Raw genomic sequence first — 72,089 nt, 5'->3', positions numbered from 1 at the left:
GATCCCAACCAGACAGTATCAGGACTCGCACAGTTCCGTTGGCCAGAACTGGTTTGTCTGCTCTTCAGGACTGGACAAGGTCTCCTCACACTGGAAACTTTCCTCTTATTGGACATTGGTCAAGAGAGAGTCTGGGTATGTGAAAAGGAACAAAATAGTTAAGACCAAAATTGGGCCCTTGAAGACAGAAACAGGTGAATTTATTATGGGGAACAAGGAAATGGCAGACGAGTTGAACAGGTACTTTGGATCTGCCTTCACTAGGGAAGACACAAACAATCTCCCAAATGTAATAGTGGCCAAAGGACCTAGGGTAATGTATGAATTGAAGGAAAATTATATTAGGCAGGAAATGGTGTTGGATAGGCTGTTGGGTCTGAAGGCTGATACGTCCCCAAGACCTGATGGTCTGCGTCCCAGGCTACTTCAGGAGGTGGCTTTAGAAATCGTGGACACATTGGTAATCATTTTTCGATGTTCTATAGATTCAGGATCAGTTCCTGTGGATTGGAGGGTGGCTAATGTTGTCCCTCTCTTCAAGAACGGATAAAGAGAGAAAACAGGGAATTATAGACCGGTTAGCCTGACATCGGTGGTGGAAAAGATGCTGGAGTCAATTACAAAAGATGAAATTACGACACATCTGGATAGCAGTAACAGGATTGGTCCGAGTCAGCATGGATTTACGAAGGGGAAATCGTGCTTGACTAATCTTCTGGAATTTTTTGAGGATGTAACTATGAAAATGGACAAGGGAGAGCCAGTGGATGTAGTGTACCTGGACTTTCAGAAAGCCTTTGATAAAGTCCCACATAGGAGATTAGTGGGCAAAATTAGGGCACATGGTATTGGGGGCAGAGTACTGACATGGATTGAAACTTGGCTGGCTGACAGAAAACAAAGAGTAGCGATTAACCGGTCCCTTTCGGAATGGCAGGCGGTGACCAGTGGGGTACCGCAGGGTTCAGTGCTGGGACCGCAGCTGTTTACAATATATATTAACGATTTAGATGAGGGAATTAAAAGTAACATTAGCAAATTTACCGATGACACAAAGCTGGGTGGCAGTGTGAAATGTGAGGAGGATGTTATGAGAATGCAGGGTGACTTGGACAGGCTGGATGAGTGGGCAGATGCAGTTTAGTGTGGATAAACGTGAGGTTATCCACTTTGATGGTAAGAACAGGAAGGCAGATTATTATCTAAACAGAGTCAAGTTAGGAAAAGGGGAAACACAAAGAGATCCAGGTGTTCTTGTACATCAGTCACTGAAAGCAAGCATGCAAGTACAGCAGGCAGTGAAGAAAGCTAATGGAATGTTGGCCTCATAACAAGGGAAATTGAGTATAAGAGCAAAGAGGTCCTTCTGCAGCTGTACAAGGCCCTGGTGAGACCACACCTGGAGTACTGTGTTCAGTTTTGGTCTCCAAATTTGAGGAAGGAAATTCTTGCTATTGAGAGAGTGCAGCGTAGGTTCACAAGGTTAATTCCCGGGATGGCGGGACTGTCATATGTCGAAAGATTGGAGCGACTGGGCTTGTGTACTCTGGAATTTAGAAGGCTAAGAGGGGATCTTATTGAAACATATAAGATTATTAAGGGATTGGGCACGCTGGAGGCAGGAAGCATGTTCCCACTGATGGGTCAGTCCAGAACCAGAGGCCACAGTTTAAGAATAAGGGGTAGGCCATTTAGAATGGAGTTGAGGAAAAACTTTTTCACCCAGAGAGTGGTGGATATATGGAATGCTCTGCCCCAGACGGCTCTGGAGGCCAAGTCTCTGGATGCTTTCAAGAAAGAGACGGATAGAGCTCTTAAAGATAGTGGAATCAAAGGTTATGGGGATAGGGCAGGAACTGGATACTGATTGTGGATGATCAGCCATGATCATAGTGAATGGTGGTGCTGGCTCGAAGGACCGAATGGCCTACTCCTGCACCTATTGTCTAATGTCTATTGTCTATTGGGTGTTAGAACACCGTGTCACAAACAAACCCTCTTTATTGACTGGACCAAGCAGTGATTCTCCCCTCCCTTCAGCCCACAGAGAGGTTATGTTGAGACAACAAAGGGTATCCGAGGATCAAGGGTATGAGTGGAGAGTCAAAAATGTAAAAACTAATGAATTCCACATGATCCCCTAACCTCATCTGCAGCCCCACTGTCTGTTGCTGGATCTGCCAGGAGCTTAGTGGGCGGATGTCCAGCACAGTTGCGGACACAGGCTGGCTCAGTTCTCACAGCAGTATGTCAAACTGATGGGCGGTTCCTAAATCCAGAAAGTTACCCACTGCCCCTGAGTCCGTAAAAGCCTTTACTTACGCCAGGTGAGCTCCGCCTTCAGCACAAAACCAGAATACATGGGATTCAGCATATTGGCTGCTTCCATCTCAGTCCTCCCAACACTGGACAATCTCAGCAGTTCTCTAAGTGGCTGCAGCTTCAGACATGCAGCTTGCAGGTTACCTGCTTCCCCGCAGTAGAAGCAGCGACCTTGGCTCCAATGACCTCTTATCGGTGGATAGACCAGCGTCACCGACCTGCAGGGGTTCGACTGGATCTCGAGCAGGCTGGTCGTGGTCTGAGGAAGGCTATCAAAGCCAGCAGCAGGATTTGAACCAGCTGGAACAATGGGCAGAAAAATGGCAGGTGGAATTTAATGCAGACAAGTGTGAGGTGCTGCATGTTGGGTGGACAATCCAGGGTGAGAGTTTTACAGTGAGTGGTAGGGTACTGAGGAGTATGGTAGAACTGAGGTATTTATGAATACTGATCCATAATTCCTTGAGAGTGACATCCCAGGGAGATGGGGTGTTAAAGAGAGCTCTTGGCACATTAGGCTTCATAAATCATACAGAGCTGGGATTTTTTTTGAATTTGTATAAGATGCTGGTGAGGACAAATTTGGAGAATTGTGTGCTGTTCTGGTCACCTACGCGCAGGAAAGGTATCAATAAGATTGAAGAGTACAGAAAAACAATTGACAAGCATGTTGCTGGGACTTGAGGACCTGAGCTAAAGGGAAATGTTGAATAGGTTAGAACTTCATTCCCTGGACTTCAGGAGGATGAGGGGAAATTTGAAAGAGGTGTACAAATTAACAGGGGTAAAGACAGCATAAAGGCAAGCAGGGTTTTTCCACTGAAGTTGGATGAGACTAGAGCAAGAGATCATAGCCTAAGGGTGAAAGGTGAAATATTTAAAGAGAACCTGAAGAGGAGCTTCTTTATTCAGAGAGTGGTGTGAGCATGAAACTAAGTGCCCATGGAAGTGGTAGATGCATGTTGGTTGCAACGTTTAAGAGGAGTTCGGATTAGTACATGGATGGGTGGGGCATGGAAGGCGATGGTCCAGGTAAGGGTTGATGAGACTAAGTAGAATAATGGTTCAACAGACACTAGATGGGCCTTATGGTTATTTAAAATGGAGATTGATAGTTTCTTGATTAATAAGGGCATTAAAAATTACGGGGAGAAAGGAAAATGGGGTAGAGAGGGATAATAAATCAGCTATGATGGAATAGCAGAGCAGACTTGATGGACCAAATGGCCTAATTCTGCTCTGTGCTTTATGGTCTTGTAGTTGAAAACAGTTATTTCACTCCAACTATTAACTGAGATCTGCAGTCCTTCTATTTCAGCAAATGGTTATTCTTGACAGATTCCACACATATCACCTCCATTAGCCTTCCTGTAATTGATTCCTTTGATAACTATACTTGTATGAAGAACTTCCTGGCCCCAGTCTTGATTTATCTTTTATTAGCTTGAGCCAGTTTCCTACTTGAGCAACATAATATATAGTGCCTACCTTTCAACGTTTAGTTCTCAAAGAACTTTATCATTGTTTGCCTCTTACATGCCTTTAGCTATTGTATAAAACCACTGAGCATAAGCATCCTTTTTAGCCCAAATTTCTCCAGACTTGCTTCAATGCTGAGCTGCTTGATATCAGAAATCAGCTTCATGTGTTTGCATAGTGTTGTGTGTGCCAAGACCTCAAAGGTCATGACTATGTTTCCGTGACCAAAAGCAAGCTCATCCAATAAATAAACAAAATGCCTCATTTACTGTCGATCACAACACTGTCAGGGTCGATTAGCCAATGTTTGGATCAATATCGAGCAGAAGCATATTGTAACTTGATTAAACATGCAAGGTCCATTGCTATACGAGCAGCTCATGTCCTGACTTTCCAACACCCACCACCAGTGTTAAAGCACAAGACAGAGGTGCAATGCATTATCTGAAGACATTCTTTAATGCAGATACCATGACAACGAAAAATTCCAGCAGTTCGAAAGGTTTCATCATTACCATCTCAAATGCAACTAAGAACGAGTAACGAATCCTAGCATGGTTGAAGGCTTTTTCAAGACTCAAGATTGTTTAATGCCATTTCCTGCACAAAAGTGCAAAGGAGAATGAAATAATTGTTACTCTGGATCCAGTGCATCACACAAAAAAAATGAAAGATAAAGGTCATAATAATAATAACACACAATAAATATAAATACATAAGATAGAATATATAAATAGATTGATTATACTGTATGTCCATAATAAGTGAATAAAGTTAAAGTGAAGTAAAACGACATCCAGTACATGATATGCAGTTTGATTAAAACACCACCACGCTTGGAAATATACCGTTCAGATTCACATTTTACATTCCCAGCTGATAAACTCATATTATAGGAATTAGTTCAATGTTGCTCTGCACAGGTTCACCATGTTGAATATTGAATCTGTTTTGTCTGTCAGGCGTCTTTCATCTACCACCTTGATCATTTCAATACGCAGTATTTTAATCACTCCTTTTCCTATCTGCAATATTTTACACTCGCCTGTATTAACTTTCATTTGCTATTGTTTACTTAAAAATAAGACAAACGCAAGCAGGGTGGCGTATGTTGTGAGTGGGCCAGTGTTGGAGTGGGTTTGGCCCATCAGGCTCCAGCAAGATCAGGCTTTGGTGAAGTAAATACCTGGTAAATTTCTCTATTTCTTCTTTTTCCTTCATTCCATGTCAGTTAGGGCACAGTTAGTCCAGAAAGAATGGCTCCAGGGGCAGTGTTTTGTTCCATGTATTAGATGTGGGAATTCTCAGAGACTTCCAGACTCCCAGATAACCACATCTGCATTAGGTGCACCAAGCTGCTGCTCCTGAAAGAGCGTATTAAGAAAGTGGAGCTGCAGCTTGATGACCTTTGACTCATACGGGAGACCGAGGAAGTGATAGACAGGAGCTGCAGGGAGGTAGTCACCCCCAAGTTGCAGGAGGCGGCTAACTGGGTGACTGTCAGGAAAAGTAGGGGAAATGCACAGCCATGGCAGAGTACCCATGTAGCTCTTCCCCTCAATAATAATTACACAACTTTAGATACTATGGGGGGGGGGTCAATAGTATAGTGGGGGGGAAGTCACAGTCACTGGGTCTCTGACACTGAGTCTGGTGCTGTGGCTCAGATGACCAGAGAGGTGAAGAGGACTGCAGTGGTGATAAGAGATTCCATAGTCAGAGGAATAGAGACAAGTTCTGTGGGCGCAATAGAGACGCCCAGGTGGTATGTTGGCTCCCAGATGCCAGGGCCAGGGATGTCTCGGATCAGGTCCATGACATTCTAAAAAGGGAGGGTGAGCAGCCAGAAGTCTTGGTACATGTTGGCATCAATGACATAGGTGCGAAAGGTGAGGAGGTCCTGAAGAGAAATTTTAGGGAGTTAGGTAGAAAAGCAAGACCTCCAGGGTAGTAATCTCTGGATTGCTGCCCATGTAAGGTGCCGGTGAGGGTAAGAATAGGATGATTTGTCAGGCGAATATGTGGTGGAGGAACTGCTGTAGGGGACTGGGCTTCAGATTTATAGATTATTGGGATCTCTTCTGGGGAAAGTACGACCTGAACAAAAGGGATTGGATACACTAGAAGCAGAGGGGGCTCATATGCTTGTGAGCAGGTTTGGTAGAGCTGTTTGGGAGGGTTTGAACTAATTTGGCAGGGAGATGCGAACCAGAATAATGCTGCTGAGGTTGAGGTAGTTGATTAACAAACAGAGGCAGTGTGTAACAAGACTGCTAGCAAGCTGAGGCTGATGATAGGGCAAAACTGCAGTCAATAGGATGATTTGCAATGTAAAAGAGGACAAATTCAAAAAGGATGAATACAGGACTGAAGGTGTTTCATTTGAATGCACGTGGTATGCAGAATAAGGTCGGTGAAATTGCAGCAGTTACAGACTGACATATATGATGTTGTAGGCATTACTGCATCACAGCTAAAAGAAGATTGTAGCTGGGAGCTTAACGTCCAAAGATACACATTGTATCAAAAGGACAGGTTGGTAAGTAGAGGATGTGACGTGGCTCTGTTGGTTAAAAAAAGAAACCAAATCATTAGAAAGGTGACATAGGATCAGAAGGTGTTGAATTGTTGTGGGTCGAGCTAAGGAACTGCATGGGTAAAAAGACCCTGATGGGAGTTATATATAGACCCTCAATAGTAATAAAGATGTGGTCTACAAATTACAACCAGGAAAATGCATGTCAAAAGATCGATGTAACAATAGTCATGGGGGATTTCAATATTCAGGTACACTAGGAAAATTAGGTTCATGCTGGATCCCAAGAGGGGGAAATTGTGGAAAGCCAATGGAATAGTTTTTAGAGAAGCTAATGGTTGAGCCCACTGGGGGATCAGCTTTTCTGGATTGGTGTTGTGTAATGAACCAGAATTGATTAGAGAGATTAAGGTATAGGAACCTTAGGGGTCAATGATCATCATATGATATAACTCACCCAGCAATTTGAGAGGGAGGAGCTAACATTGGGTGTATCAGTATTACAGTGGTGTAAATGGAAACACAGAAGAATGAGAGAGGAGCTGGCCAAAGTTGATTGGAAGGGGACACTAGCAGGGATGACAGCAGAGCTGTAATGACTGATGTTTCTGGGAGCAATTTAGAAGGTGCCAGATAAATACATCCGAAAGGAGAAGCTTTCTAAAAGCAGGATGAAACACCCATGACTATCAAGGGAAGTCAACGCCAACATAAAAGTCAAAGTGAGGGCATATAATAGAGCAAAAATTAATGGGATGTTTAGTGGATTGGAAAGCTTTTAAAAATCAACAGAAGACAAATAAAAAAGTCATAAAAAAGGAAAAGATGGAATATGAAGGTAAGCTAGCCAATTATATTAAACAGGATACCAAATGTTTCTTCAGATACATAGAGTGTAAAAGAGAGGTGAGAGTGGATATCAGACCACTGGAAAACAATGCTGGAGAGGTAGTTATGGGGAACGAAGCAATGGCAGATGAACTAACTAAGTATTTTGCATGAGTCCTCACTGTTGAAGCCACTAGTTCGAGAGTGTCAGAGGGCAAAAGTGTGTTAAGTTGACATTACTGGGGGGAAGGTTCTTGGGAAAATGAAAGGTTTGGATGTAGATAAGTCACCTAGACCAGATGGTATAGACCATAATTCCATAAGACATAGGAGCAGAATTAGGCCATTCAGCCTATCGAGTCTGCTCTGCCATTCCATCATGGCTGATCCCAGATCCCAATCAAACTCGTACACCTGGCTTCTCGCCATATCCTTGATGCCTTGACCAATCAGGAAACGATCAACTTCCACCTTAAATATACACACGCATTTGGTCTCCACCATAGTCTGTGGCAGAGCATTCCACAGATTTACTACTCTCTGGCTAAAAACATCCTCTTTAATCCTGTTTTAAAGGGTCACCCTTCAATTTTGAGACTGTCCCTCGAGTTCTGGATACTCCCACCATTGCACACAGTTGGAGCTAAATTAATGGAGTCCTCTTTCAACCATTCGATCCCTTCTGACCATCTCGACCCGCCGCCTGGAACCAACCACGGTGGTCGACCAGAGCGCATCCTGCAGGTCCAGTTCTCTTCGGTTCTCCTCCCCAAAAACCCTGGGCCTCGGACTCCCGCTCGGGGTCCGTCCCCTCGCCCAGCTTACAGCATCGCGTCTTCATCTCTCTATCCCCACCCACCTTCTGCCCCAAAGCCTGTGAAAAACAATAGCTTACAGACACACAAGAAAGAATAACATCTATCCCAATTGGTTTGTTCTCTCTCTTATCAATAATATAACCCAAACAAGCAGAGAGAGAGAAGCACTTTCTCAGCAGTTAACATAACGAAGAAGCCATTTTATTCTAACATAACAAAGAAGCCATTTTCATTAGCCTTAGCAGTAACATAAAAGAAGAAACCCCTTACACTCTCCCCGAACCAGACTTAGTCACGTCTCCATGACTTCTAAGTAACTCGCCAACCATTCCTGCAGATACAAAAACCCAATCCAGGTACAAACAGTCACATTGCTCCCCAAATAGTAGACCGCCCTGTTCCACAGGCGCTACATAGGCCAACCTATCTGGGAGTTTCCTAATCCTCCGAGACCTCCGTACCCCCTCACCTAAACCCTTCAGGCTCGGACACTACTGGGGATACCTCAGGTCTGCTAGCCAACTCCTCTCTCTGTTACGTACCCCGTAACTGGGTTGCCGAAACCAGCAGAAATGGACCACTTAGTTGGAGTCTGGTTAACAGAAACTAATAAAGTTTTATTAAAGAAATAAGCAACACAGTATTCTAATCGTAAGGATATAAATGCAACAGGTTAGCAATAATAAAACACACATGTATACAGAACTAGGGTAATAGGAATCAACCAAGCTCTATCACAGTCTCGGGGTAAAATGATCAGTCTCAAGTGACGCAGAGTTCAGTTCAGCTTAGTACAGTTCGCAGTAATCGCTGTTGTGCCATTGGAGAGATAGAGAAAGATAGAGATATTCAAATCTGATTCAGCAGACCTTTGATGTTCTTCGCAGTTAGCTCTCGGGCGGACCCTTTGTTATGTCTTCTGTGGTCACCGACTGTGACCCCTCTGAACCCGGCACCAGGCAAGGGCGGACACACACACCAGGTTCCCGCTGATCGTACCCTTTCACCCTGTGCGTCTATGGTCGGTTTCCGTGACCAGACCTCCAAACTTTCACCAACTTGTGGGGGCACACCACTCTTCCAGGGTCTCGTTATCTCGTGATCTTGTGGTGTGTGTCGTGCCTTAGCGAACCTGTTCTTTTTATCCCCCTGCTGGGGTATCGCCTGTCCATCAAACTTCAAACAGTTCAAGTTCAAAGCAACCGGTCTGTCAATACTCGGACCAGTGTCTCTTTTCTTTATCTCTCTCGCCTCTCTCATTAACATTTTGAACGTTTCTCCATTTGTCTCCCTTATCTCTCTCATCAGCATCAATCTTCTGATAACTTGGTTTGTCGTCACATCTCAATCCCTCACTCATGCCCCCATTGCAACTCGGAGCCCCCTGTCCTGTGTCCAGGGCCCCACTTCTTTTACTTCAGGGTCCTGCTGTAACCCAGGCTGCCCACAGCTAGCCCTCCCCACTACACCTGACTCAGTGGGAGAAGGGCCAAAAGTCTCTTCATCAATCAAGGGGAAGTTAGCGAAAGGCAGCATGTACCACACATCCCGCACATCATCCTTCGAATCCGTATTCTTCCTTATTCCCTCGATCAGTAGCTGCTATTTGATTTTCTCCAAACTGAAGCACTTAGCCTGGGCTGCCTCTGCAATTGAGCTGTCAGCTTCTTCTCTGACTCCTCCAACTCTCTCCCCAGTCTCAGCAGTTCTGACTCACGCTTCGTGTCCATCTCCATCTGGGACCCAATTACACCACCAGCTTCTTCCAATCTGTTCTGGATCGATTTCTTGAGTTTCTGCTGATCCTTTCAAAGGTTGGTCATAGTTTCGTCTCTCTGGATTAATTCACCAGTAAATGACCACAGTTTCAGCTAGGAATTCCATTTCCCCATCTCCACTTTGACGAGCGTGAACTCCAATTCTTCAATGGTTGTCCTGGGCTCCGGCACTCGCCTCACATCATCGTCCCCCATGGTGAATCCAAACCCTAGGCAATTATCCACATACGCCAAAACTCCAAACATCTGCACATCCCCCGTGGTCTTCCTCATGCCCTGCGGGAAGGTTGCAGGGGCTCCGGAAATGCCCTGTGGCATCTTTTCAGACCAGAAGAATCCTAGAGGACATATAACGGCCGTCTTCTCCTTGTCGGCCTCACTCATCAGGATCTGGCAACATCCGCTCCTCAGATCCAGCACATTAAACCATGTCGCACCATACAAACAGACCATAGCGTCTTCGGCCCTCAGGGCCGTATTCTAGTCAATGACAGCGCACCTGTTCAGAGTCCTATAATCCACACACACACCGCCTACGTCTTCCACAGCTACAGGGTCCAGTCGCTGCGACCTCTCTCTCGCTGAGGTGTCTTCAGTGGTCAACTCCCCTCCCTCGTGGTATTTCAGAGCGTCTACTAAGAGGGTCTCGCCCTCAGATACTTCCCCTAGGCCATACCACAATCAGCTCTTGTTTAAATTCGGTACTGGCCCAAGGCCGCTACACACATCCTCACAAGCAGCTCGAAACACTGGGTGCACAGACAATGCCCCCATGAACTCCCGTTTCACTGAACAATAATCGTCTTCTGGATAATCACTGGCACTGGTACCCCAAATCTCCAGTGCCCTTAATGCTGTCAAGGGTAAGCGCTTCAGAAACCGGTTGTAAAATGAATTGTACATCAACTTGACCTGTGCCCCAGTGTCGAGGATGGCTCTAGCATAGCTTCCATCTATCCGTAATGGCACACAGGGGCGTGGTCCCTCTAAGCCTTCAGGAATAGGGTCTGTTCCTTTCGGAGTTCCTTGGTACATTGCTGGGAATGTGCTCCCCCAGAGACCCCAAGCCGTTCCCCCACTGGGCCTCCACTAAGTTGCCCGACACCTCTCTGATCAGCTGAATAACTGAGGGAGGGGCTGATCCCCTTAAATGATCCCCCTGGCACTGCAAGCAATTTAACTGCCAACTGCCCTCCTAGCCAGAGGAGATGCACTGAAAGCTTTTCTCCAATCTCCTGACACAGGTATGGAAAGCCCCCCAGGCACTGCATTTTACTTCCAGTCGAACCAGACACATTTTCCCCCACTTTCAGATAACTGGCAGCTGTCACTACGGGGTAATTGACCCTGACAGTTCTAACACCGTCAACAGCCCGCCTACTCAAACTTTCAACCAATCCCTGTCGCTCTCCCTCAACCGAGCACTGCCACTCATCTAACAACTGAGAGATCCGCTCTGCCAACATCTCGTACACCTCCACCCCTTTAGGGGTGGATAATATCCCAAAAGCCAGGCGTAGCCTGCAGTAGCTAGAATATTTATTCGCAGACACTACCACCGAATCAGACCACCCTTTCCTCTCTCCTCTAATAGTATGGACAGCCCATGGTCCCGCCTCACCTGGGGCACCAATAGACACTGGCAGTCCCACCACCAACTCCTCAGCACTAGTCTGAACTCGAACAAAGACCTCCGGGGTACCAACAGCCACCCCACCCAACACACATGCAGTAATAACCAGTAATCCCAAAGAGACACACATTACTAACCGCAATCCCACAGAGACACAGCAGCACCGATTTAAACAGGGCAATCACACAGCACCCCACTGAATCAAATCTCGGACGAAGCCCCCCAAATGTAGCCCCCTGGTAAGCCTCAGGCTCGCTCAGCTCACTTTTGTCCAGGGGAAGCAGCCTTCGGCCCCGCCAAACTGGGTAATCGTGTTTGGGTGGATGCCATGTAATGTACCCCATCCTGCCAAATAACAGACAATACACCATATGTGATTAAATGATTATACTTTATTGATCCTACTGGAGCTATGTAATTAATAGAGATAAAATATAGAAGGAAAATAAAGGGTGCCAAACTTATCAAAGTTTAACCACTTATTGCACACAGTTGGAGCTCAATTAACGGAGTCCTCTTTCCACCATTCGATCCCTTGCAGCCCCCTCGACCCGCCGCCTGGGACCAACCACAATGGTCGACCAGACTGCTCCAGCACATCCAGTCCTCTTCGGTTCTACTCCCCAAAACCCTGGGCCTCAGACTCCCACTCGGGGTCCGTCCCATCGCCCAGCTTACAGCATCACGTCTCATCTCTCCGTCCCCATCCGCCATCTGCTCCAAAGCCTGCAAAAAACATTCTTGCAGACACACAAGAAAGAATAACATCTATCCCAATTGGTTTGTTCTTTCCCTTATCAATAATATAACCCAAACAAGCAGAGAGAGAGAAGCACTTTCTTAGCAGTTAACCATATAAACATATAACCATATAACAATTACAGAACAGAAATAGGCCATCTCTGTCCTTCTAGTCCATGCCGAACTCTTACTCTCACCTAGTCCCACCGACCTGCACTCAGCCCATAACCCTCCATTCCTTTCCTGTCCATATAGCTGTCCAGTTTAACTTTAAATGACAACATCGAACCAGCCTCAACCACTTCTGCTGGAAGCTCGTTCCACACAGCCAACAGTCTCTGAATAAAGAAGTTCCCCCTCATGTTACCCTTAAACTTTTACCCTTTAACTCTTGTTACGTACCCCGTAACTGGGTTGCCAAACCAGCAGAAATGGATCACTCAGTTGGAGTCTGGATTACTAGAACTAAGAAAGTTTTATTAAAGAAACAAGCAACACAGTAATCGAAAGGATAATAAATGCAACAGTTCAGCAATGATAAACACACATATGCACAGAATTAAGATAACAGCATCAATCAAGCTCTATCGTTGTCTAGGGGTAAATGACCAAATTTCAAAGTGACACAAAAGTTCAGTCCAATTTAGTTCAGTTCGCAGTAATCGTTGCCATGGTGATGGACAACGTGGGGGGAGAGAGAGAGAGAGAACGGGAACGACTGATCATTCAGACACGGCTTCCACTCGCAGACCGGCGATATGGCTCACAAGCAGCTTTTGGGCGGGTCCTTTGTAATGTCACCTGAGGTCACTGACTGCGACCCCTCCTCCAGATGTGGTCGATCCTCTGCAGTGAACCCGGCACCCAAACAAGGGCGGACACACACCGGGTTCCCTCTGATCGTACCTTTCCACCCTGTGCGTTGTCCGATACTTCCCACCGACTCGTGAGAGGCGCACCGCTTCCAAGGTCTCATTACCTTGGGTGTCGTGTGTGTCCTGCCTTAGCGAACCTGTCCCTTTTTATCCCCCTGCTGGGGTATCACCTGTCCATCACTTCAAACAGTTCAGGGTTCAAAGGGGGAGCCACTCCAAACAGCTCTCTCTCTCCCGTCCCTTCATTACACATCTCCAGATGCTGTTTCATTGTGTTCCTTATCTCTCTCTTGAAGACAGGTGGCAGACCAACTGCTGATCACACAGGACAGCTAACATCTTATCTATGTGTATTCTCGTCACACTCTCAACTCATTTCCTCTTGTTTGAATCTCCCACACTCTCAATGGAAAAAGCCTATCCACGTCAACGATATCTATGCCTCTCATAATCTTAAATACCTCTATCAAGTCCCCCCTCAACCTTCTACATTCCGAAGAATAAAGACCCAACTTGTTCAATCTTTCTCTGTAACTTAGGTGATGAAACCCAGGTAACATTCTAGTAAACCTTCTCTGTACTCTCTCTATTTTGTTAACATCTTTCCTATAATTTGGTGACCAAAACTGTACACTATACTCCAAATTTGGCCTCACAAATGCCTCGTACAATTTCAGCATTACATCCCAACTCCTATACTCAATGCTCTGATTTATAAAGGCCAGCATACCAAAAGCTTTCTTCACCACCCTATCCACATGAGATTCCATCTTCAGGGACCTATGCACCATTATTCCTAGATCCCTCTGTTCTACTGCATTCTTCAATGCCTTACCATTTACCATGTATGTCCTATTTTGATTAGTCCTACCAAAGTGTAGCACCTCACATTTATCAGCATTAAACTCCATCTGCCATCTTTCAGCCCACTCTTCTAACTGCCCTAAATCTTTCTGCAAGCTTTGAAAAACTACTTCATTATCCACAACTCCACCTATCTTAGTATCATCTGCATACTTACTCATCCAATTTACCACCCCATCATCCAGATCATTAATGTACATGACAAATAACATTGGACCCAGCACAGATCCCTGAGGCACACCACTAGTCACCGGCCTCCAATCTGACAAATAGTTTTCCACCACCACTCTCTGGCATCTCCCATCCAGCCACCGCTGAATCCATTTTACTACTTCAATATTAATACCTAACAATTGAACCTTCCTAACCAACCTTCCATGTGGGACCTTGCAAAGGCCTTACCGAAGTCCACATAGACAACATCCACCGCTTTACCCTTGTCAACATTCCTAGTAATCTCTTCAAAAAACTCAATAAAATTTGTCAAACATGACCTTCCATGCACAAATCCATGTTGATTGATCCTAATCAGACCCTGTCTATCCAGATAATTATATATACCATCTCTAAGAATACTTTCCATCAAATTACCCACCACTGACATCAAACTCACAGGAAGATAATTGCTAGGTTTACTCTTAGAACCCTTTTTAAACAATGGAACAACATGAGCAATACGCCAATCTTCCGGCACCATCCCCGTTTCTAATGACATTTGAAATATTTCTGTCAGAGCCCCTGTTATTTCCACACTAACTTCCCTCAATGTCCTAGGGAATATCCTGTCAGGACCCAGAGACTTATCCACTTTTATATTCCTTAAAAACTCCAGTACTACTTCTTCTTTAGAAACATAGAAACATAGAAACATAGAAAATAGGTGCAGGAGTAGGCCATTCGGCCATTCGAGCCTGCACCGCCATTTATTATGATCATGGCTGATCATCCAACTCAGAACCCAGCCTTCCCTCCATACCCCCTGACCCCTGTAGCCACAAGGGCCATATCTAACTTCCTTTTAAACATAGCTAATGAACTGGCCTCAACAGTTTGCTGTGGCAGAGAATTCCACAGATTCACCACTCTCTGTGTGAAGAAGTTTTTCCTAACCTCGGTCCTAAAAGGCTTCCCCTCTATCCTCAAACTGTGACCCCTCGTTCTAGACCTCCCCAACATCGGGAACAATCTTCCCGCATCTAGCCTGTCCAATCCCTTTAGGATCTTATACGTTTCAATCAGATCCCCCCTCAATCTTCTAAATTCCAACGAGTACAAGCCCAGTTCATCCAGTCTTTCTTCATATGAAAGACCTGCCATCCCAGGAATCAATCTGGTGAACCTTCTTTGTACTCCCTCTATGGCAAAGATGTCTTTCCTCAGATTAGGGGACCAAAACTGCACACAATACTCCAGGTGTGGTCTCACCAAGGCCTTGTACAACTGCAGTAGTACCTCCCTGCTCCTGTACTCGAATCCTCTCGCTATAAATGCCAGCATACCATTTGCCTTTTTCACCGCCTGCTGTACCTGCATGCCCACTTTCAATGACTGGTGTATAATGACACCCAGGTCTCGTTGCACCTCCCCTTTTCCTAATCGGCCACCATTCAGATAATAATCTGTTTTCCTATTTTTGCCACCAAAGTGGATAACTTCACATTTATCCACATTAAATTGCATCTGCCATGAGTTTGCCCACTCACCCAACCTATCCAAGTCACCCTGCATCCTCTTAGCATCCTCCTCACTGCTAACACTGCCACCCAGCTTCGTGTCATCCGCAAACTTGGAGATGCTGCATTTAATTCCCTCATCCAAGTCATTAATATATATTGTAAACAACTGGGGTCCCAGCACTGAGCCTTGCGGTACCCCACTAGTCACCGCCTGCCATTCTGAAAAGGTCCCGTTTATTCCCACTCTTTGCTTCCTGTCTGCTAACCAATTCTCCACCCACACCAATACCTTACCCCCAATACCGTGTGCTTTAAGTTTGCACACTAATCTCCTATGTGGGACCTTGTCAAAAGCCTTTTGAAAATCCAAATATACCACATCCACTGGTTCTCCCCTATCCACTCTACTAGTTACATCCTCAAAAAATTCTATGAGATTCGTCAGACATGATTTTCCTTTCACAAATCCATGCTGACTTTGTCCGATCATTTCACTGCTTTCCAAATGTGCTGTTATCACATCCTTGATAACTGACTCCAGCAGTTTCCCCACCACCGACGTTAGGCTAACCGGCCTATAATTCCCCGGTTTCTCTCTCCCTCCTTTTTTAAAAAGTGGGGTTACATTAGCCACCCTCCAATCCTCAGGAACTAGTCCAGAATCTAACGAGTTTTGAAAAATTATCACTAATGCATCCACTATTTCTTGGGCCACTTCCTTAAGCACTCTGGGATGCAGACCATCTGGCCCTGGGGATTTATCTGCCTTCAATCCCTTCAATTTACCTAACACCACTTCCCTACTAACATGTATTTCGCTCAGTTCCTCCATCTCACTGGACCCTCTGTCCCTTACTATTTCTGGAAGATTATTTATGTCCTCCTTAGTGAAGACAGAACCAAAGTAATTATTCAATTGGTCTGCCATGTCCTTGCTCCCCATAATCAATTCACCTGTTTCTGTTTGCAGGGGACCTACATTTGTCTTTACCAGTCTTTTCCTTTTTACATATCTATAAAAGCTTTTACAGTCCGTTTTTATGTTCTCTGCCAGTTTTCTCTCATAATCTTTTTTCCCCTTCCTAATTAAGCCCTTTGTCCTCCTCTGCTGAACTCTGAATTTCTCCCAGTCCTCAGGTGAGCCACTTTCTCTGGCTAATTTGTATGCTACTTCTTTGGAATTGATACTATCCCTAATTTCTCTTGTCAGCCACGGGTGCACTACCTTCCTTGATTTATTCTTTTGCCAAACTGGGATGAACAATTGTTGTAGTTTATCCATGCAACCTTTAAATGCCTGCCATTGCATATCCACCGTCAATCCTTGAAGTGTCATTTGCCAGTCTATCTTAGCTAATTCATGTCTCATACCTTCAAAGTTACCCCTCTTTAAGTTCAGAACCTTTGTTTCTGAATTAACTACGTCACTCTCCATGTTAATGAAGAATTCCACCATATTATGGTCACTCTTACCCAAGGGGCCTCTCACGACAAGATCGCTAATTAACCCTTCCTCATTGCTCAAAACCCAGTCCAGAATAGCCTGCTCTCTAGTCGGTTCCTCGACATGTTGGTTCAAAAAACCATCCCGCATACATTCCAAGAAATCCTCTTCCTCAGCACCTTTACCAATTTGGTTCACCCAGTCTACATGTAGATTGAAGTCACCCATTATAACTGCTGTTCTTTTATTGCACACATTTCTAATTTCCTGTTTAATACCATCTCCGACCTCACTACTACTGTTAGGTGGCCTGTACACAACTCCCACCAGCGTCTTCTGCCCCTTAGTGTTACGCAGCTCTACCCATATCGATTCCACATCTTCCCGGCTTATGTCCTTCCTTTCTATTGCGTTAATCTCTTTTTTAACCAGCAACGCCACCCCACCTCCCCTTCCTTCGTGTCTATCCCTCCTGAATATTGAATATCCCTGAACGTTGAGCTCCCATCCCTGGTCACCCTGGAGCCATGTCTCTGTGATCCCAACTATATCATAATCATTAATAACAATCTGCACTTTCAATTCATCCACCTTATTACGAATGCTCCTTGCATTGACACATAAAGCCTTCAGGCGCTCTTTTACAACTCTCTTAGCCCTTTTTAATGCTTGCCCTGGATTTGTCGGCCCGCCACTTTTACTTTTCCCCTTTGTACTTTTTGCTTCTACGCTCACTTTACACCCCTCTGTCTCTCTGCACTGGTTCCCATCCCTCTGTTGTGAACTAACCTCCTCACACCTAGCCGCTTTAATTTGATTCCCACCCCCCAACCATTCTAGTTTAAAGTCACCTCAGTAGCCCCCGCTAATCTCCCTGCCAGGATATTGGTCCCCCTCGGATTTAAGTGTAACCCGTCCTTTTTGTACTGGTCACACCTGCGCCAAAAGAGGTCCCAATGATCCAAAAACTTGAATCCCTGCCCTCTGCTCCAATCCCTCAGCCACGCATTTATCCTCCACCTCATCGCATTCCTACTCTCACTGTCGCGTGGCACAGGCAGTAATCCCGAGATTACTACCTTTGCGGTCCTTTTTCTCAACTCCCTTCCTAGCTCCCTATATTCTTCTTTCAGGACCTCATCCCTTTTCCTACCTATGTCATTGGTACCTATATGTACCAGGACCTCTGGCTCTTCACCCTCCCACTTCAGGATATCTTGGACACGATCAGAAATATCCCGGACCCTGGCACCAGGGAGGCAAGCTACCATCCGAGTCTCTGGACTGCGTCCACAGAATCGCCTATCTGACCCCCTTACTATCGAGTCCCCTATCACAACTGCCCTCCTCTTCCTTGCCCTACCCTTCTGAGCTACAGGGCCAGACTCTGTGCCGGAGGCAGGGCCACTGTCGCTTCCCCCGGGTAAGCTGTCCCCCCCAACAGTACTCAAACAGGAGTACCTGTTGTTAAGGGGCACAGCCGCCGGGGTACTCCCCATCACCTTCCTTTAATCATCATAGTTTCCATAACTTCCCTACCCGTTTCCCTTATCTTACACAATTCAATATCCTTCTCCTTAGTGAATACCGAAGAAAAGAAATTGTTAAGAATCTCCTCCATCTCTTTTGGCTCTACGTATAGCCATCCACACTGATTCTCTAAGGGACCACTTTTATCCCTCACTATCCTTTTGCTATTTATATAATGGTAGATATCCTTGGGATTTATTTTCACCTTACTTGCCAAAGCAACCTCATATCTTCTTTTAGCTTTTCTAATTTTTTTTCTTAAGAATCTTTTTACATTCTTTATATTCCCCAAGCACCTCATTTACTCCATGCTGTCTATATTTATTGTAGATCTCTCTCTTTTTCCAAACCAAGTTTCTAATATCCCTTGAAAACCATGGCTCTCTCAAACTTTTAACCTTTCCTTTCAAACTAACAGGAACATAAAGATTCCGTACTCTCAAAATTTCACCTTTAAATTACCTCCATTTCTCTATTACATCTTTCCCATAAAACAAATTGTCCCAATCTACTCCTTCTAAATCCTTTCACACCTCCTCAAAGGTAGCCTTTCTCTAATCAAAAATCTCAACCCTGGGTCCAGATCTATAACTATATTGAAACTAATAGCATTGTGATCACTGGCCCCGAAGTGCTTCCCAACACAAACCTCCATTACCTGACCTATCTCATTCCCTAACAGGAGATCCAACACTGCCCCTTCTCTAGTTGGTACCTCTATGTATTGCTGCAAAAAAACTATCTTGCACACATTTTACAAACTCCAAACCATCCAGCCCTTTTACAGTATGGGTTTCCGAGTCTATGAGTGGAAAATTAAAATCTCCCACAATCACAACCTTGTGCCTACTACTAGTATTTGCTATCTCCTTACAAATTTGCTCCTCCAATTCTTGTTCCCCATTTGATGGTCTATAATACACCCCCATAAGAGTTACTGCACCTTTCCCATTCCTCAATTCCACCCAAATAGCCTCCCTAGAGAAGCCCTCTGATCTATCCTGCCAGAGCACAGCTGTAATATTTTCTCTGACAAGCCATGCAACACCTCCCCTCCTGTCCTTCCCATTCTATCACACCTGAAGCATTTAAATCCAGGAATATTTAGTTGCCAATCACACCCCTCTTGTAACCATGTTTCACTAATAGCTACCGCATCATACTTCCAGGTATTAATCCATGCTTTAAGCTCAACCACCTTTCTTACAAAGCTCCTAGCATTAAAATAAATGCATTTAAGAAATTTTCCACCTCTTACTCTCTGTTTATCACTAACTGTGCAAACAATTTTACTATTTTCTTTTTCTTCCTTCTTCCCTAGATCTGTTCCTACACTCTGGTTCCCCACCCCGCCTCGTACCTAGTTTAAATCCACCGGAGCCTCTCTAGCAAACCGACCTGCAAGAATATTTGACCCCTCCAGTTCAGATGTAGACCATTCCGCCAGAACAGGTCCCACCTTCCCTGGAAAACTGCCCAATTATCTATAAATCTGAAGCCTTCCCTCCTGCACCATGCCTTCAGCCACGTGTTGATCTGCACTATCTTACTATTTCTAAACCCACCTGTACGTGGCACTGGTAGCAATCCTGAGATTACTATCCTGGAGGTCCTGTACTTTAACCTGGCACCTAACTCCCTAAACTCACCTTTCAGGACCTCCTCACTCTTCCTACCCACGTCATTGGTCCTTAGATGGACCATGACATCCGGCTGCTCACCATCCCTCTTGAGAATACCGAGGACTCGATCTGAGATATCGCAGACCTTGGCACCAGGGAGGCAACAGACCATCCGGGATTCTCGATCTCTCCCACAGAACCTCTTATCTGTCCCCCTAACTGTTGAATCCCCTATCACTACTGCTCTCCTCTTTTCCCTCCTTCCCTTCTGAGTCGGTGCCAAAGACACAACCACTGCAACTTGTCCCTGGTAGGTCATCCCCAGCAACAGTATCCAAAACGATGTACTTATTATTGGTGGGAACGGCCACAGGGGTGCTATGCTCATTCTGCCCATTCCCCTTCCCTCTCCTGGCAGTCACCCAGCTACCTGTCTCCTGACCCCTAGGGGTGACTATCTCCCTGTAACTCCTGTTTATTTCTGCCTCTGCCTCCCGAATGATCCGAAGTTCATCCAGCTCCAGCTCTAGTTCCCTAACTCAGTTTGTCAGGAGCTGCAGCTGGATACACCTTTCGCAGGTGTAGTCATCAGGGACGATTGTGCTCACCCTGACTTCCCACATCCTGCAAACGAGCACTCGACTGCCCTAACTGCTGCCTCCATTACCTACTCTTAAGGTAATTAGATTTATTAAAGGAACTTACCCAGCCTTACCACACTTGGAGTGAAGCTCTTCCTCAGCCTCTGCTCGCCGAAGCTTCAGGAGCCAAAGCCTTCCTACTCTGTCTCCCTCTACTCCGTTGCCTGCTACAACATAACAAAGAAGCCATTTTATTCTAACATAAAAAAGAAGCCATTTTCATTAGCCTTAGCAGTAACATAAAAGAAGAAACCCCTTACACATGGATAGTGGATTGGTTAACTGATAGAAGGCAATGAGTTGGTATAAATGGGTGTTTCTCCAGTTGGCAGTCAGTGATGAGTGGGGTGCTGCAGGGGTCGGTGCTGGGCCCGCAGCTGTTTACCATTTACATTGATGATTTGGAAGAGGGGACTGAGTGTAGCGTAGCAAAATTTGCTGATGACACTAAACTGAGTGGAAAAGCAAATTTTACAGAGGATGTGGAGAGTCCACAGAGGGATATAGATAGGTTAAGTGAGAGGGCCAAGGTCTAGCAGATGGAATACAATGTTGGTAAATGCAAGATCATCCACTTTGGAAGGAATAATAAAAGAGAAGATTATTATTTAAATAGTGAAAGATTGCAGCATGCTGTTGTGCAGAGGGAGTTGGGAGTGCTTGTTCATGAATCACAAAAAGTTGGCTTGCAGGTACAACAGGTTATTAAGAAGGCAAACGGAATGTTGACCATTGCTAGAGGGATTGAATTCAAGAGCAGGGAGGTCATGCTGCAACTATACAAGGTACTGGTGAGGCTGCACCTGCAGTAATGTGTGCAGTTCTGGTCTCCATACTTGAGGAAGGATATACTGGTTTTGGAGGCAGTGCAGAGGAAGTTCACCAGGTTGATTCCACGGATGAAGGGGTTAACCTATGAGGAGAGATTAAATCGCCTGGGACTATACTCTCTGGCGTTCAGAAGAATGAGAGGGGATCTTATACAGAATTTTGAAAGGGATAGATAAGATAGAAGTAGGAAAGTTGTTTCCATTGGTAGTTGAGACTAGAACTAGGAGATATTCCCTCAAGATTCAGGGGAGAAGACTTAGGATGGAGATGAGGAGAAACTGTTTTTGACAGAGAGTGGTGAATCTGTGGAATTCTCTGCCCAGGAAAGCAGTTGAGGCTTTCTCACTAAATATATTTAAGAAACAGTTAGATAGATTTTTGCATAGTAAGGGAATTAAGGGTTATGGAGTTATGGGCAGGTAGATGGAGCTGAGTTTACGGACAGATCAACCATGATCTTATTGAATGGTGAGGCAGGCTCAATGGGCCAGATGGCCTGCTCCTTCTCCTATTTATTATGTCCTTATGTACAACACATCCTTTCTGGAATATGGGGCCAGCCCAAAACTGTTGGCAATACTCCAAGTGTGGCCTAGCTAGTGTCATATAAAGGCTCAGCATTATCTCCATTCTTTTATATTCCATTCCCCTTGAAATAAATGCCAACATTGCATTTGCCTTCTGTACCACAGACTCACCCTGTGAATTAACTCTCTAGGAGTCTTGCACAAACACCTCTGATGTTTGAACCTTCATCCCATTTAGATAATAGTCCACAGTATTGTTCCTTTTACCAAAATGCATTATCATACATTTCCCAACATTGTATTCCATCTGCCACTTTTTTGCCCATTCTTCCAATGTGTCTGCAATCGCATTGCTTCCTCAGCACTACCTACCCCTCCACCTATCTTCGTATCATCTACAAACTTTGCCACAAAGCCATCAATTCCATTATCCAAATCATTGACAAGCAATGTGAGAAGTAGTGGTACCAATATTGACCCCTGAGGAACACCACTAGTCACCGGTAGCCAACCAGAAAAGGCCCCTTTTATTCCCAGTCACTGCCTCCTGCCTGTCAGTCATTGCACTGTCCATGCCGATATCTTTCCAGTAACGCCATAGGATTTTATTTAAGAACACCATGGTTTCGAAAGAGGTGGCTGAAGAGGTGTTAGTAATGATCTTTCAAGGAACAATTGATTCTGGCAAGGTTCCAGAGGAATAGAAAATTGCAAATGTCACTGCATTCTTCAGGAAGAGAGAGAGGCAGAAGAAAAGAAATTATAGGCCAATTAATCTGACCTCAGTGGTTGGGAAGACGTTGGAGTCAATTGTTAAAGATGTGGTTTTGGGGTACTTGGAGGCACATGTTGAATAGGCCATAGTCAGCATGGTTTTCTTAAGGGAAAATCTTGCCTGGCAAATCTGTTGGAATTCTTTGAAGAATTAACAGGTAGGATAGACAAAGGAGAATCAGAGAATGTTGTGTACCTGGATTTTCAGAAGGCCTTTGACAAGATGCCACTCATGAGGTTGCTTAACAAGTTAAGAGCCTATGGTAATACAGGAAAGATACTAGCATGGATAGAGCATTGGCTAATTGGCAAAAGGAGGGAATAAAGGGAGCCATTTCTGGTTGCTGCCGGTGACTAATGGAGTACCACAGGGATTTGCTTTCACTTCTTTTTATGTAATATATCAATGATTTGGTTGACAGAATTGATGGCTTTGTGGCCAAGTATGGTAACAAAACGAAGATAGGTAGAGGGGCAGATAGCTGTGAGGAAGTAGAGAGGCTCTGGAAGGGCTTAGACAAGTTAGGAGAATGGGCAACGAGGTGGCAGATGGAATACAGTGTCAGGAAGTGTATGGACATGCACTTTGGTAGAAGAAATAAATGGAGAGAAAATTAAAATATCTGAGGTGCAAAGGGGCTTGGGAGCCCTCATGCAACATTCCCTAAAGGTTAACTTGCAGGTTGAGATGGTGGTGAGGAAGACAAATCTGATGTTAGCATTCATTTCAGGAAGAGTAGAATATAAAAGCAAGGATGTAATGTTGCTTTATAGTGGACTGGTGAGGCCTGATTTGGAGTACTGTGAGCAGTTTTAGGCCCTTCATCTAAAAAAAGATGTGCTAGATTAGAGAGGGTTCAAAAGAGATTCAGCAAAAGTGATTCCAGGATTGAAAGGCTTATCATATGAGGAGCGTTTAATAGCTCTAGACTTCTACTCACTGAAAGTCAGAACAATGTGGGGCTACCTCATTGAAAACTATCGAATGTCGAAAGGCCTTGATTGAGTGGATGTGCAGAAGATGCTTCATATGGTGGGGGAATCTAAGACGAGAAGACGTAGCCTCAGAATAGAGGGGTTTCCTTTTAGGATGGAGATGAGGACGAATTTCTTTAGCTAGAGAATGGTGACTCTGTGGAATTTAGTCCCACAGGCAGCTATGGAGGTCAAGTCATTTGGTATATTTAAGTTGGAGATTCTTGATTAGTCATGGCATGAAAGTATATAGGGAGAAAGCCTGAGATTAGTGCCAAGAGGGAAAATGAATCAGCCATGATAAAATGGCGGAGAAGAGTTGATGGGCCCAATGGCATAATTCGGCTCCTAAATCTTATGGTCTTATGGTCTCACTAAAATAGGTTCAAAGTTGAAACGGTCAAAGTAAATTTATTATCAATGTACATATATATCACCATATGATACCCTGAGATTCATTGTCTTGCAAGCATTCACAGTAAATGCAAAGAAACACAATGCAATCAGTGAAAAACCACCCACAACACAATCGGATCGGCAATAACATCTACTCCTTGCTGACAATCAGTATTGGCACACCTCAAGAGTGCATGCTTAGCCCTATACTCCATCCTCTCTACAGGTGCAAGATGGATCAGCTGGTGGAGTAGTGTCACAACAACAACCTCGCACTCAACACCAGTAAGACAAAGGAATTGATTGTGGGCTTCAGGAGGAGAAGCTTCAAGTTCCTGGGTGTCAACATCTCTGTAGATCTATCCTGGGCCCAACTTATTGATCGGATTACAAAGAAAACATGACAATGGCTATATTTCGTTTGGAGTTTGAGGAGACTTGGTATGTCACCAAAGACACTCGCAAATTTATACAGTTGTACCATGGAGATCATTCTGACTGGTTGTATCACCATCTGGTATGGAGGGGCCATTGAACAGGACCAGAACAAGCAGCAAATTTTAAACTCCTGCCACCTCCATCATGGGCACTAGCATCCCCAGCATCAAGACACCTTCAAAAGAAAATGCCTGATGGTTGAGGGGTAACAACTGTTGCTGAACCTGGTGATGTGGGACCTGAGGCTGCTGTACTCCTGCCTGATGGCTATAGTAAGAAGAAAGCATGACCTGGGTGGTGGGGGGTGGGGGGGTTCCCTGATGATGGATGCAGCTTTCCTGTGACATCACTCCTTGTAGATGTGCTCATTGGTGGAGAGGGCTTTATCTGTGATGGACTGGGCTACTACTACTACCGCTTTTTGTAGTCTTTTCTGTTAAAGGGCATTGGTGCTTCTATACCAGACCATGATGCAACCAACGTGTCTCTCCAAAGTGCATCGATAGAAATTTGAGAAAGTTTTATAAGACATGCCGAATCTTGAGAAACTAAGAAATGGCACTTCAGTGCTGGACACAGGACAGATCCTCTGAAATGAAAATGCAGAGGAATATTAAGTTGCTGACCCTCTCCACCTCTGGTCCCCAATGAGGACTGGCCCGTTGACCTCTGGTATCCTTTGGCTTTGCTGCCACTGAGTTAGAGATTGTTGATGTGGTGCCTTTCAGCCAGATTTTCAATCTCCCTCCTATATGCTGATTCATCACCACCTTTGATTCCGACGACAGCAAACTTAAATGTGGCATTGGAGCTGTGCTTAGCCTCACAGTCATAGTGTAAAGCAAGTAGAGCAGGGGGCTAAGCACACAGCCTTGTGGTGCATCTGTGCTGATGGAGATTGTGGAATATGGCCTGAAAATATGGACTTCATATGTAATTAATTAATTGTGAGCAAGACTTCTGTCCATCGGTAGAGTGTACCACTGGCCCTGATAGAATTCATAGCATTGATACATCACTTTATTTATTGAACAAATAAGAGTGCAATCATATGGAAAATGAAGATTAGTTCATTGGGAAATAAAGAAGAAACGCATTGCTGCGGAGTTTATTGTCACTGAAGGTAATTTAAACATATAAGAAATTGAGGGGTCTTAACCAAGTGGACATGGAAAAAGTGTTCCCTCCATCTACAGCCAGGAGCCATTACGCAAAAATAAGGGTCCATTTACAACAGAGATGAGACAAATATTTTTCTCTCCGAGGATTCTTAGTCTTTAGAACTCAGATCTTCAAATTGTGAAGGAAGAAATGTCTTTGAGTATTTTAAGACATAGGTAAATAATGTTGATGAGCAAGCATGCAGTTATTAGAGTAAGATTGGAATGCAGAGCTAAGGTTAAAATCAAATCAGTCATAATCTGATTAAATGGTATAGCAGGCTCAAAGGCCAAGTACCTACTTCAAATGTGAGATGTTACTCTTTGGGAGGTCGAATGAAAGGAGAAAGTATAGAGTTAATGGTGGGCCCCTTAATCACACTGAGATACAACGGGATCTTGGAGTCCGGGTTCACTGTTCATTGGAAGTAGCTACACAAGGGACAAGGCGGTAAAGAAAATATATGGAATGCTTTCCTTCATCGAGTGTTGAGTATAAGAGTAAGGAATTCATGCTACAGCGATATAAAACTTCGATCAGAGCATTATGTGTAGTTCTGGTCACCCCATTACAGGTAGGATGTGCAGACTGTTGTAAGGTTTACCAGGATGCTGCTTGAATTACTGGATATGAGTTATAAGGAAAGATTAGACAAACATGAGTTTTTCTCCCAAGAGTATCAGAGACTGATGGGAGACTTGATAGAGGTTTTTAAAATTATGACAAACATAGATATGGTAGACAATCAGAATCTTTCCCCGGAGTAGAAATAGCAAAGATCACACCTTTAAAGTTGGGGGGGGGGCGGGGGGAGTGGGGAGTTTAAAGGTGAGGTGAGGGGCAAGATTGCTTTTATACAGAGAATAGTAAGTGACTGGAATAAGTTACCAGGGTGTCAGTGGCAGCAGAGAGTTTAAAAGACCTTTGGATAGACACATAAATATGAATAGAGAGATACGGATGTTACACAGGTGGAAGACATTCAGTGTAAATTAGTAAGAGTGGCACATCAACATGGGCCAAGTAGCCTTTTCAGTGGTATACTTTTCTATGTACTATTGTCATAAACAACAGGATGCAATGAAATTCATATCTATCTACCTGTGCTGCTATTTGCACAGATCTATGGACTTGTACTCCAATATCTCTTTGCTTAGGAACTTCTTATGATGCTATTGTTTACTAATTGTACCCTTACTTAACCTTTCAAAGTGCATTATTTCCCATTTGTCATGATTAAACTAAATCTCCGTTTCTCCACCCAACTTTCTAGCGCTTCAATATCATGTCGTAGTCAAGGACAATCCTCCTCAATCTCCAAGAGAGGAAATTGCTGGGGATTTGACGAAGATCTTTGTTTCCTCTCCAGCAGCATGCAAGGTCCCAGAGGACTGGAGTATCAGGAATGTTCTTCCTCACATCGGTGATAGGGAAGGTATTGCAAACAATTCTTATGGATAGTATTTATTCATATTTGGAAGAATATGGTCTAAGTAGTGATAGTCAGCATGGCTTTATGTAGGGCAGGTAATGTCTTACAAATCTGATTGCGATTTTTGATGACAAAGATGACTGACATAGGTAGGGCAATGGTTGCTGTCTATGTGGATTTTATTAAAGCATTTGACAAGGTCCCTCATTGTCGGTTGATCAGGAAGACTAAATATACGGGATCCACTGTGAATTGGTAGTTTGGATTCTGAATACCTTTGCCCATATAAGACAAAAGTGTAGTGGTGGAATTGTGATATTCTGGCTGAAGGTCTGTGAGCAGTGGTATTACACAGGGATCTGTGCTGGGACCTCTGTAGTCTATGCTTTATATAAATGAGTTAGAATAAAAGGTAGATGGGTTGGTTAGTAGGTTTGCAGATGACACAGAAATTGGTGAAGAAGGTTATCAAAGGATGCAGCAGCATATAGCCCAGTAACAGTTATGGACAGAGAAATGGCACATGGAGCTGAACTCAGGCAAATGTGAGATGTTTGACTTTGAGAGGTCAAATGTAAAGGGAGAGTGTATAGTTAATAGCAGGATCCTTAGTAGCATTGATATAGCAAGGGATCTGGTTACAAGTCCTTATCTTCCTGAAAATGACCACAAGCAGATAGAGAGGTAAAGAAGGCATAAAATAGCCTTCATCGCTAGGGGCATGACATCCATGCTGTAGTTGTACAAAGTTTTGGTTAGGTCACACTTAAAGTATTGCATGCAATTCTAGTTGCCTAATTACAGAAAAAACTTTGAGGCTTTAGAGTGCGTTCAGAAGAGGTTTACCAGGATGCTGCCTGGATTAGAGGGTATTAGATACAAGGAGAGGTTAGACAAACTTGAATTGCTTTCTCTGGTGGGTTGGAGGCTGAGGAGGCACTTGATAATTTATAACATTATGAGAGGCTTGGATAGACTAGACAGCTAGAATCTTTCTTATGGGGTTGAAATGGCAAATTCTAGCTTCAAGGTGAAAGGGGAAAATCTTTAAGGGAATGTGCAGGACAAGTTTTTTACACAGAGAGTGGTAGGTGCCTGAAAAATACCGCCGAGGTGATTGTAGAAGCAATATGACCCTGGTGTTCAAGAGGCTTTCAGATAAGTACACGGAGATGCAGGGAATGGACTGATATGGATCATGAGCAGGCAGAAGGGTTTAGTATGATTTGGTGTCATGCTCGGCACAGACATCATGGGTCAAAGAGACTATTTGTGTGCTGAACATGCTATATCATTGTGACTGTCAGAGCTTGCTATTGGTCGCAACACTCACAGAATACTGGAAGAACTCAGCAAGTCAGGCAGCATCTATAAAGGGAAATAAACAATCAGTGTTTCAGGTCCAGATTTCAGCTGATGCTATTGCAAGAATATTGCTTCATGATACTTTTCTGAGACATCTGCCTGCAGTGTCAGCTCCTTCTTATCATAAAAAATATTACAACTGAGGCTTTGCTGTGATTACATCTTTTATTCATCTGATCAATTGCTTATCAACATGTAACCAACAGCATTCCACGTCCTGTCTGTGACACACGTCACATTCGGGAGGGACGGTATCTTGATCAGATCGTTGATGCTGTATTCTCAGCATTTACTCCACAGAGTTGACGATGGCTGAATCTGTCTTCTATCATCTTTGGCGATCAAATGTCTTTTAAATAACATTGCCTTCGTTTTGAGCATCAATTTGGGCTTTGTCATCAGTTGCTCTTCAATGAATAAGCTCACCATGGCTGTCTGTTTTTGATCACTGCCTAACTTTTTTTTGCCAGACCAGTGAGTTATGTTAATTATTTTATATTTAACATTTCACAAATATTCAAAAAATGTGAAAACTTATTTACTTCATTTATATTTGAAAATATTTCAGTTAGTTTTTTTAAAGATTATTCTCTTTCTCTGACCTTACAAGAAGTCCCCATCCCTCTCACATCACTGCTTGCAAGCACTTCTACAACAGAAATTTCTGATTGCAATAATCTTTAAGACCCTAATGTCCATTACAGTATGAGCTGAATACAGTATCTACAACATCTGGCAAATATGTGTCTATTTTCTTTCAAAGATTTTTGGTCAAATACATGCTGCCATTGTCACATAGCTCTCCCCGGATATGGGATTTATTCTGAGTGTTTGTTTTGGTAAGTACAGTGTTGACATTAATTTCTGGTAGTCATATTAGCTCCAACCCTTCATTATTATGTACTTTACAGATAAGCTTTCTTCCATCACTTTTACATCAGGGTAAGAAAAGGATCTTATTTCAACATTTTCAACTATACAAATATAGGCAATAATGACTGAATGGCAAAGTACAGCACTCGACTTCAGTTTTGTGTTGTTCCTTCACTCAGCAGGAACTTAGACTGATTAGACATGGAGAGATAATAGTCTTATCTCAGCAGAAGGACCCTAAAGAAGAGAAATAGTTTGATAAGAAACCATCCACTTACTGCTTGTCAAATTTCATAAGCCGATCACCAAATGACATTGTTTTACTGTGGTACTCCAGCAGAAAAAAAATCCTTTCATCGTGCTTTTGTCCTACTTAACACTGCTCGTGGATATCCCAAAAGCAGGCAGATTCAATCAAATCTAAAATAAAGTTCCATGCTAGTCCAAATAAAGAAATAACTAGGCACATGTTCCAAAATACAAAAATGCAAACTGAGAAAATTTTAAAATAAATATTGCAAGTTATAAATCCAAATACAAGTTGAAATTGCACAAAAGATAGAGTGCAAACTTTGATACAAAATCTAGTAAAAAATATGTTTGGTAATGCTGTAAGCTTGAGAAGCTTCATTTAGATCTGCACCATTAACACAAGAAAACACTTTCAAAGAGGTGAAGCCGAAAAAAATACAATTGCAACCACTCAGAATGGGAAGTTTTAAGGTGGTAAAATTGTTGAAGCAATCTGCTTTCAAAAAGTATAGTATTTACATTTTCTCCAGCTTTTTCACATTTTGGATTTCACAAAGGTTGGGCAATGGTCCCCAGAAATACAAGGAATTGATCAAAACACACAGACTGCCATAGAATAAGAGTCTGACAAAGGACTCTACTGCCACTGAATAATTTATTCCCTGTGATTGTCACTAACCAGCTCAGATGGCAAGGTGGGTTTGGGCTACCACAGCTCTAATTCTTCCAGTTAAGATGACGCTACTAAATGTACATGACAGCTCACTGGCAGTTAAAAAGGAAAGAAATTCGACTGAAAGCACCTGTTATGAGGTAACTTGTGTTAAATTATCACCACAAACAGCAAGGGGGCAAGCGATGATGAGGCGAGTTCAGGAGATGAGCCGAGATGGTGTGTCGCAGAATCAGTGCAGATGGAGTGAGGAATTCGAAGAGGAGAAGTCAGGGAAGTGAAGTCCCAATGCCCATACAAATGGCCAGGGGGCTAGATGGGATTCCTCCAGGTGCCAAGAGGAGAAGTCGGGGCAGAGGAGATTTGCTGGCTGTAGAACTGAAATGGGTGCAAGGTTGGATTGCTCTGGGTGCCAAAAGGAGTAGATGGGGCAGAGGAGATTTGCTGGCTGTAGAACTGGACCGAGTGCAAGGTTGGATTGCTCTGGGTGCTGAGCTGACTTAAAGAACTTGAGAGTGTGTCACTGGGTCGTGTGGTCTAGGCCTCAAGCCCTTCGCAGTAGCCGGGTCCTAGCCCAAGGTATGGTCTGCTGTTTAAACAATTTAAATGCCAGCCCAGATCAGAGGCAAGAGCTGATTTCACTCCTTTCTTCAGGATGGCAGAACCTTTCACTGTTCCATTCCTTGGTCAATTTAGACACTGGGCCAAATAGACTGAAAAGAGAGGGTGTCGGGATCTGATTTCGCTCACTCTCTGCGACAGTCACTCTTTTCTGAGCCGTGAAGACTGCCCCGGGTGCTATGCTCAGTGCCCGCTAATATGGTGAACTAGTAAGCGAGGCTTTTGGCCCAGTCCAGTGAAGCACCTTCAATAACTCCAAAAGACTGAGGTTTGGTAAAATACTGAAAGGCTTTTATTCACTGTACAATACGACCTCCACGGTGAGTGTCTGCCCCCGGACTGAGGGGGAGGGGCAAGGCGAACACCTTTATAGAGGACTCTGTGGGAGGAGCCACAGGGGCAGTCAGCAGAGGGGTGTGTCCAGACAGTTAACCCAGTTACAACATATATATATGGTTTACCACATCCAGGTGCTCCAGGGTTAGGATCTGAGGACTTAATTTGATTTGAAGTGTTGCTGTTCGCTTCAACTGTTTGCATGATTTGTGTTTTTTTCTTTCTCTTGCACACCAGGTGTTGGTTTTTTATAATCTTTCATGGGGTTCTTTTGGGTTTCTTGCTTTGTGGCTATCTGCTAGCAAACAAATCTGAAGGTTGTATAATTTATACATTCTTTGATAATAAACGTAATTTGAATCTTTGAATGTGGACATCAGTTCTGCTCAAAACCTATTTTGATGGATTGGGAGAGGTTCTGGACCATCTATCTGATTCCATCCAACTTAGTCATTGACCTAAAAATGTAAGAGAAGCAGGAGACTGCAGACGCCGAAATCTGGAATAAAAAATTTGGAGGAATTCTGTGGGTCGAGCAACATTGGTGGAAGGAAAAGAACTGTCAGTGTTTCAGATCAAAACCCTGCATTAGAACCAAATGGAAACCCTTGACTCTTTGACTCAATCACATCACTGATCCAGGGTCACTGAACAGGCAGAGACTGATTGCTTGCTCATTTTGTGCCCACTTATTGTGCTTGGTACTGACATTTGAACACAAGCCTTTCTTCTCCATGTGGCATGCATAAATTTCCCTCGATAGTTGTCCCCAGCTAGGAAATACAAAATAGGGTCAATGCAGCTGTTGATGCTGGCCAGGGGTCTTGTGATCTTGTATGTGAAGTTCACAATATTAAGTGCTTTGCAATTCTTCTTGAGTATCCTAAAGGTATAATACATTGTCCTTGTGATGTGGAAAGGTACAAAACATAGGAAAAAGACAAGCAACACAATGAGGATAATTTTAATGGCTTTGTTTTTGACTTTGGATGGGGTTGGCCTGAAACCAGATATGTGTGTTTTGCTAAGTCTTCTGGTCATTACACTGTAACAGAAGGTAATGATGAAGAAGGGAATGACAAAAAGGATCACCATGACAGCAGAACTGTAGAAAACATACTGTGGGAATTCCTCCCTGAGGGTTGTGTCATGGCAGAGTGTGCTTTTGCCCCGCCTGCTTGTTGTGACAAAGATTAAATTGGGAATAAGGCAGATTATGATGGATGTCCAAACCAGGATGCACACAATCCAGGCACGATTCACATTTATCCACCTAAGCGATTGAATAGGGTAGCACACACCCAAGTACCTGTGGACACTGATGCAGGTAAGAAAGAGGATGCTGGAGTACAGGTTGGCATAAAAGAGGAAGCGGGTCAATTTACAAAGGAGGACACCGAATGGCCAGTCATTACGATTGGCATAGTAATATGTAAGGAGTGGCAGAGATAACACATAAAGAATGTCTGAAATGGCCAAGTTAAACATAAAGATTATATTGGCAGTCCATGGCCTCATTTTACAAACAAGCATCCAAAGTGCTGTGGTATTAAGAATTAGGCCCACCACACACACTATTCCATATGACACAGGCAATAAGATGTATTTGAAGTCCTCCTCAAAATAGCAGCTGCCATTTTCACCACCAAAGTCAGTGCTGTTAGCAGGAGTAGACTGCAAGGGCACATATTCAGAATATGTGCTATTCGCGGATGTTGATGCAGTCAAGCTCGGATGATAGTTCAGTGGTATTCTTATTGCCATTCAAAATTCTCCAAGGCTTAAGACAAACCTGGAATAAAGAAAAGAGTATTGCTCAGAAATGTCTTACATAGAATATAATTGAATCAAATCCCATATGAGTCCTTTTGTAGAAATAAGTACAACACATAGGCCAAAAGGTTATAAAAATCAATCTTATAGCAAATCTCTATGTCTCTTATGTGGGTAAATGATATTGGTAATAGCTGGCATATCCCACCTAAACCATTCCGGGTGTGTTGGGTCACAATTTAAATTAGTGTTGCCATGTAGAACACGGGCTATAGTACCAGAGTTTGCACTTTGGCATTATTTCTGGCATACGGGATGGTAAATTTGAATCTTTTTTTTTTCTTGACAGCACGCACACAAAGCAGTTTTTATTTCAGCCATAAGAAACCAATCAATTGGTATTTTTTCATAATGAAGAGTATCAATATTTGGCTACCTGTGGCTGATATCATGTGATACCATGAAGAAAATACCATACTGCTTGCTGGCCCGTCACCTGCTCCTCTCACCACCACTCCACTGCTTCAGCACTACACATTGCTGCCACACTGCTGGCCCCTCAGTAACTCCACTTTGCTGCCTTACCTATTGCTGCGGCCATACTGCCAAGCCCCCAATGCCCCCCTGCTTTTTCTGTTGCTTTTCAATCTGCTTGACACAGTGCACACCCAGTGCTTAGTTCCTGCCCACTCTATGCACTGACTCCTCCTTGTTCACTCAAGGAACACATATGTACCACATCTCCAAAGTTCCTTTCCACCGTGGCAGGTTTGTGGCCGTCTCCGTAATATCCAAGTGTTACACAAGTGACAGATTATACCCAATTTTACTGTGTCTTGATTAATACAAGCCAGCCAATAATCATCTGCTCTCTACAGATTTTGGGCATCATCTTCGTAATGTGCCTTCCTAACTCTTTTGTATCATCTGCAAATCTGGACACCTCATTTTCTCTTCCTTCACAATTATAGTGATTATTACTGTACCATAAAGAATTGTGCATCCAGCACTGATCCCTGTGGAACCATATTAGCTACAGGTTGCCTGCTGTAAATGAACTCCCCTTTCCCCCTTATCCTTACTTGCTGCTTCCTGCCTGTTACCCTATCATCTCAATAGCCTTGTGTTCTATATTGGTACTGTACCCATTAGTACTGTATCCCGGTGCTATAGAATGACAAAGTTGTACAAACTGGCACAGTACCCCATTGTTGGGCTACGACAGACTGTATCCAGTGCAGAGAGACAGAGGGGTGTAAAGTGAGGGTAGAAGCAAAAAGTACAAAGGAGAAAAGTAAAAGTGGCAGGCCGACAAATCCAGGGCAAGCATTAAAAAGGGCCACTTTTCAACATAATTGTATAAGGGCTAAGAGAGTTGTAAAAGAGCACCTGAAGGCTTTATGTGTCAATGCAAGGAGCATTCGTAATAAGGTAGATGAATTGAAAGTGCAGATTGTTATTAATGATTATGATATAGTTGGGATCACAGAGACATGGCTCCAGGGTGACCAGGGATGGGAGCTCAACGTTCAGGGATATTCAATATTCAGGAGGGATAGACATGAAGGAAGGGGAGGTGGGGTGGCGTTGCTGGTTAAAGAAGAGATTAACGCAATAGAAAGGAAGGACATAAGCCGGGAAGATGTGGAATCGATATGGGTAGAGCTGCGTAACACCAAGGGGCAGAAGACGCTGGTGGGAGTTGTGTACAGGCCACCTAACAGTAGTAGTGAGGTCGGAGATGGTATTAAACAGGAAATTAGAAATGTGTGCAATAAAGGAACAGCAGTTATAATGGGTGACTTCAATCTACATGTAGACTGGGTGAACCAAATTGGTAAAGGTGCTGAGGAAGAGGATTTCTTGGAATGTATGCGGGATGGTTTTTTGAACCAACATGTCGAGGAACCAACTAGAGAGCAGGCTATTCTGGACTGGGTTTTGAGCAATGAGGAAGGGTTAATTAGCGATCTTGTCGTGAGAGGCCCCTTGGGTAAGAGTGACCATAAAATGGTGGAATTCTTCATTAAGATGGAGAGTGACATAGTTAATTCAGAAACAAAGGTTCTGAACTTAAAGAGGGGTAACTTTGAAGGTATGAGACGTGAATTAGCTAAGATAGACTGGCAAATGACACTTAAAGGATTGACGGTGGATATGCAATGGCAAGCATTTAAAGGTTGCATGGATGAACTACAACAATTGTTCATCCCAGTTTGGCAAAAGAATAAATCAAGGAAGGTAGTGCACCCGTGGCTGACAAGAGAAATTAGGGATAGTATCAATTCCAAAGAAGAAGCATACAAATTAGCCAGAGAAAGTGGCTCACCTGAGGACTGGGAGAAATTCAGAGTTCAGCAGAGGAGGACAAAGGGCTTAATTAGGAAGAGGAAAAAAGATTATGAGAGAAAACTGGCAGGGAACATAAAAACAGACTGTAAAAGCTTTTATAGATATGTAAAAAGGAAAAGACTGGTAAAGACAAATGTAGGTCCCCTGCAGACAGAAACAGGTGAATTGATTATTGGGAGCAAGGACATGGCAGACCAATTGAATAATTACTTTGGTTCTGTCTTCACTAAGGAGGACATAAATAATCTTCCAGAAATTGTAAGGGACAGAGGGTCCAGTGAGATGGAGGAACTGAGCGAAATACATGTTAGTAGGGAAGTGGTGTTAGGTAAATTGAAGGGATTGAAGGCAGATAAATCCCCAGGGCCAGATTGTCTGCATCCTAGAGTGCTTAAAGGAGTAGCCCAAGAAATAGTGGATGCATTAGTGATAATTTTTCAAAACTCGTTAGATTCTGGACTAGTTCCTGAGGATTGGAGGGTGGCTAATGTAACCCCACTTTTTAAAAAAGGAGGGAGAGAGAAACCGGGGAATTATAGACCGGTTAGCCTAACGTCGGTGGTGGGGAAACTGCTGGAGTCAGTTATCAAGGATGTGATAACAGCACATTTGGAAAGCAGTGAAATGATCGGACAAAGTCAGCATGGATTTGTGAAAGGAAAATCATGTCTGACGAATCCCATAGAATTTTTTGAGGATGTAACTAGTAGAGTGGATGGGGGAGAACCAGTGGATGTGGTATATTTGGATTTTCAAAGGGCTTTTGACAAGGTCCCACACAGGAGATTAGTGTGCAAACTTAAAGCACACGGTATTGGGGGTAAGGTATTGGTGTGGGTGGAGAATTGGTTAGCAGACAGGAAGCAAAGAGTGGGAATAAACGGGACCTTTTCAGAATGGCAGGCGGTGACTAGTGGGGTACCGCAAGGCTCAGTGCTGGGACCCCAGTTGTTTACAATATATATTAATGACTTGGATGAGGGAATTAAATGCAGCATCTCCAAGTTTGCGGATGACACGAAGCTGGGTGGCAGTGTTAGCAGTGAGGAGGATGCTAAGAGGATGCAGGGTGACTTGGATAGGTTGGGTGAGTGGGAAAATTCATGGCAGATGCAATTTAATGTGGATAAATGTGAAGTTATCCACTTTGGTGGCAAAAATAGGAAAACAGATTATTATCTGAATGGTGGCCGATTAGGAAAAGGGGAGGTGCAACGAGACCTGGGTGTCATTATACACCAGTCATTGAAAGTGGGCATGCAGGTACAGCAGGCGGTGAAAAAGGCGAATGGTATGCTGGCATTTATAGCGAGAGGATTCGAGTACAGGAGCAGGGAGGTACTACTGCAGTTGTACAAGGCCTTGGTGAGACCACACCTGGAGTATTGTGTGCAGTTTTGGTCCCCTAATCTGAGGAAAGACATCTTTGCCATAGAGGGAGTACAAAGAAGGTTCACCAGATTGATTCCTGGGATGGCAGGACTTTCATATGAAGAAAGACTGGATGAATTGGGCTTGTACTCGTTGGAATTTAGAAGATTGAGGGGGGATCTGATTGAAACGTATAAGATCCTAAAGGGATTGGACAGGCTAGATGCAGGAAGATTGTTCCCAATGTTGGGGAAGTCCAGAACGAGGGGTCACAGTTTGAGGATAGAGGGGAAGCCTTTTAGGACCGAGATTAGGAAAAACTTCTTCACACAGAGAGTGGTGAATCTGTGGAATTCTCTGCCACAGGAAATTGTTGAGGCCAGTTCATTGGCTATATTTAAGAGGGAGTTAGATATGGCCCTTGTGGCTACGGGGGTCAGGGGGTATGGAGGGAAGGCTGGGGCAGGGTTCTGAGTTGGATGATCAGCCATGATCATAATAAATGGCGGTGCAGGCTCGAAGGGCCGAATGGCCTACTCCTGCACCTATTTTCTATGTTTCTATGTTTCTATGTTAACACAAGTTTGTATGCCAGTGTTAATAATGGACTGTACCCACCAGTATCACACCCCAGTTTTCTACAGCAAAGGGCTTTCCCATCAGCACCATACTCCATGTTGAACATTCAGAAACTGCACTCTCCAGTTCTTTACACCATTGTTACGTAGTGACAAACCTCTTCTTGCCAGCACTGTGCCCCAGGTGATTTCATGAAGAATTTATCCACCAGCACTGTACCCTAGTATGAGACAATGACATACAGTGCACAAAATACTGGAGGAACTCTGAGGTCAGGTGGCATCTATGGAAAAAAAGTACAGTCAACGTTTTGGGCTAAAACCCTTGAGTTATGCAGTGTTAGACTATCCTCATGAATATATAGTCAGTTGTTGGCAGTGATTGCTCCTAATTTTAGACCTGGAACATATTGTACCCACCAATACTGTGCCTGAATGCTATATAGTTACAAAGTTTTACCCTTCGGTACCATACACCAACATGGCAACTTGGATGCCAGGGAACTGAGGATCTGCTGGTACCATATCCCAATATTATATTATTACAAACCTGTGCTTGGCATTACCAAAATGCAGTGATATTTGGCTATGTATCTGTATAAGTGGCCACTGTCCTAATTTTAAAGCAATATGTGCTTGCCAATACTGTGCACCTGAATTTGGAGCTGAAAATAGACCTGTATCTGGCTTGTCTTGCAGCCTCTCTTAAATAAAAGCACAATATTAAACACTTTCCAACCTTCCAGTATCTTGCCTATGTCTAAGCTAGATACAAAAATATCTGTTGGGTGCCAGCAATTGTTTCCCTTGATTCCCATAATATCCCAGGGTACACTTGATTAGATCAAATGGATTTATCCCCAATTATGCACTTCAAGAGCACTAAGTCCTACTCTTTCATGTTATTGATATGTTTCACATCATTACTGTTTTCCTCCCTGAGTCCCCTAGCTTCCATGAGCTTCTCTACAGTACGCCCAGATGATAAGTACTCTTTTAATATCTTATCCTTTTCTACTGACACTGCACATAGTCATAGAGTACTACAGTCCAGAAACAGGCTCTTCATCCCATCTAGCTCATGCCCTGATCTTCTGCCTAGTCCCATTTACTTGCAGATGGACCATATCCCTCCAAACCCCTCTCATCCTTCCACCTTTCCAAATTTCTCTTAAATGTTACACTTGAACCTACATCTACCACTTTGGCTGAGAACTTGTTCCACTCTCACACGACACTTTGAGTGAAGTTTCTCCTCAGATTCCTCTTAAATATTTCACCTTACACTTCAACCTATTACCTCCAGTTCTAGTCTTCCCCACCCTCAGGGGAAAAAATAGGTGACTGCACTGATCTTTAATGGACATATTCTTTCCCTAGTTACCCAAATGCTCTTAATATCTCTTACGCAATCTCTTAGGATTCTCCTTAACCTTACCAGCCAAGGACACAGGTTGTTTATTTGCCTTCCTGATTTCTTCCTTAACTGTACTCCTATACTCCTCAGGGGACTTGCTTGATCCAAGCTGCTGTACCTGCATGTGTCTCCTTTTACTTGGCCAATACCTCAATAATTTACATCAGTGAGAGTTGCATAGTCTTGTCAGCCTTGCCCTTCCTCTAACAAGAACAATGTTGATCCTGAACTCTCTCCATGTCACTATTACAAGTTTTCCACTTCCACGTTGTCCACTTACCTGCTAACAGCCTCAATCTGAACAACCTTTGCAAGATCCTGCCTTCAAAATTAGCCTTATCCTAACTTAGGACATGTATTTTGAGTTACAATTGCTTGGCACACCCAATTGCTTCTCAAACAGATTGTCCCTTTGATTAAAACAATGTTTCAAATAGAGATATATCTGATGACCATTTCTTCTTTACGTCAAATAGACCTGAACAAATAAAGACACTGTAAGAACGAATCCATGAATATCAGTTTGCATGACAGCTGTTAAATAGAAGTACAGCAGTATCAATATAGTTAGTGAAGTGTGACGTTTTTATTATTTTTGTATTCAAAGACACATAAATGAAAAATCCCATTGGCAAATGAGATCCACTATGTCAATATTTTATTAGAGCTTTTCTGTCTACAGGATGTGGGCATGACTAGCAAGGCCAAATTAAACTGTACTTTCCTTTGAGAAGCAGGTTTAAAAGTGTCAACTTCAAGCAGACCAGTTCCTATATTAAAGCTACTCCCACAATGAGTTCCATAATTTTGCCCATTTTACAAAAGGATGGCATAAAACTTCTAAGATAACTTGATGTCCACTTTAGAGGTAATCCTTCAAGTGCTGGGTCGAAATGGGTTGAAAAAGGGTAGATGGAGTTTAATCCAAAGAAATATAATGTGATGCATTTTGGAAGCAGTAATGAGGCTAGGACATACACTATGTCTGGTACAGTATATGGAATAAGGCAGATGAACCTGCAGCACAGTTGCAGATTGGAGGGTATAATGTCGTAGATATCACTGGACCATGGCTGAAAGAAGATTATAGCTGGCAGCTTAATGTCCAAGGATACACATTGTATCAAAAGGACAGGCAGGAAGGCAGAGGGGGCGGCATTGCTCTGTTGGTAAAAAATGATGTCAAATCATTAGAGAGAGATGACATAGGGTCAGAAGGAGTTGAATCATTGTAGATAGAGCTAAGGAACTGCAAAGGTAAAAAGACTCTGATGGGAGTCGTATACAGACCCCCGAGCAGTAGTAAGGATGTGGTCTGCAAATTACAACGGGTGATAGAAAATGCATGCCAAAAAAGGCAATATTACAATAGTCATGGGGGATTTCGATGTGCAAGTAGATTGGGAAAATCAGGTTGGTGCTGGATTCCAGGAGGGGGAATCCTAGAGTGCCTATGAGCTTTTTAGAGCAGCTCATGGTTGAACCCACTAGAGGATCAGCTATTCTGGATTGGGTGTTGTATAATGAACCAGAATTGATTAGAGAGCTTAAGGTAAAAGAACCCTGAGAGGAAAGTAATTATAACATGATCAAATTCGCCCTGAAATTTGAGAAGGAGAAGCTAAAGTCACATAGATCAGTATGACAGTGGAGTAAAGGGAATTACAGAGGCATGAGAGAGGAGCTGGCCAGACTTTATTGGAAAAGAACACTGGCAGGGATAACAGCAGAGCAGCAATGGCTGGAATTTTGGGAAGCAATTCTGAAAGCACAGGATATATACATCCCAAAATAGGTGAAGCAGTCTTAAGGAAAGAAGACAACCGTGGCTAACAAGAGAAGTCAAAGCCAACATAAAAGCCAAAGAGAGAGCATATAATAGAGAAAAAACTAGTGGGAAGTTAGAGGATTGGGAAGGTTTTAAAAACCAGCTGAAAGCAAAAAAAAAGTCATTAAGGTAAAAGATGGAATATGAAAGTAAGCTAGTCAATTATATTAAAGAGGATATCAAAAGTTTCTTCAGATACAACAATTGTAAAAGACACGAGAGAGTGGATATCGGACCACTGGGATACAATGCTGGAGAGGTAATAATGGGGAACAAAGAAATTGCAGATGAACTGAATAAGCATTCTGCAGAAGGGTGTAAGTTCCAGGTGTCAGAGATCATGAAGTGTGTGAAGTTACCATAACTAGAGAGAAGGTTCTTGGGAAACTGAAAATTCTGAATGCAGGTAAGTCACCGGGTCAAATGGTGCACACCCTAAGCTTCTGAAAGAGGTGGCTGAAGAGATTGTGGAGGTATTAGAAATTATCTTTCATGAATCACTAGATTCTGGAATGGTTCCAGAAGACTGCAAAATTGCAAATGTCACTCCATCCTTCAAGAAGGCTGCAAGGCAAGAGAAAGGAAACTATAGGCCAGTAACTCTGAACTCAGTGGTTGGGAAGATCTTGGAGTCAATCACTAAGGATGAGTTTTCAGTGTACTTGAAGGCACATGATAAAATAGGCCATACACAGGATAGTTTCCTCAAGGGAAAATCTTGCCTGACAAATCTGTTGGAATCTTTGAAGAAATAACAAGCAGAATAAACGAACAAGAAGCGGTTAATGCTGTGTACTTGGATTTTTAGAGGATCTTTGACAAGGTACCACACATGATGCTGCTTAACAGGATATGAGCCCATGGTATTACAGGAAAGATTCTTGCATGGATAAAGCAGTGGCTGATTGGCAGGAGGCAAAGACTGGGAATAAAGGGAGCTTTTTCTGACTGGCTGCCAGTGACTAGTGGTGTTCCACAGCAGTCTGTATTGGGATCAATTCTTTTTATATTATATGACAATGATTTGGATGATGGAACTGATGGCTTTCTAGCAAAGTTTGCAGATGATATGAAGTTAGGTGAAGGGCAGGTAAGTAGAAAGGTTACAGAAGGACTTAGACATTAGGAGAATGGACAAATAAATGGCAGATAGAATACAGTGTCGGGAAGTGTATGGTCATGCACTTTGATAGAAGAAATGAAAGGGTTGTCTATTTTCAAAATGGAGAGAAAATGCAAAAAACTGAGATGCAAAGTGACTTGGGAGTCATTGTGCATGATTCCCTGAAGGTTAATTTGCAGGTTGATTCTATGGCAAGGAATGAGTAGTGACCTCATTGAAACGTATCAAATGGTGAAAGGCCTTGATAGAGTCAATGTGGAAAGGATGTTTCCTATGGTGAGAGAGTGTAAGACCAGAGGACGCAACCTCTGAATAGAGGGGCGTCCTTTTAGGATGGAAATGAGAAGGATTTTCTTTAGCCAGAGAGTGGTGAATCTGCGGAATTTGTTGCCACTGGCATCTGTGGAGGCCAAGTCTTTGTGTATATTTAAGGATAGTTTAACAGATTTTAACCAGGGCATGAAGGGCTATGAGGAGAAGACAAGAAATTGGGGCTGAGAGAGAAATAGATCAGCCATGATGAAATGGTGGAGCTGACTTGATGGGCCAAATGGCCTAATTCTGCTCCTACATCTTACGGTCTTATGTCTTTGAGAGTATTGAGGAACAGAAGCAGCTTGGAGTACAATCTATAGATCCCTGATGGTGGTAACACAGGTAGATAATATAGTTTGGGAAAATACATAGGATACTGACCTTCATTAATCAGGTCATTAATTCCAGAAGGTCCAACTTTATAAAACCTTGGTTGGGCCACAGCTGGAACACTGTGTGCATTTCTGGTCCCCAAGGTCTTAGAAGGATGTAGAAGTGTTGGAGAGGGCAGGATAGGTTCGCCAGAGTGTTGCCTGAAACAGAGCAGTTCAGTTATAAGAAGAGACCAAGCCAGAAGCTAAGTCTTTTCTCCCTGAAGTGCAGGAGGTTAGGAGTAGATAAAACTAAAAGAGATAATTTTATGATAATGGGGGGAAGGGTAGGTTTAAAAGATAAATAGGGTATGATAGGGACCTTTTCCATCCAGTGAATGGCAAGTGTCTAGAATGCACTGTCTGAGAGAGTGGTGAAAGTCGTGTCACTGACAGCTTTAAGAAGGGTTTAGATGAGCATTTCCTACGAGGCATAAGATGCTGTGGACCAGGTACTAGGTATGAGATTGATAAGGAAGAGTGCTTACTGGTCAGCATGGATGAGGACTTGAACATTTCTATTACTCCATGGTTCTGACTTAACCTATCACTTTGGAGTGCTTAAAATTATGAAGAGATTGAGTATTAATTTATCTCAAATTCACAACCTCTACCATCAAGAACAAGGATAGCATGTAAATCATTACCTGCAGGATCTTCTTCAGTTCTAACTGGAAAATATTTCTCCAGTCCTCCAATGCTATTGACATAGTGAGAAGAGCTGATTAGCTCAATAGCATTGTGGAAGTACCTGCATCGATATATCTGTGGTAATTCAAGGAGGATGCTCACTGCCACCTTCTCAAGAGCAATTAATGCTGATCTTTCCAGGGATGGGTGCATGTTATCACCTCTTACAAAGTGAAACCAAGTTACATAGGTGACAACAGGGCTTTGCTTCCACATGAGCTCAATGCCTTCTATGCTTGCGTTGACCATCAAAACATAGAGGAACCATCACAAACTCCCACAGTCCATGATGACTCTGTGATTTCAGTTTCTGAAGCCAATATTAAAGCATCCTTCAGACGGGTGAACCCACGGAAAGCATTCGGCCCAAGTGGGGCACCTGACCAAGTACTAAAGACCTGTGCTGTTTAAATGGTTGCAGTGTTCACTGAGATCCTTAACCTCTTGCTTGGAAGTCTGAGATACCCACTTGCTTCAAGTAGGCTTCAACCATACCCAAGAAGAACATGGTAACTTGCCTCAATGATAATCATCCTGCAGCACATACATCCATGCTGAGTAAGTGTTTGAGAGGTTGGTGATGAAACATGTCAACTCCTGCTTGAGAAGCAACTTGGATCCACTCCAATTTGCCTACCAGCACAACAGGTCTGCAGCAGATGCCATTTCATTGGCTCTTCACTCAGCCCTGTAAAATCGGGACAGCAAGGATACATACATCTGGATGCTCTTTATCAACTAGCGCTCAACTTTCAATACTATCACCCCTCAAAGTTAATCAATTACCTTCAAGACCTTGGCCTCAATACCTCATTGTGTAATTGGGTCCTTGATTTCCTCACTTGTAGACCCCAGTCAGTTTGGATTGGCAACAAAATCTCCTCCACAATCTCTATCATTACACCAAAAAGCTGTGTGCTTAGCCCCCTGCTCTACTTGCTTTGTATTTATGACTGTGTGGCTCAGCACAGCACCAATACCATATTTAAGTTTGCTGATCATACCACAGTTGTTGGCCAAATCAAAGGTCGTGACTAATCAGCAGTGAGTAGGAAGACTGAAAATGTGGCTGGTTGGTGCCACAATGAACTTCTTATTCAACGTCAGCAAGACCAATGGAGCTGAATATTGACCAGAAGGAGGAAACCAGAGATCCATGAGCCCTTCCTCATTGGGAGAGCAGAGATGGAGAGGGTCAACAACTTTAAATTCTTCCGTGTTATTATTTCGGAGGAACTGCCCTGGGCCCAGTACTTAAGTGCAATTACAAAGAAAGCACGGCATTGCCTCTACTTCCTTAGAAGTTTGCAAAGATTCAGCATGACACCTAAAACTTTGACAGACTTTATAGAAGTGTGATGGAGAGTATATTTTCTGGCTACATCACAGCTTGGTATGGAAAGACCAATGCAAAAATCCTACAAAAAGTAGTAGGTACAGCCCAGTGCATCACAGATAAGGACCCCACTGACACCATTGACCACATCTACATGGAGCATCGTCCCAGGAAAATAGCATCCATTATGAGGAACCTCCACCACCCAGGCTGTGCTCCCTTATTGCTACTGCCATCAGTAAAAGGTAGAGGAGCCTCAGGACTCATACCGGCAGGTTCGGCATTAGTTATTACCCCTCAACCACCAGGATCTTGAACCTGAGGGGATCACTTTACTCAACTTCATTTTCCCTGCCATTGAACTGTTCCCACAGCCTTTTGGCACACTTTCATGGATTCTTTATCTCGTGTTCACGATATTTATTGCTCAGTCATTTATTATTATTATCTCTTATTTTTCTTTGATGAAAATATGTCCTCAGAAGTTTTATCTGATTATTGTGTAATTTTTTATGTCTGTTATTCCTCTTCTTCCTTATGTCCTAGGTTACTGTTAATCTAACTGCATTCAAGTGTACAGTATTTTCTAAAATGTATCATTTCAGTTCTCATTTTTCTTTGTAAATTTGCCAGATCAGTTTCAGATAATATTATTCTTATTATAATTGTTTTTTCTCTGCTCAAGCTGGTAAAAACTGAAGTGTGGACATAGCCATTTCTTGATTGCTAGGAACTTTCAGACTATTCTAATGGTGTTTAATATTGTGTCTTAGATATTACTGTATACCCTAAATGTTTAACGCTATTGAATAGTGCCTTTGGGATGATACCAGTTGTAGATATTACTGTCAGGACAATGTATACCCTGTTCATGTTCCAAAGTCTTTCAATTTCTTCTTTTAATTCAGTACATTTCTGTTTTCTTTAACTTATGGATTTCTGTAAGTTATGTGTGTTTGGATTGGCTATATCTACTAAGTGAGATGTTCTTGCTTGTTTATCCTGTATTATTATATATGGACAGTTATTATAGATTGCCTTTTCTGTATTAATGGATCAGTAGTAATATGATTTGTGGTATTCTGACTCTAATCTGGATCAGGCTTGTATTTATAGTTGTCTTTTGCACACGTTGTCTGCCCTGTTCGGTGCAGTCTTTCATTGATTCCGTTATGGTTATTGGATTTACTGATTATGCCAACAAGAAAATATATCTCCGGGCTGTATGTAGTGACATATGTGTACTTTGATAATAAACTTACTTCAAACTTTGAAATTTGAATAAATTGTAACCCAGAGGACAGACTAATAATCCAGAATTCATTAAGCTCAAATTCCATTTACATTCTGTTGATGTAGAATTTAAAGAAAGCTGGTCTTAGTAATGGAAACAACAGTACTATTACAGAATAGTACAATTTTCAGAAAAACCCATCTGAATGTTCTACAGAAAGTTCTGCCATCCTCAGTCAGCCTCACGTACCTATAACTCCATTAACAGTTTTGTTAATGGCCCTGATGATCATTCAAGGGTACCTGGCCAAAAAGCAACAAATGTTGGAATTGCTATTAATATCTAATTTTTAAACAAAGAATAAAAACTACTGATAATAACTTACATGAAAGTTGCTGGTGAACGCAGCAGGCCAAGCAGCATCTATAGGAAGAGGTGCAGTCGACGTTTCAGGCCGAGACCCTTCGTCAGGACTAACTGAAGGAAGAGTGAGTAAGGGATTTGAAAGTTGGAGGGGGAGGGGGAGATGCAAAATGATAGGAGAAGACAGGAGGGGGAGGGATAGAGCTGAGAGCTGGACAGGTGATAGGCAAAAGGGGATACGAGAGGATCATGGGACAGGAGGTCCGGGAAGAAAGACAAGGGGAGGGGAGTGTGACCCAGAGGATGGTCAAGAGGTATATTCAGAGGGACAGAGGGAGAAAAAGGAGAGTGAGAGAAAGAATGTGTGCATAAAAATGAGTAACAGATGGGGTACGAGGGGGAGGTGGGGCCTTAGCGGAAGTTAGAGAAGTCGATGTTCATGCCATCAGGTTGGAGGCTACCCAGACGGAATATAAGGTGTTGTTCCTCCAACCTGAGTGTGGCTTCATCTTTACAGTAGAGGAGGCCGTGGATAGACATGTCAGAATGGGAATGGGATGTGGAATTAAAATGTGTGGCCACTGGGAGATCCTGCTTTCTCTGGCGGACAGAGCGTAGATGTTCAGCAAAGCAGTCTCCCAGTCTGCGTCGGGTCTCACCAATATATAAAAGGCCACATCGGGAGCACTGGATGCAGTATATCACCCCAGTCGACTCACAGGTGAAGTGATGCCTCACCTGGAAGGACTGCTTGGGGCCCTGAATGGTGGTAAGGGAGGAAGTGTAAGGGCATGTGTAGCACTTGTTCCGCTTACATGGATAAGTGCCAGGAGGGAGATCAGTGGGGAGGGATGGGGGGGGACGAATGGACAAGGGAGTTGTGTAGGGAGCGATCCCTGCGGAATACAGAGGGGGGGAGGGAAAGATGTGCTTAGTGGTGGGATCCCGTTGGAGGTGGTGGAAGTTACGGAGAATAATATGTTGGACCCGGAGGCTGGTGGGGTGGTAGGTGAGGACCAGGGGAACCCTATTCCTAGTGGGGTGGTGGGAGGATGGAGTGAGAGCAGATGTACGTGAAATGGGGGAGATGCGTTTAAGAGCAGAGTTGATAGTGGAGGAAGGGAAGCCCCTTTCTTTAAAAAAGGAAGACATCTCCCTCATCCTAGAACAAAAAGCCTCATCCTGAGAGCAGATGCGGTGGAGACGGAGGAATAACTTCCGCCACCTCCAACGGGATCCCACCACTAAGCACATCTTTCCCTCCCCGCCTCTCTCTGCATTCCGCAGGGATCGCTCCCTACACAACTCCCTTGTCCATTCGTCCCCCCCATCCCTCCCCACTGATCTCCCTCCTGGCACTTATCCGTGTAAGCGGAACAAGTGCTACACATGCCCTTACACTTCCTCCCTTACCACCATTCAGGGCCCCAAACAGTCCTTCCAGGTGAGGCATCACTTCACCTGTGAGTCGACTGGGGTGATATACTGCGTCCGGTGCTCCCGATGTGGCCTTTTATATATTGGTGAGACCCGACACAGACTGGGAGACCGCTTTGCTGAACATCTACGCTCTGTCCGCCAGAGAAAGCAGGATCTCCCAGTGGCCACACATTTTAATTCCACATCCCATTCCCATTCTGACATGTCTATCCACGGCCTCCTCTACTGTAAAGATGAAGCCACACTCAGGTTGGAGGAACAACACCTTATATTCCGTCTGGGTAGCCTCCAACCTGATAGCATGAATATCGACTTCTCTAACTTCCGCTAAGGCCCCACCTTCCCCTCGTACCCCATCTGTTACTCATTGTTATGCACACATTCTTTCTCTCACTCTCCTTTTTCTCCCTCTGTCCCTCTGAATATACCTCTTGCTCATCCTCTGGGTCACACTCCCCCCCTCCTTGTCTTTCTTCCCGGACCTCCTGTCCCATGATCCTCTCGTATCCCCTTTTGCCTATCACCTGTCCAGCTCTCGGCTCTATCCCTCCCCCTCCTGTCTTCTCCTATCATTTTGGATCTCCCCCTCCCCCTCCAACTTTCAAATCCCTTACTCACTCTTCCTTCAGTTAGTCCTGACGAAGGGTCTCGGCCTGAAACGTCGACTGCACCTCTTCGTATAGATGCTGCTTGGCCTGCTGCGTTCACCAGCAACTTTGATGTATGTTGCTTGAATTTCCAGCATCTGCAGAATTCCTGTTGTTTACTGATAATAACTTATTGGGTTGGAATACTGCAGATGGATTCAGATGGGCTGATGGCTTGGTCTCCTTATTCAGGAGCCTCAAGTGGTCTGTTCTTCAATTCAAATTTACAGTAATGGATATTGAGAAGGCAAGGATTTGTAAAAGAAGTAATTTGCGACACACCATTACTCATGGACAGATCTACCAGCATTTTTAGGTGTGGAAGAGATACCCCATAAAATGAAAAGCATCATAACTTATTATTGATTTACTACTTTGCTTCAGAAACATGATATCTCACCCTAACTTTGTCTTTAATGGAATTGCTTTATTACCAAATTAATTACCAACCAAATTAACCAAAAGGACCAGTAATTAAAAGTTTAACTTCATGTTATGGTATTTATTATGCTCTGCCAATCAATGTACTTTGTCCAGAAAGTGAATAATTAAAATGTGATGCACCATTCTTCAGCTTATGAATAGTATTAGAGATTTTAATATTGTTATATGTGTAATTACTCCATATTTTCCTTTGTCTCTTTTTCTTCACCAATCTTCCCTTCCTACACAATATTTTTCATACAATACCTGATACAACATGGAATCACTCTTACTAATGTACCCTTTTATTGAGTTTAGTTCTGCTTTCTTCACAACCTAACCAAAAATATCTTGTTCCTTGAACTTTGGGAATGTTGTCAATGCCCTGCCATTTTGGTTATCTTATTATCAATTTGCACTTCTTACAAATTTGAGGACAAAAGTACTAAAATAAGTCTAATTTATAGGGCATTCTGGAAGTTGCCCAACTCTTGCAATGTATGAGCCATGGTCTGCTAATTGTAGATGGAGAGCAGATTATGATTGCAATGTGAAAGGTAGAAGGGAGTTCAACTCACAGTTAAATTTTTACTGAATCTAAGCTTATATGGAATTCAGATTTAATATTATGCTTATCCTTGAAATGAATATCAGAATTAAAGTTTAAAGTCCAGGACTGAATAAGAAAATAAATGAAGTTTGGCCTGTACTCTGCACCACATAATAAAGCATGTGCACCATAAATGCTATAAATTGCTCATATACTGTGGATTTTATTGATTGTAATTGAAATAGAAGGAGTGTATGTTTATAAACTATTACTCTTTGGCATAAAGCTACAGACTGACATAATTACCTGTGAGCATTAATCAACAACAAGGTAAATAAGACAGCATAAAAGCCACCTGTTAAATGAATGCCGTAAAATGCTCACAACCAGAATCTACGCACAGAGGCGGAAGTCTTGGAATAAAATCCTGCCCTTGACCATTAATCATACATTTTAATTGCCTAGAGAACATTCTTCATTGTATAATTATGGTTTTGTCTCTGCAAAGTTTTAGTTAGAGAATGAGAGGTATAGAATCAACTTTTGGTGAAGGGGAAAAGTGTAATTAATTAATGAAGCACTATCAATCATTGGGAACTTGTACAAGCCCAAACTACATCTCCTTTCAGTAAAGTTATGGAACATCCTTGGTTCATTCGTACTCAGCCCTACTCTTTCAATACTTCTTGCAAAACACTGACAAATGCATTGCTTCCTCCAGTTATAGATTTATTTTATTGCCCATATTCACCTGGCTCACAGGCCTCTTTAAGTAATTTGATTATGATCCCCAAACTGTACATCCCTAAGAATGGTATTCTATTTTCCCAATTTCTTTTCCTTCATCATATCTGTTCAGTGAGAATCTTTCCACACAAGTACCTCTGAGCTTTTCTTTCTTTCTCCATAACTATGGATTTCCACTCAACCATAATTGACGAAACCCCTGAACATCTCATCAATTTCTTGCACCTCTGCTCTCACCCCCTACTCCTCCTGGACAGAGGAAGAATAGGGTTACCTCACCATATTCTCCAGCTGTCTCTGCATTCATATAATCATGTTCCAAAATCACGTCGCCATCAATGAGCTTCAGTACTGTATGCATCTTCCTTACTCTGTCCATTTCTGAAAGGAACATGCCCTTTGCAATTCCTTGATCTTTTCTTCCATCTCCACCAGTCACTCTCCTTACAAACAGAACTTCCCCAAAGCAGATGTGATAACTGGTTTTTGACTTTATTCTTCTCTACCATTGAGGGATTGAACCAACCTTTCAGGTATACCGGTGATTTATCTGCACCTCTTCTTGTCTAGTATACTACATTCAGTATTCAAGATGTGATCTTCTTCACAATGGAGAAAGGACTATTGGGTGATCTTTTAGCAGAGCATATTGTCAGCTCTCAGAAGCAATCATGAACTTCCAGTTGTCTGCTACTTTAATTTACACTGGTGAAACATGATCTAATGTAAGCCTCAGGAACCACAGCTTACCTCCCATATGGGAATATTGCAGCCTTATAGACTGAATACTGAACTGAACAACATACATCAAAGTTGCTGGTGAACGCAGCAGGCCAAGCAGCATCTATAGGAAGAGGCGCAGTCGACGTTTCAGGCCGAGACCCTTCGTCAGGCCTGAAACGTCGACTGCGCCTCTTCTTATAGATGCTGCTTGGCCTGCTGCGTTCACCAGCAACTTTGATGTATGTTGCTTGAATTTCCAGCATCTGCAGAATTCCTGTTGTTTGCGTTTAAACTGAACTGAACAATTCCAGATATTTTGTTTTCTCTGGTTATAATCTAATCTATATTAAAACTGGCCAGTTCTGCCTCATATTCATCACTTTTTAATTCTGATCCAAGAGCATTTGATGATATTTAACCTGCATTTCACTGCTTATAAATTCCCTTGCTTCTCCTTTTTCTTTCTCAAACAGCCTTTATTAATCTAAGAAACAATGGCTTTTTTCTACAGTTTGTCACTACAACCAACCAGCCCTGCTCTATGAAAGAAATTTACTGGTACTGATCCATGACATAAAAAGGTTGGGAAACCCTGATTTAATCTAACCCCACATATCGTCTCTACAACATAAAAGAACATGTTCTTTTCACTTTCCCAGTTCTAATGAAAGAGTCTTTGACCTGAGACATTAACTCTATTCTCCTTCCATGGATACTACCTGACATCCGGAGTGCTTCCAGCAAAGTTTTATTTTTATTTCGGATTCTTCCAACACCGTATGTTTTTTTTAAATTTTCATTTGCAATTAATCATTAATTAACAAAGCTTTTGCCTATCTATAAACTGATCCCTTTCACAAAAAAAACAGTGAGACTTTGTTATAATAAAGCACAACCATTTTATTTCTATTTCATTGTTTTCTGTATATGTATTGCTGCTATTAGTGACTGTGCCTTCTGATTGTAAATTTACTACTCTTTTTTATTGTTATCTGAATGGGGAGAATATGTACTGGTGTTAGCCAGATATGCCTCCAAGGGACCCTTGTCCCAACAGTCAAATATGAACATCTGTGCCAACAAAATAGTTTTTGCAATTATGACGTAATGTCCTTAAATCCCTTTCTGATTTTGGTGACTGATGCAATATTTCGGTTACAATTCCTCCTCACAACTCCAAAACTAATGCCTTAAATGTAAATATGATGAACAGAATTCTCACAAGTCACAGAAAATTTTATTCCTATAATACTGAAATTGAAACTGTGGGAAGGGAACAGTGTAAGTAATTTAGGGAGGAGGCCACTTTAAATATATAGTATTTCAATTTTTCATAACTTTCACAGCATTTCACATAGTGAATGTTGCACAATGAGTCATTCCCAATTAACTTCCCTTTTATTATTACTCATTTACCCCATTTATGACTTTGACCATGTTACAGTGATGTCAAGTTGAAAAGAGAAGCAAGGTTTCACACTCAAATTGGCGAACAAAAAAACTACCTTCAAGTTTATCCTTGCTATCAATACATTTATCTCAATCCATAGCTGTAAATGCACCATATAGTCACATCAGGACATTACCCTCTGGCTCAGAGATTTATTCCACTGAAGTCAATGGAACTAATCTGTCAGTGGAGGTAGGGTACAATAGTCTGACAAAATGACAGTGCATTTACCACTACAGACTGGGAATGAATTTCCAGGCAAAGCATTTTCTCTAATGGTTCAATTGTTCAACTTGTCAGGACCAATTTTCCTTCAACCTCATTAGAATGATTTGGATGAGCTGTTGGTATCAGTGATAGATTTGACTGGAACCTTCCATTCCTGCAAAATTTACATTCAACTTATAGCACCTGATATTTATGTTCCTTACAACCCTCCTCCCACTCTTTTTCTCCTAACCTCTTGCAATATCCTTTCATTCATTTCTCCCTCATACTTCTCTAGCTACCTTTTAAATATATCTGTGCAATTGGCTCCAAATACAGGCACTACCAGTTATGTGCTACCTGACTTACAGAAGTACAACTTTATCAGAATTCTCCCATACATTTTAGAGCATTTTTCAAGCTAGTAGTAGTAATAATAATAATAATAAAATATTTCACAGGTATTTATTAATGTCTGATTACAGTATATATTCCATTATTTTAATTACTGGTACTGTTTGCAATGTGATCCAATATAGATAGTTTTTTTAAAAAGGGGCATTTCTTACTAATGCGGAAATTAGCTTATGGACAGTTTCACAGACAGAACTCATGTAACACAGGAACTGTCAGTTCCCCATCTGGTAGAAAGTCCCATGTTCTGTTTTCAGAGTAAAGAAACTTCTACTAAATTCTTATTTGGATATAATAGCTACTATCTTACATTCACAAGGGCATGTGGAATTAAATATTTCTCACAGTCATAGAGTCATACAACATGGAAGTAGGCCTTTCAATTCACTGTGCCCATCCCAACTATTAAATACCTCAATATATTAATTCCATTTTCCAAGTTTTCTGCGCTGTGGAATTTCAAACGTTTGTCCAAATATCTCTTAAATCTTGTGAAAGTACTTGCCTCCAATGCCCCTTCCAGCAGTGGCTTCCAGCTTTCAACCACCCACTAGGTGAAAAATCCCACTCCTCGGCTTAAATCTATGCCCTCTGGTTCAAGATATCTTTGCTAAGGAGAAAAGCAGCTCACCATCTGCTGTATCCTCTCACTATCTTGCAAACTTCAGTCAGGTCATCTCTTAGCATTCTTCACTCCAAGGAAAATAAGCCCAGCCTATCTAGTTTCCTGTCATGTTTCAAGCTCTCCATTCCAAGCAATATCCTAGGCAATCTCCTCCCCTCCCTCTCCAATGTAATCACATCTTTCCAATGTTATAGTCATCAGGGCTGCATACAATACTCCAGCTGCGGCCGTCCAATGCTTTTCACTGTTATCCCATGCTCTTATATTCTACGTCAAGGCTAGTGAAGGCAGGTATCCATATGCCTTCTTAACCTCCAAAGCAGCAGCACAAGTAGCTACTTGTGCGGTTGCCTCAATAACCCTCAGGCATCAGTGCTGCTGCCTTCAGGGACCAAGGGACCCTGCCCACCCTAGTCCTTTTATTCTTTAGTAGTTCATTGTGTTTATCATAGATAGTAAACATCTCCTTCCATGGTGAGGACCACTAGACATTCATTAGGCATGCAAAAGTGCATCATCCTGCACCTATCTGCACTCTAGCAGAAGAGCGATATCAACTTTGACACCAATTCCTAAAAGAGACCCAAGAACAGCATAGTCATTTTGAGACAAAAGGACTCTGTGCCATATAACATTGAGAATCTACAATTCTAAGAGATACTGAGGATATTTCCAAGCGTAAAAGGCTACCATGGTAGTAAATATCAATGCAACCATCTCCATTCAGTCAGACCTTGCTACAAAAGAATTAGTGTCCTTACCAGTCATTAAAATCAGAGATAATACTTTTTCTTACTATTTTTGATATTTTCATATCAAGAACATTTAAAACAATGAAAGAAGCCATTGTAAGAAGAAGAGCTGTGTAACAGTGCTCACGGTCTACTCTACCTTGTGGAGAGGTTATGGGCCAGTACAACTGATCCAGTGGATACCATAGCAACTAAACTCAGCTGTGGAATAACATGGAGGCCAATCAGAGTAATAGACCAGAGCGAGTGTAATCACGTCGAAAGATGTCATGAGGTCCTCTAGCAGGTTAAGAAAGTAATGTGTAGCTCTCATTCTTATAATTTACTGGGCAGATAACTGAATTGATGAAAGAGAAAAAGCTAGCAGTCCCCCAACTAATTCTCTAATCTTTCATCCCCCATGGCAACCAAACATCCTGATTAGGGCAACAGAGTATGCTAGAAACATGGATGCACAAAAATGTGAACCATCTGTTGGATTTTGATCAATTATTTTGACCCCACATTAACTACTAGTAGATTGCATTAGGAAACTCTAAGATCTCTTACTCTAGTGGGAATCTATAATATTTTTTCCTCTAAATGTTTCTGAGAAATGCCAGGCTTTGCCAGAACTGCAGCACACTAAATGACTTGCAGATACAACCTTCCCCCCCACCAAGGACATCTCCAGGAGGGGGCGTCTCAAGAAGGCAGCACCCATCAGTAAGGAGCTTCAGAATCTGGGACATGTCCTCTTCTCAATACTACCATCAGGGAAGTGGTACAAGAGCATGAAGACTGATTTAAAACTATTTCTTCCTCTCCACCATCAGAACACATGAATACTAAATTGCTATTCCATTTGTTTTGCAATTTTTATTTATTTAAGTAATTTGCAGTCATTTTTATGCCTTTGTGCTGTGCTGCTGCGAACAACCAATTTCACATCAGATAATTAAGTGATACTGAACCTGATTCCGATTCTGATCCTTTTACCGGTGCATCCCCTCCCAAGCACCAGCTCAGAGAAACTGAGACATTGAAGAGTAAGCCTTGATACAGTAGTCTGAGCATGTAGAACAAATGATAATATATAATGTGTGAGATGTAGGTAGCCAGTACATAAATTCAGTACCTCATGCATAATGCGTCTGCAAAGCCTCAGGAAGTGAAGCACGAGAGCCATACAGGACTTCAGGACTTATGTGATTTTTGCAGGTTTGGGATGTGGAGTAAGTACTATGTAATAATATTATGATAGCAAATGGTGCAGTATTTTAAACTGGGATGCTAATGATTATTGCAAATAGAGTGAAGTCTGGTTAGTTGGGCCATCGGTTAATCGGAGTAGCCACTATTTGGGACAACTCTTAAAGAACAACAAATTGAGAAAACAGCCAGGATTCCCTTCATTCAATTGGGACACTATACCGCTTCATTGGGCAGGAGGCTGTTGCCAAACATTTTCTAACTGGCATCAGTCGCATGCACATCATGTGTCCGTTAGATACAACACTGTGCAAATAGGTTTTAATAGCTTCACTTGCATGCTTGAGTTCAAAAAGCAGTGATTTTTGTCACTGATAGTTGGTGAGTAGTGAATAGTAAGACAATTCATAACTGTTTTGCTCACTGTGGTTTCAAACATTCAGGCTTGAAGATGCCAGAAATGACCAGGAGTGAAAATGAAAACTACTTCAACAAGTTAGAAACTATAATCATCTTGAATGTTACAATTAAAATGAAGATTTGGAGGATGCAATCATCGAAAGCACTCTTTGAAGGCAGACCACTATCTGCTCTAGGTCTCTGCACTGACTTTGTTAATTTGGTGTCAATCAAATGAACATGTCCGTGCACACTGAATTAATTCTCCCATCGATAGCTATTAGGAAGTAATACACAGTTTTGTAGTACTACAGTAGTTTTGATAGTGTTCTGATTTAATCTGTATTTCATTTAAATACATAATGTTACTCAGTTTTTCTTTTGTATACTTTTTTTTAACTATTTCTATGAAACTTTGGCTAATTAGGCTAGTTGCTTAATTGGGCTAACACATACTGCTAACAATGTGTCCCAATAAACTGGAATCCACTATATCTGCATGCTGTGGTGTGCTCTCAGCTGTTGTAACTTTCTTTCCTTGTGAAAGCACCTGAAACAGTTTTGATGACTAGGGACAGTTAAGGCAAATTTCTGAACTTCACAATAAACTGATCCAGTAATTCACAAGGGCTAAGAAAGAATGATTGTATCTCCCTTTAGGAACGGTAACAAGTGAGAGTTTGCTTTCTGCATTTTAGTACAAATGGCTTAATACAGTATAGAGGTTTCATCAAACTGTCTGGCTCTGCAAAAAAAAAGCACTTAAAAATGCTGCTTTTTAAGTGCAGGAGCATTGTTTGTTAATTTACAATACTGATTTCCTCTAGGGTGAATGAGCTCAGATACTAAAACAGATCTCACAAAACCAAAGCAATAGAACTCCCAACCAATGAAGTTTAAGATAAATTACTAACAGCAATTTATGTAAATTATTGATAAATGTTGTGCCCCTACACAGAAGCCCAATTGATTTGCACTTCAAAAAACTCAGTCATCACAAATTCTCCACAGCAAGAACAGTAAGAATCCTCCACGTGCAATGACTGGAACTAGTTTAGCAATAGTTTACTGTAGTGATTCTCAGTTATAACCTAAATGTCTAAATGTGATTCAGGGAATGACAGAATATGTCTAAGCAATCTGTTTGAGCACAAATCTGCTCTCTATTACACAAATGACAGTAAATTACAAATGGTTGAGCATGTGGTGTCATAAAGAAACCATAAGAGGGAACCAATTTATATTCAGTTCTTAAATATTGAAAGTTTTAATTTAACTGGCCTCATAAGAATCCCACGTACCTTTGATGCTGATAGAGCTAGAACACTGAAGTTAACCCCAATGCGTAAACACATTTATTCCCACAGAAGTCTATCATTCACATCCTGAATTTAGCTAATCTCTATTCTAACTCGGCAATTTGATGCTGCTTTTTGTCTCATAGTTCTCAGTGAAATTTATTCGAATTGCCTTTTGAGAACATTTTAAAGCCTGGCATTAATAATATTTCAATACATCTGGGCAAGGAGAGAGAAAGTGGTGCCAACAGAGTTGCTAACTTTCAGGTAAAATATTAAATCAGCATTATTTCTACCCTCTCAGATGTACATGACCACTTCAATAGCATAATTTAGGGAACCAAAGAAGTTCTCAAACACTCTTGGGCAATATCAATCATCACTCTACCAGATTCACTGGTCTTTTATCACATTTACATTAATAGGTAAGATGCAGAGCTGGGATGAGAAGAGGCAGATGGAGTTCAATCTGGAAAAATGTGAAGTGATACTCTTTGGAAGATTGAGCTTGAAAGCAGGGTATAAGGTTAATGGCAAGTTTCTTATCAGTGTGGAGAAATAAAGGGATCTTGGAGTACGTCCATCAATTCCTCAAAATTGTCACAGAAGTTGATATTGGTTCTTGAAGGGTTAAGAATGTGGTTGGTGTATTGGCCTTCATTAGTCAAGGGATTGAGGCCAGGATCCAGGAGGTTATATTGCAGCTCTATAAAACCCTGGTTAGACCGCACTTGGAGAATTGTGTTCAGTTCAGGTCACCTCATTATAGCAAGAAGGTGGAAACCTTACAGAGGGTGCAGAGGAGATTTTCCAGGATGCTGCCTGGATTAGAGAGCATGTCTTTTGAGGAAAGGTTTTATTCTTGGAGCGAAGGAGCATGAGATGCAACATGATGAAGGTGTTTAAGGTTATGAGAAGCATAGACAGGGTGGACAGCCAGCACCTTTTTCCCAGGGCAGCAATGGCCAATACCATCGAATACCCACTTAAGAAGAGTGGAGGAAAGTTTAAGGAAGATGTCAGAGGTTGTTTTTTTTTATCCAAAAAGTGGTGGGTGCCTGGTACCATAGGAATATTTAAGAGACTCTAAGATAGGCACATAAATGCAAAAAAAAAAGGAGCGTAGGGTCTGCGTAGGAAGGAAGGGTTAGATTGATCAAAGAAGGGTTAGTTTATATACAAGTGGTGATTGATAAGTTTGTGGCCTAAGGTAGAAGGAGTCAATTTTAGAAAACCTAGCACATTTATTTTTCAACATAGTCCCCTCCTACATGTACACACTTAGTCCAGCCGTTGTGGAGCATACGGATCCTTCTTTGTAGAAGTGGTCCACAGCAGGGGTAATTGGTAAGTTCATGGCCTAGGTAGAAGGAGATGAGTTATTAACTTCAAACTTTCTACATTATCACTCAAAGAGTTGAACTGCATGTGCATGTAATGAAAGCGTCTTGGACCTCCAGGTGGTCCACAGCAGGGGTGATTGATAAGTTCGTGGCCTAAGGTAAAAGGAGATGAGTTATACAGCTCTCATTACATGTATGTGCCCTTCAACTCTTTGAGTGAAAATACAGAAAGTTTCAAGTTAATAACTCATCTCCTTCTACCGTAGGCCATGAACATATCAATCACCCCATGCTGTGGACCACTTCTGGAGGTCCAAGACAGCGACTTCTACAAAGAAGGGATCCGTATGCTCCACGACCGCTGGACTAAGTGTGTAAATGTAGGAAAAATAAATGTGCTAAGTTTTCTAAAATTGACTCCTTCTACCTTAGGCCATGAACTTATCAATCACCCCTCGTAGGTCAGCACAACATCATGGGCTGAAGGGCCTACTATGTTATACTGTTCAACATTCTACATTGTGAAACAAACTGACTGTTGTAATTTTATTTAATTACAGTAATTCACAGTAATTCTTTGCTTCAAAGAGTTTTATAATGTCTTTCCTTCTCTCTCACCTGTGGGATAATTCTGATTGATCAAGAATAGTTTAAATTAGTTCACTTATAATCGCTAAAAAAGGAATAAATATATTGAAAATCATACTCACCAGCCAGATTTGTTCCCTGATATGAGAAGTGACTATTATCATGAATCCTTGAAGCTTTCACTGAAAATGCTGTTATTCCAGAAAACAGAAACGTCATCCACATTGAATTAGAAGCAATTAAGGCTTGTAGGTTCATCAGCTGTTAATTAATTCATAGAGTCTCACTGCAGAGTGAACTTAAAGTGTGTTGTCCAAATCATTTTGAAACCAGCAGGACCTATTTCCAAACTTGTAAAATAAGGAACTAGTGAATTGCGATTGCTAGTTGATATGAGGCTGTTGAATTCCAGCCAAGTAATTCAGAGGAAGAAGGAAAAAGCCCTTTTAAAACTGAATTTGTAGGCTGGGCTGCTTCTAAAGTTTTATTATGCAAGTTCACTCTGAGGCTGGGCAATGACTCCTCCAATCACACGCTGAGATTTAGAAATTACAACATGAATCATATGAAGTCTCGCACAAGAGTCAACCTCAATACAGAAATATCAATTCAAAGCAAAATGCATAATCCCATTTATAACAAAGGAAAATGTGGGGGAGGTAGAGAATTGCTTGGAGAAGTCTGGAAATTCAATTCAATAAAATATTTCTTTCAGCAATATGTGTAAGAAAATCAATTTTTGTCTCAAGTGGAGCATAACTGTAATAGTTAAACTTGCACGGATAATCTGTTTCCCTGTCAGACATGAACACAATGAAGTCATTTCATATGCAAAGTTTACCTACAGCATTGCTGCGGAAAATTCTGTACTTTTGGAGATTCTTAACTTGCGCTGACCAACAGGCTGGAGAGTTCATGGACATCTCCAACCTCAGACTGCAGCAGTCTCAGGTTGACACCCTGCTGCAAAGCATTTATACTGTGTCTAAAAAGAGCTGGGTGAGCTGCCTCAATGACTCTTGCCCAGTAGTGTCTACTGCAATGAAGTACTTTGACAGGTTGGTTACAACTAGAATTAGCTCCTGCCCAAGCGAGAGCCTAGACCTGCTGCAGTTTGCCTACTGCCACAGCACATTTACAGCAGACACAATCTCACTGGCTCCCCACTCTGCTTTGAAGCACTTAGGCATCAGCAGAACATATATCAAGCTGCTGTTTATTGATTTCAGCTCAGCATACAACACCATCATCTCCTCAGTACTAATTACCAAGCTTCAAAATCTGGCCTCTGTACTTCCCTCTACAATGTATCCTTGACTCCCTTATCAAGTCAAGAAGATATTATCACCTACCTGCACTGAATTGACCTTCCTTGTCAAAAAGCCAAGTTCATGCAGATTGGTGATAACACTTTCTCGCTGACTATCAATACAGGTACACTTCAAGAATGTGTGCTTAGTCCACTGTTTTACTCCTTCTATGCAAATGACTGTGTGGCTAAACGCAATGCAAATGCCATCTATACATTCACCAATGACACCACTACTACTTGTAGAATCTCAGATAGTGATAAGATGATGTATCAGAGTAAACCAGCTGACTGAGTGATGACAAAACACCACTGCATTCAACATCACCAAGACCAAGGAATCAATTGTAGACTTCAGGAAGAGGAAGTCGGGAGAACATACACCAGTTCTCATTGAGGACGAGCAGCTTCACATTCCTGGATATCAACATCTTGGAGGACTGATGCAATCATGAAGAAGGAATACCAGCAGCTCTACCTTGTTAGGAGTTTGAAGACATGCAGTATGTCACCAAAGACTTTTACAAATTTCCATAGGTATATGGTGGAGAACTCCCTGACTAATTGCATCACCGCCTGGTATGGAGACTCCAATGCACAGGATCAGAAAAGGCTGCAGAGGTTTGTAGATTCAGCCAGCTCCATCATGGGCATAAACTTCCCTACCAACAAGGACATCTTCAAGAGGAGGTACCTGAAAAGATGACAAATATCATTGAGGACCCTCACCATCCGGCACATGCCCTCTTCTCATTACTAACATCGGGGAGGAGATATGGGAGTCTGAAGACCCACATTAACCGGCTTCTTCCCCCTGTCCTCGGATTCCTGAATGATCCATGAACCCATGAACACTAGCTCATTATTCCTCTTTCTTTGCATTATTTATTTATTTTTGTAATTTATAGTAATTTAATGTCTTTGTTCTGTAATGCTGCAGCAAAACAACAAATTTCATATCATATAAACCATCTTCCAGTCAAGATTGCACCTGCATACAATGTCCTTTGGTTGACATCTTCTGAATAGATCATGAAACTCTCTTTTTCACTTCTTTCATGCCTTTTACGTTTGTTTCTTCCCTTGAATGTGATTCTGGAACTGTTGGAGTCTGTGCTTTGCTGTATTGAAATCATCTGGGTGCTTCAGTGCTCTGCAGTTTCCAAGAGAATTCTGGGAGGCAGAGACAGTGCAAGCGAACCTCATGGTGAGAAGGCTGCAGGATGGTGTGCGAAACGATGTTTGATCCCATTTCGTTGATTAAAGCGACGAGAACGATTGAAACATAGAAGCGAGTGCAGAAGTTTGGAGATTGTTTGGGTGTCCCAGTGCTCTACAGTCTCCAAGAGGATCTAGGAGGCAGCGTGCACAAACCTGTAGCATGCAGGATGCTGGATGGGGCGCAAGCCGATGTTTGGCTCCATTTCACTGATTAAAGCTTCCATTGTTTACCGTTTAAAGCAACAAGTGAGATTGAAGCATCAAAGCGAGTACCGAGGGGAGAGCTTGCTACTGCACCCGGAGAATGTTGCCCAGGTTTCTTCTGCATTTTCGCATGTGGACTTTGGACTATAGACTCTATTTTTCAGTCTTATAGTTTTCATAGTCTGTGCTTTTCACCCGATCTTCTTGTTTCTTTTGTGCGGGGAGTGGGGTTTGGGGGTTGATGTGCCTGATCTGATTTGTTCATTTTTTTGTGCGGGAGGAAGGATTTGGGGGGGGGTTGATGTGCCTATTCCATTTTTGTTCTTATTTATTTTGCAGGAAGTTGGGATTTGGGGGTTGGTGATTGTGCCACCTTATTTTCTTTTCTTTCTTGATTTCACAGCTACCTGAAAAATTGAAGAATTTCAGAGTTGTATGCTTTGATAATAAACGAACATTTGAACCCTTGACTGGACTATTCTGGACTATTCCTCTTCTCACCCTGTCTCTTGCAAAAACACCATCCCCTTCTCGCAATTCCTCCGTCTCCGCCGCATCTGCTCTCAGGATGAGGCTTTTCATTCTAGGACGAGGGAGATGTCTTCCTTTTTTAAAGAAAGAGGCTTCCCTTCCTCCACTATCAACTCTGCTCTTAAACGCATCTCCCCCATTTCACATACATCTGCCCTCACTCCATCCTCCCACCACCCCACTAGGAATAGGGTTCCCCTGGTCCTCACCTACCACCCCACCAGCCTCCGGGTCCAACATATTATTCTCCGTAACTTCCGCCACCTCCAACGGGATCCCACCACTAAGCACATCTTTCCCTCCCCCCCTCTGCATTCCGCAGGGATCGCTCCCTACACAACTCCCTTGTCCATTCGTCCCCCCCCATCCCTCCCCACTGATCTCCCTCCTGGCACTTATCCGTGTAAGCGGAACAAGTGCTACACATGCCCTTACACTTCCTCCCTTACCACCATTCAGGGCCCCAAGCAGTCCTTCCAGGTGAGGCATCACTTCACCTGTGAGTTGACTGGGGTGATATACTGCGTCCGGTGCCCCTGATGTGGTCTTTTATATATTGGTGAGACCTGACGCAGACTGGGAGACCGCTTTGCTGAACATCTACGCTCTGTCCGCCAGAGAAAGCAGGATCTCCCAGTGGCCACACATTTTAATTCCACATCCCATTCCCATTCTGACGTGTCTGTCCACGGCCTCCTCTACTGTGGAGATGAAGCCACACTCAGGTTGGAGGAACAACACCTTATATTCCGTCTGGGTAGCCTCCAACCTGATGGCATGAACATCGACTTCTCTAACTTCCGCTAAGGCCCCACCTCCCCCTCGTACCCCATCTGTTACTCATTTTTATGCACACATTCTTTCTCTCACTCTCCTTTTTCTCCCTCTGTCCCTCTGAATATACCTCTTGCCCATCCTCTGGGTCACACTCCCCCCCCCCTTGTCTTTCTTCCCGGACCTCCTGTCCCATGATCCTCTCGTATGCCTTTTGCCTATCACCTGTCCAGCTCTCGGCTCTATCCCTCCCCCTCCTGTCTTCTCCTATCATTTTGGATCTCCCCCTCCCCCTCCAACTTTCAAATCCCTTACTCACTCTTCCTTCAGTTAGTCCTGACAAAGGGTCTCGGCCTGAAACGTCGACTGCACCTCTTTCTATAGATGCTGCTTGGCCTGCTGCGTTCACCAGCAACTTTGATGTATGTTATTTGAACCTTTGATATTGAGTCAGATTCTAATTCTGACTGGATTTCAATAGCACTGATATTTCTGAAGCAGCACAATTTAAAAGGGTCTCCAAGATAAAGTCAGATTAACTTGCTCTCTTTTTAAGTGTCCCTTCCTATTCAGAAAACCCATCTCCACCCAACCTTTAAGATCACAACAATTATTTGCTTTTACTCCTTCTAATGACCTCCTGAGTTCATGTCCTGTATTTTAATTCCAATTCACAATCACTGATTGCAGTCACCCACCCAATGCATTGTCCTCCATCCCCAACAGCTGTTGGCATTCAATTCAATTTGACTGATCATTCCACCACCCACACCGTCTGTCACAGCACCAATGATACCCCAAAGATGACTTTATGAATCTTTCAGAGTTATGGAATATGGAACTAATGCATAGTCAATTAGTATGACTTGGCAGGATAGTTGGCATGGATGAGCTGGGCCGAATGATCTGTTTCCATGCTGTACGTTTCTATGAATCTCTGATTTTGTCATTACCATCTCTCTCTGGTGAGTATATGGTGGCATGGAAAGCACATTGTCAGAAACTGGGAAATGCATTCTTACTCTTCACTCATTGATTGCCAGAACCCTTGTATGTCACCTTAACCTCTTCTCTGATCTTTGATTCCTTACTCCCAGCCTTGCTCCATAGACCATAAGACAGAATTAGGCCATTAAGCCCATTGAGTCTGCTTGGCCATTCCATCATAGCTGCTTTATCATCCTTCCGAAACTCATTCTCCTACCTTCTCCCCATAAGCTTTGATGCCCATACTAATCAAGAACCTATTAACCTCTCCTTTAAATGTCTTGACCTCCACGGCCTAGTGAGGCAATAAATTCCACAGATTCACCCCCCTCTGGTTAAAGAAATAGCTCTACATCACTGTTCTAAAGGGATGCCCTTGTATTCTGAATCTGTGCCCTTTGGTCCCAGACTCCTCCACTATAGGACACATCCTCTCAAAGTCCATTCTGTCCGGACCTTTCAATATTTGATAGGTTTCAATGAGATTCCCCTTCATTCTTCTAAACTCCAGTCAGTACAGGTCCGGAGCCATCAAACACTCCTCACACATTAACCATTTCATTCTCAGGATCATTTTAGTGAATCTCCTCTGGACCCTCTCCAATACTGGCACATAATTTCTTAAGTAAGAGGCCCAGAACTGCTCACAATACTCTGAGTGTGGTCTGACCTATGTCTTATAAAGCCTCAGGATTACACCCTTGCTTTTATGTTCCAGTCCTCTTGAAATGAATGTTAACATTGCATTTGCCTTCCTTACCATCAACTCAATCCACAGGTTAACTTTTAGGGAAAGTCCCTTTGCACCTCAGATTTCTGAATTTGCTCTCCGTTTAGAAAATAGCCTGTGGCTTTATTCCTTCAAAAAAATTGCATGACTGTACACATCCCTACACCGTATTTCATCTCTGCTCATTCTCCGAATCTGTCTAAGTCCTTCTGCAGACTCCTTGCTTCTTGAACCTCTCTCTGTGATAACTCCATACACAACTTCTGCCTTGGATTTTACTAACATGATTTTACTAAAATACAGGGAACAGACCTTATTTTCTGATACTGAATTTTAAGCAGAAGGGTTTTGGCCAGAATAGTTACTGTGCAGCAAAACCTCTGTGGACCTTAATGGTGTACTAGGCTGCTGTTCATTCATTTTAGAAAATGTCCACAGGATTTATGTAAGGATGATTCTTAGAGTGCAGAACCTCTAAGAAACCACAGACAACGGCCAGTGCACTCTAAAGCAACAGTCTTTTGCAGGTCTTTAAAAAAAAGTTTCATTTATACCCTTTAATATTGAGAGTGGACTGGGAGTTGTGTGCTTTTTTACTGTAATCTAGCAAATTTTGGAAGGAATTATAAGAAAATGTAATGTGCTTTAAGAGAAGGAAAGACAATTGCACCTGTTCATTACTGAACTCCACAGCAAGACAGTAATCTGCTGTCATCTGAGTACCTTCCACACCCAATATTTCTTCTATCCTGCCCTCTGATCTATCAGGCAGTAAACCCTATCATTATTAGCTAACCTCTTCAAAGCTTTGCAATAAAAAGTTTTCAGTTGCACAAGGGAGATGGAATTTAACTGCTGATAGTGTAACTCAAACAGGACCTTTTCGCAACACACCCACAAAATGCCGGAGGGAACTCAGTAGGTTATGCAGCATCTATGGAGGGGAATAAACAGTCGATGTTTCTGGCCTCGACCCTTCATCAGGTTTGGAAAGGAAAAGGGCAGAAGCCAGAATAAGAAAGTGGGAGGAGGGGAGGAGTATATGGTGGCAGGTAATAGGTGAGAGGGAGGTGGGTAGGTGAGCTGAGGGATGATGTGAGAATCTGGGAGGTGAAAGGTGGGAGATGTAAAGGGCTGAAGAAGAAGGTATCTAATAGGAGAGGAGAGTGGATTAAGAAATGAAGTGAAGTAGGAGGGGAACCAAAGGGATGAGATGGGAGGATTGTGAGGGCAAGGAGAAGAGGAGTGCGAGAGTAACCAGAATGGGGAATGGAAAAAGAGAGAAAGGTGGAGGATAAAAAAAAGGTGGGGGAATAACTACTGGAAGTTAGAAAAATAGATGTTTACACCATCAGGTTTGAGGCAACTTGGATGGAATATGAGGTGTTGCTCCTTCAGCGTGAGTTTGGCCTCATCATGGCAGTAAAAAGAGGTCACGGACAGACATGTCAGTATCGGAATGGTAATTTGAATTGAAACGGATAGCCACCAGCAAATCCTGCCTTTTGCGATGGACAGAATAAAGGTGCTAATGAAAGCAGATTGCCTTTTTTAACTAGTTACACTAGATTGCAGTGTAAAGTGAAAGCATGAGGACAAGTTCATTTTTTTTTTGTTTTGCTTGCCTTACTTGCTGGTCCAAGCTAATACTGACCTCCCGTATATTTTAATGAACATCTAGTATAACAGCTGTAACCCTTGTGCATCCTTCTATCTATCAATTACCAGCAGGTGGCATATCATGAGGAAGATTGTGCAGAACACATGTCAAGATGTTCTTGACAGACAAAAAATAAAATAAATCTGTAATGTGTTTGCAATAACTTTTAACTCTAGAACAAATTCATACTATTTTCCATTTCCTGGAGAAATTCAGGATAAAGAAAACTGCTAGTATAATAAAAATAGCAGCTACTGACAACAATACTTCAGATGCTAGAACACAGAGAATACTGAATTAAAACGGATAAATTTTCATTTACCTTAGGTGCATAAATATCTGTCTTAAGCCTGATTTATGCTTGTGCATACGGGCTACGCCATAGCCTACGCCGTAAGCCTGATTTATACTTTTGCGTACCCTTAAGCCGTAGCGAGCATGCGTAGTTGTGTCTGCATCACTCTGCAATTCACCACCAAAACGCTATTTGGTGGTGGGGTTTCTATGCCATTGTGTTGAGTATCTTCATGAGAGACATGGATGAGGAAATAAATTTCAAATATTTTCGTATGTCAGCAGGTAGATTTGACGATTTGGTTCATCACCTCCAACCATTTATTTCGCATCAGTGTACAGACGTGGCGGAGAAAAGCAACCAGAAGTGCGTAGGAGGAAATGCGATGCTACCAAGCAAACTAATCACAGTCGCTGTGGTCTGCGTCACCACGACACGCGAGTTACTTTTTTGGGGAGGTGCACGTCACCCTACGGCAAAGGGTACACGGTACCTACAGCGTACATTTGACGCAAAAGTATAAATTGAGCTTTAGGTATTCATTTCTCCCCAAGGCATGCAGCATGACCTGTAAGCAAATAGTGATCTGCTGGCTAAGGGGATGGACTTAAGGAGAAAAACATGCAGGTGTAGCTTACCTGGTTTTTCCATTGGCCCTTTCAAGGGCCCAACTGATTTCCTTCACCTTGTAGCCATTCTGTAGGAACGTTGTACGTAATGGTCTTATATCCTCGTGGAGACTCTCCAGATCCGAAATAGTTTGCACACAGTTAATCATAATAGAAAGAACTGCTCTTCATTGGAAGGCATGATGGTGACTGTTGTTGAGGTATGAGAACTTGTGTGAGTGGGTTTCTGACAGACGTCATGTCTGAGGCTACAGTCCAGTTTCCATCGGGCCCTTAGAAGGAAAACCAGGAAGCCTAACAGCAAGGAGGAACCCATCGCTACTGCCTATCCTCCCCAAACTTCCACTGTTTCTGGAAGGATCGAAAAAGCTGAGTAATACCATCCACAAAACCGAAAGATAGCTCAAATCCTAGCTTATGTAGGTCAAAGATGACCTGGGACTCCGAACGGCTGGTGCTTACAGGATTCCCTATGAATGCAGAGCAGCGTATATAGGCCAGAATGGTGGGATGCACATCAAGCAAAGGAGCTGTATCCATTTGGGTTACTCGGAGAAATCAGCCGAAGCAGAACATCGCATTCGCAGTTCCATAGGATTGACCTCGATGGCACAAAACTACTGAGCCACTCCAATGGCTCTTGGGACCGCCTGGTAAGGGAAGCCATTGTAATAAGACTAGAGATAAGAATTTCAACAAGATGGTCTCACTCTAAGTAAGAACTGGAATTCGATTTTAAACAAGGTGGGACAGAAGAAACTCTGGTTCCCTCGGCTGCATAAGTCTAGGGAAGGCAATCTCCGGCCCCGCCAAATGTGTGAAATTGAGGCACAAATCCACCCCAAAACCCCATTTGTGTGGACGCTGTGCAATTCATTACCCTGTTACAAATGAGTGCTATGAAATAACAAGACAGTACGCTGCATACAATTAAACGACTTAGATTTGTAATTCTTAATTTGACTGAAGGGTTAGTAAAGAAAAAGCAAAAAAAAGAAAAAGGCCCATTTTAATGAACCAGTCTAATGTGCACAAGGTGGGGCTCACAGTTTCCCTTCCGTTGAGCCCCGGGCTTCGCCGAATCACAGCCCCGCTCTGTGTTGAATCCCATGACCTCTTCTCTCTGGCATCTTCTCTCTTCATCTCTCTCTACAAAAGCCCCAAGCCCAACCTTAGTGTCCCTCACCAGAGAACTCTCCCCTTATCAAACCATCCTAACTGGATGGCACACAATTCTCCTATCCCTTATCTTCAACAGTAACCCAGACATAAGCAGAAAACGAGCAACTCACACAGAACAACACAAAATGAAATACAGAACAGCATAACAGTAAAAAATATGAACCAGGGCATTACACCTGATTGGTTGAGGACTAACCAATTGGGAGAGATGGACAACAGAGGTATACATACCACTGGACTAGACATGCCTGGGGATCATCCCTAATGAAGATGTCGAAGTTTGTCATCGAAACATTGGTTAAAATCAACGCCTGCACCCGGCTGGAAACCTGTGAAAAGTTTATTCAGGAGAAGTAATTGTTTATACTAAAGGACACATATTAAAGTGGAAGCCAAGCTTTTGCACAAGGCATGAAGTTCAGACTTGTTAGATTGGACTGATTGTTACAGTATTGTTTGAGATGTTAATCAATTTGTGGTGAGCCAGAATGGTGATAAATAAAATTTAAGTACCAGAGGATTTATAATTGATCCTTCTATGACACTTCTAGTCTATTGTCTTGATCTATATTACAGATTGCTCTTTGTATCCTCAGTTCATTTTCATTCACTGTTCACAACTGACTTCCAGAATTTTGCCTCACCTGTTCCATAAGAATACAAACATAAAATGACAGTGCATAGGAATATGTTCAGCCTTTTTCTTCTCTCTGATTCATGCTCCTTACTTGACTTTTTCATATTGATTCACCATTTTCTTTCCCTTCAAGTGATTATCTATTTCTCTTTTCAATGTTACTCCTGAGTCTGCTTTCACTATAGTCAAATCGTAACTTGCTTCTTTAAAAGAAAAATCCCATAAGAATATAAGAACAAAAGAATTATGAATAGGAACAGTCCATCTGCCATTCTGAACCAGATCTACAATTCATTAAGGTCATGATTCATCTTGTACCTTTGCACCATTTTCCAGCACTTTCCCCATAATCTTTGACTCCTTTAACGTCCAGGAATCTATTGATCTGGTTTTGAAAGAACGCAATGACTGAACTTCCACAGCCCCCTAGCGCAGAGATTCTTAACCAGTCATAGATAAGTTAGCTATTTCAAGGAAAATAATTGACTCCAAGAACCTTTCACAGTGCTATCACAAACAAGGAAAAATCTGTAGATCCTGGAAATCTGAGCAACACTCACAAAACACTGGAGGAACCCAGCAGGCCAGGCAGCATCTGTGGAAAATAATACAGTGGACGTTTCAGGCCAAAAGAAAGCTGAGCAGTAGGATTGAAAGATGGGGGGAGGGGAGAGAGAAACACCAGGCAATAAGTGGAGGGGGAGGGATGATGCAAAGAGCTAGGGAATTGATTGGTGAAAGAGACAGAAGGCCATGGAAAAAAGAAAAGAAGGGGTGAGGTGGGTAAGGAGCACCAGAGGGAGGTGATGGGCAGGTAAGGAAATAACATGAGAGAGGGAAACGCGGATGGGAATGGTGACGGGTGAGGGGGAGGCATTACTGGAAGTTTCATACCATCAGGTTGGAGGCTACCCAAACAGAACATAAGGTGTTGTTCCTCCGACCAAAGTGCGGCCACAGTGATATAACTGTTTGCAAGTAAGTGATACTATCCATTATCAACTGGTGTGCTACTGCTTACTCCGTGTTTATATTTGAAGAATTCTCATTTAGAGTCATTAAGTCATAGGAAAGTACAGCACAGAAACAGGCCATTTGGCCCATCTAGTTCATGTCAAACCATTTAAATTGCCTACCCCCATCAACCTCCACAAGAATCATAGCCCTCCATACCCATACTATTCATGTACCCATCTAAACTTTCCTTCAACGTTGAATTCAAGCTCACATACACCATTTGTGCAGACAGCTCATTCCACAATCTCACAACCCTCTGTGTGAAGAAGTTTCCCCTCATGTTCCCCTAAATATTTCACCTTTCACCCTTAACCCATGACCTCTAGTTTTAGTCCCACCCAAGCTCAGGGGGGAAACCCATTTGCATTTACCCTATCTATACCCCACATAATTTTGTACGTTTGTATACTTCTATCAAATCTCCTTGCAAATTTTTACATTCCAAGGAATAAAGTCCTAACCTATTCAATCTTTCCTTTTAATTCAGATCCTCCAGACCCAGCAACATCCTTGTAAATTTTCTCTGTATTCTTTCAATCTTATTTACATCTTTCCTGTAGGTTGGTGACCAAGACTGCACATAAATTTCCAAATTATGCCTCACCAATGTCTTATACAACCTCAACATAACATCCCATCTTATGTACTCAATACTTCAATTTATGAAGGCCAATGTGCCAAAAGCTTTCCTTATGACCCTATCTACCTGTGAAGCCACTTTCAATTAATTATGGACCTGTGTTCCCAGATCCCTTTGCTCTACCACATTTCTCTGTGACCTATTGTTCACTGTGTAAGACCCAGCCTGGTTGGTCCTACCTAAGTGCAATATCTCGTACTTATCTGCATTAAATTCCATCTGCCATTTTTCAGCCCGTGTTTCCAGCTGACCCAGATCCCACTGCAAGTCATACTCACCTTCCTTGCTGTCCACTACACCCCCAGTCTGGGTGTTATCCACTAATTTGCTGATCCAGTTAACCACATTATCATCCAGATCGTTGATACAGATGACAAACAAGAATGGTCCCAGCACGAATCCTTGTGGCCCTTCACTAGTCACAGGCCTCTAGTCAGAGAGGCAACCATCTATTACCACTCTCTGTCTTCATCCTCAAAGCCAATGTCTAATCCGATTAACTCCCTCATCTTGAATGCCAAGTGACTGAACCTTCTTGGCCAACCTCCTATGCAGGATCTTGTCAAATGCCTTGCTAAAGTCCATGTAGACAACATCCACTGCCTTGCCTTCACCAACTTTCCTCATTACTTCCTTGAAAAACTGTATAAGATTGGTTAGACATGACCTACCATGCACAAAGCCATGCTGACTATTTTTAATCAGTCCATGTCTATTGAAATACTTATATATCTGATCCCTTAGAATACCTTCCAATAACTTTCCCACTACTGATATCAGACACACCAGTCTTTAATTTCATAGTTTAATAGTAATCACTCTGAGCACTGGTGCCCCAAAAGGCTGTGTACTCAGCCCCCTGCTGTACTCACTGTACACCCATGATTGTGTAGCCAAGTTTCCATCGAACTCAATATGTAAGTTTGCTGATGACGCAACAACTGTAGGCCGTATCTCAGGTAATGATGAGTTTGAGTACAGAGAGGAAATTAAGAACCTAGTGGCATGGTGTGAAGACAATAACCTATCCCTCAACGTCAGCAAGACGAAGGAATTGGTTGTTGACTTCAGAAGGAGTAGCGGACCGCATAACCCAATTTACATCAGTGTTGCGCAAGTGAAACAGGCCAAAAGCTTTATGTTCCTCGGGGTCAATATCACAAATGACCTGACTTGGTCCAACCAAGCAGAGTCCACTGACAAGAAGGTCCACCAGTGCCTTTACTTCCTGAGAAAGCTAAAGAAATTTGGCCTGTCCCCTAAAACCCTCACTAATTTTTATAG

General features: G+C 42.6%; 1 protein-coding gene across 4 annotated transcripts; it reads right to left on the bottom strand.

Moving 5' to 3' along the window:
• Positions 1 to 28,843: 28,843 nt before the first annotated feature.
• Positions 28,844 to 60,127, bottom strand: LOC134353031 (P2Y purinoceptor 4-like). Of its 4 annotated transcripts, none has more exons than XM_063060841.1 (3): positions 59,112 to 60,127; positions 37,674 to 37,799; positions 28,844 to 33,233 (listed from the first exon to the last, which is right to left on the bottom strand). In XM_063060841.1, the coding sequence occupies exon 3, from the start codon at positions 33,203 to 33,205 to the stop codon at positions 32,072 to 32,074; it is 1,134 nt and encodes a 377-aa protein (XP_062916911.1). In that variant the 5' UTR covers positions 33,206 to 33,233; positions 37,674 to 37,799; positions 59,112 to 60,127; the 3' UTR covers positions 28,844 to 32,071. The 4 variants fall into 4 exon arrangements, with proteins under 4 accessions (XP_062916911.1, XP_062916910.1, XP_062916912.1 ...); XM_063060840.1 differs by having other exon boundaries at positions 37,556 to 37,799; positions 59,112 to 60,126; XM_063060842.1 differs by having other exon boundaries at positions 37,556 to 37,736; positions 59,112 to 60,126.
• Between the last annotated feature and the right edge of the window lie 11,962 nt (positions 60,128 to 72,089).

Source organism: Mobula hypostoma, chromosome 10 (genome assembly GCF_963921235.1).
Source record: "Mobula hypostoma chromosome 10, sMobHyp1.1, whole genome shotgun sequence".
Taxonomy (NCBI): Eukaryota; Metazoa; Chordata; class Chondrichthyes; order Myliobatiformes; family Myliobatidae; genus Mobula; species Mobula hypostoma.
The sequence above is the reverse complement of the archived record's forward strand: the minus strand, read 5'-3'. Positions and strand labels throughout refer to the sequence as shown.

Bases quoted from the DNA above. Each gene is read 5' to 3' on its own strand.
- LOC134353031 (XM_063060841.1), bottom strand. From the start codon at position 33,205: ATGGCAATAAGAATACCACTGAACTATCATCCGAGCTTGACTGCATCA.